This window comes from Bos mutus, chromosome 18 (genome assembly GCF_027580195.1).
Source record: "Bos mutus isolate GX-2022 chromosome 18, NWIPB_WYAK_1.1, whole genome shotgun sequence".
Taxonomy (NCBI): domain Eukaryota; kingdom Metazoa; phylum Chordata; class Mammalia; order Artiodactyla; family Bovidae; genus Bos; species Bos mutus.
In genome coordinates this window covers 55,923,282-55,995,370 of record NC_091634.1, presented here as the reverse complement: position 1 = coordinate 55,995,370, position 72,089 = coordinate 55,923,282, and positions in this window count along the sequence as shown.

Sequence of the window (72,089 nt, the reverse complement as noted above, 5' to 3'; positions counted from 1 at the left end):
CTCCTGTTCTGTAAAAGGAAAATAAAATGGATCAATAAGAGACGAAAACTGATATGAAATGGCTGAGATGGACTCCTGCTCCCAGGCATTCTTCACCAACCTGGTTCTTCAGTCAGACTGTTCTTTCCATTCCTCCCCACTGTGATGAGACCCTAAGGCCCTGGCGTCACAGCAATTGAAATTGAAATCCCCTTGAAAGAGGGCAGCAGAAAAGCCACAGTTCGGGCCCATCCCACCACTCTGGGCACAGGTTCCCACAATGCGGGGAATCTGCCTGAATGCACCAACCTGGGGATAGGAGGAAAACGTGTATGCCTAGACTCAACCCTTCACCCGCACCCTCCAGTCCCCATTTGTGCGGTGTTTCAGCAGCAAGGTACATTCTAAAGGGCTCCCTGGTGCCTTTAAAGGATTCGTCTACTGACTACGTGATCTTGGGCAAAATTTTGTAACCTCTCTTAGCCTCAACTTCCTTTCCTCTAACCTTGTGAGCGTTGCTGTGATGGAACAGGACAAATGATCGTTGTCACCTTCTTCGTCACCACCACTGGTCCAAGGATTAAGTGGGTGGATGTGGCTGAATGCTGCATGTGCCTCTGTCGGGGGAGGGTTGAGAGTCAGACGGACCATTAGCTGGGCGGTCTTGAGCAAGTTGTGAACCTTCTCTGACTTTCATGTAATCCATCGTGGACCCAGGTCAAGAAAAATCTCTGCTGGCTGCTGTGAGGACTGGAGGAGGCAGGTAAAGTGCTCAGCACATGCTGGGCATATACCAAGTGGTCAGTAAGGGTCCTTTCTCTTTGCCCCCTGACTCCATCCATGACTGGTCCCCAGCAGAGAGCCTTAAGCTGAAATCCTAGTGAGTCCAGGTTGGTAATCTGGAGTCCAGCTCAAAAAGAAGACAGGAGGGTTCATCCTGGGGAGAGAGAGAGGTGGAAGCCTTCATGGTCTAGACTGAAGGAGGTCCTGGCAGACTCGGTGCCCTTGGGGAGAAAGCATCCCACCTCCACGACGCCGATCCTCACATCTCCGGAGCCTACAGCTTCACTCCAAGCTGCTCGGGCGCCTGCACAGATCAAAGGGACACGGAACTTCTCTGCTGGGCCCCTGGCCATCCTTCTCCAGATCTCTGCCCTGGAGCGCTTGGGGCTTTCCTGTTTCCCCACCGGGTGCCCACCACCTCACTTTGCTTCTAGGCCTCTGGGCTCCACTGGTGGTCCAGGACAGGCAGGCGTCCAGGGGGATCAAGACGGCCACTCTCCTGCCGTAGGTGCAGGTTCATTCAACGCTGCTGCCTGAGCCCCTGCTGCATAAAGGGCGCTGTGTCGGGCAGCAAGCACCACGAGATGAACCAAGCAGAGTCCTCACCCCTCAGGCCACCCTGTGCTGGTCCGTAACCACAGACATCTTGAGCTCTGCCCCACACCGAGACCATTTTGCCTTGAAGAGAAATCAGAGAATGTACGATTCTCTCCCATGTTTTTTGAGCAACTCCTTTAACACCGCCTCCTGTGCAACTGACAAGCCTAGAAAGTCACCCTGAGGCCCCCATGCCCTCCCCCTCCTCCCACGCCGCTGCATCCAGTGTCCCCTCCCCCACGCTGCCCTCCTGGCTTCTGCCTCTGCTATGTCCTCTCTCCTGTTACACTTGGGTGCTTCCTCCCCATTTTGTCTCTGCTGCTTGTTGGCTGACTGCTCCCAGTGGAGGGTGGGGACCTGCTCTTTCTCTGTCTCTCTTGCTCTGACTCTGAATAAGTGAATATGTAAGCGTCCTGGTGTCCAACTCTTATGCGCCCCCCCAGAAGGCATTCTAACTTGCCAGACAGACTATTGTCCTGGCTGTGTGTGGCCTACAGTGTGTCTGGGTGAGGCCTACGCAGCTTGTCCCCTCCACCTCCCGGCAAAAAAAAAAGGCGCGACCGGGAAGCCAACCCTTTCCTTTCTGCTATCTCACTGCTCCTTGGAAGAAAAGCCATGACGAACCTAGACAGAGTAAGCAGAGACATCACTTTGCCAGCAAAGGTCCCTCTAGTCAAAGCTATGGTTTTTCCAGTAGTCATGTGTGGATGTGAGAGTTGGACCATAAAGAAGGCTGAGCGCTGAAGAATTGTTGCTTTTGAACTGTGGTGTTGGAGAGACTCTTGGGAGTCCCTTGGACTGCAAGGAGATGAAATAGTGAAACCTGAAGGAAATCAACCCTGAATATTCACTGGAAGGACTGATGCTGAAGCTGAGGCTCCAATACTTTAGCTATCTGATGTGAAAAACCAACTCACTGGAAAAGCCCCTGATGCTGAGAAAGATTAAGGGGAGGAGGTGAAGGGGGCGACAGAAGATGAGATGGTGGGATGGCATCACCGACTCAATGGACATGAGTTTGAGCAAGCTCCAGGACATAGTGAAGGACAAGGAGGCCTGGTGTGCTGTAGTCCACGGGGCTGCAAAGAGTCGGACACGACTGAAGCGACTTAGCAGCAGAACAATACAATCTCACTAATAAGGAGTTCTTCCGCTGTGAGATTTCTTCTGCCATTCTGTTGTTCTTAGCACACACATCAGCTGGTTCCTCTGAGTTCTCCTGTATCACTTTGAATTCCATTTTAGCAACGAACTCTATCCTACAAGACCTTCCTTACTGAACATAAAGAAAACCTCTGCAGGTCACTTTCTTTCTTCTCTCTTCCACCTTCCTTGGGAGGAGAGGGACTGACGTTTTTGGTACCTCCACATTTCTCGATGTCATAAAATAAGTGCTCGGGTACACCTCACCCAGGAGTGATTAGCTTCTTTCCAACAGGGAGAAAACTGAGGCTCAGAGAGCGGAAGCCGCGTGTTGTAGCTCACACCACATGACGTGACAGGTCTCTACGACTCCTCGCTATCTGTCATTTGAAATACACACACATGGGTGACACATGCGAACACGTTTGGACCCCTGTTGGTTGGGGCCGTGTGACATTCATTATAGAAAACGTTTATCTGATTATATCTCATTCCTGAGTCCTGCTGCGGGGCTTGGTGCAGGCTTTGGAATGACTGTCTTCTAAGTGATTCTGTGTTCAAAGTTGTGCAGTGCAAAGGATAGAAGTTTGTGCAAATCGGGGGGCAGGGAGAAGAGCGGAATGTCTGAGTTCAAATCCCAGCCCCTTCTGTCCCCATGACCTCAGGCGACGGGTTGAGGTCATCCCCGGAGGGTTGTTATGGGTCTTTCCCCTTTGGATTGCCTCCTCCTGGGGCTCAGGGTAGAGGTCACACGGTCACACGTGGTGATACAGACTCTTGTCTGGCACATGTGCACCCATGAGCTCTTTCTCTGCAGGGGAGCTGGACCTACAACTCGTTAGCTGTGAGACTCTTGGATAAATCTCTTGACATGGCCAAGCTTCATTTTTTCTGGTTAATAAAACAGAGGTAATACTCCCAGTGGTGAAACTTTGCTAGGAGCCTCTGATGAGCTGTTTTCTTGCTAAATGCATGCCCGTTTTTCTTTCCCTTTGCTAGAGACAGCTCACAGGGCTATGTATCAATCCTGGGGGTGGATGGAAGAAACAAGGAGGAGGAAATGAAGAGACACAGACGGGCTGGGGCTGGCTGAGGCTCAGCTTCACGGGGACGATCAGAGACCCTCCTCTCCTCTGTTTCCACCAAGGAGGTCTGGCCTGAACACTCCACTGGAGTCCGTCCCACCCCTTCCCCAGGTGGTCCCCCAAACTTCTTGGGGAGCGGCCCTGCCGACGTGGCTCCCCCAAGGGTGATGGTGGTGACATGCAAGATGATTCATGCCTGCATTGGGCTCTTTCTGAGTCACTGCAGAGCCCAGTGGTGACTGGAAAAAAACACCCCTGATCAATACCACATTTCCAGTTTTCATTAGAGTTTTTAATAGCTCAATGCTCTTTTGGAAGGCAGAATCAGGCATGTGTAAACTTTTTGGAGACAGAAATGTTTCAAGGTCACCCTTTGAGCTTGGACTCGAGGACATCCTGGGTCCTCTGGGAGGTTTCTCTCCTTCCAGAAGCTGCGTGTAGTTGCCTCGACATGGGACGGATCCCCCCGTCCTGCCTCGAGGTTGGTCTCCCTGTTCATCTACGCAGCCAGGCTTTCCCTGACATCGTGAGCTTGGCCCCTGGGTCATTCCCCAAATTCTACTCTTCTCCCCCTCATCACCACTTAGTTCCAACAACAGTGTCACTCAAATATTGACTTTTTATTTATTGTTACGTCTAAAGCCCAAGCCAACTCCTTGGAGAGACCAACTGCCGTGATCGCCAGACCTCTGGGCACCCAGAGTGAGCTGTTCAAGGTGTTAGTTGCTCAGCCATGTCTGACTCTCTGCAGCCCCATGGACTGTAGCCTGCCAGGCTCTTCTGTCCAGGGAATTGTCCGGCAAGCATCTTGGCTTCTGGGTCTGCCCCCCACACCCGGGGCCTCCCTGACAGGCTCATCTAAGGCACTGCTATTCCAATTGCCATCATGGCTAGTTATTTCCCCTTATCTCTTCCCATAAGTTGAGCTGATGAACGACTTATCTGGGTGTTTTAGTATCTCTTCCATGTGACTGAAAGCTCCCTGGGCACCGGGGTACTTGGTCAGCGCTCGTCCTCCACACTGTGCCTGGCATCCCACAGGCCCAGGGTAAATGAGTGTTGAGGGAATGAATGAGTGTTGAGCGACACACGGCGGGTCGCTAGGGAGGCCGGGAGGTCTCTGCCGTGTTCCCGTGGGGATTAGGCTGGGTGTGTGCACCCACGTGTGTGTGGGCACGTGAATGAAGGAAGAACCTTCTGGGGCTTGGACTGCTCCCTGCTAGAACCCTTCAGCGGCTCCCGCTGGCCCTGGATGGAGCCCCGATCCGGCTGAGCTTGTGAGGCTCCCAGTGAACTGCCAGCCCCTCCCCCTGCAACCTCCCTCCCACACGGGCTCCGGGCACACCCATTGGCTCGGCCCTTTCTGCTCTGAGTTCCATTTCCCACCTGGGCCCCTGCCATCTATCTCCAGGGAGCCTTTTTGGAACCTGGGTTCCATCTCTGGGTCTGTGATGTGCTTCCTGCACTGCTGCCTAGCACCGGGGCCTCCAAAGCTGGGAAATGCAGAGCCTTCTTTTGGGCAACTGTGCAGTGGATTAGCACATTAATCTTTTAATTCCAACCTTCGTATGCCTGATGACGTGTATAAAATATTAGCATACCGGTGCCCACTGGTTAATGTTAAAGGATGAAATCTAAATGTGTATAGGAAGTATGATCAAGAAGTTTATAATAAGGGTGCATAGTCAAAAAAGGTCGGGGACCATGATAACATAACACTCTTCACACATTCCTGTATTTGCTGCTTTTCGAATTATTCATTCATTTGGCTGTGCTGGGTCGTAGTTGCGGCACATGGGATCTTCTCTGAAGCAGGCAAACTTTTATTTGTAGTATGTGGGGTCTAGTTCCCCGGTCAGGGATCAAACCTGGGTCCCCTGCCCTGGGAGTGCAGTCTTAGCCACTGGGCCACCAGGGAAGTCCCTGTATTGGCTGCTTCTTGTCTGTTTCTTCCAAGACCACTTTTAAAGGAACTCATGAGGAACCACACAGAGTAGTGTTTCCCAAAGGTGGTACAGGAGCTGGTTTTACATAGTACATCAAAGAAAGGCGCTGAAAAACACTGACACCTCTTGAGTGCTCATTGCCCTTTTCAATCCTCCTCCATTCTTACTCATTCACATAGGAGAAAGTCTCAGCCAGGGGGTCAGGATGTTTCTAACACCTTTGGGTTAACACTTGCTAGCTACCCTCTTCAGAGAAGGCAATGGCACCCCACTCCAGTACTCTTGCCTGGAAAATCCCATGGACGGAGGAGCCTGGTAGGCTGCAGTCCATGGGGTCGCGAAGAGTCGGACACGACTGAGCAACTTCCCTTTCACTTTTCACTTTCATGCACTGGAGGAGGAAATGGCAACCCACTCCAGTGTTCTTGCCTGGAGAATCCCAGGGACAGGGGAGCCTGGTGGGCTGCCATCTATGGGGTCACACAGAGTTGGACACAACTGAAGCGACTTAGCAGCAGCAGCAGCAGCTGCCCCTTTTAACAGAGTGATCAGGCTGCAGGTTCAAGACCTTGGAGAGGGCCTCGTATGCAGCCAGACACCAACAGTGGGGCTTTATTTTCATTTATCCTTTCTATTTGGGACAAGCCATGTTGGTTTTTCTCTGCTAAGCTTGCAAAATTTATTAAAACAGATTTATCTAAAGAGTAAATAAATTTGTAAAATACTGAGTAAGTTGTAATATATGTATAATTGAATATGGCAACTCATTTACATTTGGGAAACACTAGGGTAGGATAATGAATGTCATCTTTGAAATGTGAAGGCGCTGTTAAGATTTCTAGCTCCGGCAATGGCTGAACATGTGGTCACTGTCGAGTTATTGTCTGAAACTGACTGTAAAATGAGGGCCAAAATATTTAGCTCTCAGTGGCTTTTTGAAGTGTTCTTAAAGACATTCCCCAATGCATACACCTGATTGGTTTGTGCAATGAATGGAAGGAGAGAGAGAAGGAAATAAATTTGAATCAATGAAGCCGTGAACCTGGCTCTTCCATGAAAGCTCCGCCCCTCTTCTCTGTGTCAGGCTGGCAAGGTTTCCTTCTCTCTCTCCCTGCGGTCGCATTCAAGACCCAGCTGACATTTACCCAGGAGACTTGGACAAACTCAAGAACCCTCCCAGCCCCTCACCTTTCTCCTTTGAGGTGATGACTGTGAGAGGAGCAGGGAACGTGAGTGAAACCTGGACTTGTTTGTGGCTGCGTTGGAATCCTGTTAGGACTTTGGAGAACATAAGAGTCTCTAAATATAATTCCTGCCTGGGCAGTGGGTGAGCTCCCCATGCAAAGATGTGCCTGAGACCAAAGCAGGTGACCACTGTCGGAAACAGGTCCCGTCTTATCTTCTCTCTAAGAAACAACATGTTCACCATCCTGAAAACAGAGACACTTTGAAGGCATCACGAACCAGGTCTAGAAAGAGCATTTCTGGAATCCACAGGTATTCTCTACAGATCTGACATTAAAGGTCAACATTCAGCCATCCCCTCATGCAACACTCACAAACACAGCTCCTCCATTTACACTGCAAAACGAGAGCTATGTTTTTTAAGAAGTCAAATCACCTACACTTTCTTTTTAGACAACAAACAAATGAACCTTCCCTCTCCATGTCTTCTCCCATTTTTCAGTGGTTTGGCCCAATCTTCTTGACATGATACTTGGGTCAGGAAACGGTAGATGTGGCAGCTCCCAGACTTCTTAAGGTGCAGTCTCACTCCGTCAACACAAGGCAAGACAGCTGCATTCGAGGGAAGAGGCCTCCTCCTCTCAGCAGAAGCAGTGGCACGTGTGCACAGGCAGGGGAGGAACTGTTGGGTCCATGTCTGTGTGGACAGTCTCATGCAAGCACACACACCCGTGCACACACTCCAAGTCACAAGTTGCAGCACTCACTTCTGCTAACACAAGGCTCGAGATGAGCATCAGCTTCTGCTGCGGGACCTCCCTGTGGAGTCTCCACTGGATCCCCAAGAAGGATGCCCTCAGGTCCCTCTGCTGTGCTTTCAGCTTCTTTCCCACCAGAGGGAAATGTGAGAGAAAAGGGCAAGAGGTCAAACAGCAAACAAGCTTCTGTCCGTGGGACCACTCCGGCAGGGAGCTGAAGGGTGTTCCAGATGCTGCACTGTCCTGCGATGACCTGCACTCCGTCCACCTTTTCCTGCCACTCAACCTTTGCCCAGACCACCCCTCACGCAAGACTGCCCTGCCTTGGGCACAATACCATGCCTTTTCTCTCCTCTAATTAGGGGATCAAGGTCCACCCACTTGCTGGCCCTCGACATGATTCTCCTGATGAGAACAAGTCAAAGGGTCTTCTTTATTTTGAGACATGCTAGAGCACGGACTGGAGTTGCCTAGATGGGAGGGCAGACCATGAAGGCAGAGGAGACAGACCATGCGAAGTCAGATGTAGAAAAGAGACTGGCTTCATGGCTATCTGGCAGGATTTCTTTTCTAGCTTCACCTGAGTGAGACTTCTGTGGGCTTATGGGGTGAGAGGAGACAAGGAGCCTTATAAGGAAAAAGGATGTAAACACACATCCTCTGTCTGTGGAGGAGAGACGGTGAGAAGGCATTTGAGAATAAGGTAACAGATAGAGGAAATGTTTACATTCGGAGATTTCTGTTTGGTTGAAGTTGCTTTCGGCAAAGAGGGTAAGGCCTACAGTGACTGTAACAGATTTCAGTGTCCTCAGGGATGATTTTCCCTTATTACCATCCCAAGCCTGCTGCATCTGTCAGAATGTAGCCAACCCTCTTTCACTAAAGGGAGAGGATTTTCTGTTTAAGTCAATACTTATGTAACTTCATTCATCAAATGAAAACAGAGCCATCATTTTAAAAACACTGCACCCTGAAGAGAATAGTACCTCTATGCTTGCAGAAACCAGTATGAACTCCCCACAACTAGAAGCAGTTATCACGAAGTGAAAAACTTCTCTTCAAAAACAAACTCTGATCAATGAAACCAAAAGTTGTTTCTTTGAAAAGATCAACAAAATTTACATACCTTTAGCTAGACTAATCAAGAAAGAGAGAAGCCTCAAATTACTCAAAATCAGAAACAAAAGCACTACCAACTTTTCAGAAATAAACGGGCTTGTAAGAGAATACTATAAACAGTCATATGCCAATAAATTAGATAACCTAGATGAAATGAACACATTCCTGGAAACGCACAAACTACCAAGACTCAAGCAAAAAAAGAAAGATTCAGAGTCAGTAGTTAAACCAAATAAACTTCCAGCAAAGAAAACCCAGGACCACATGGCTTTATTAGTGAAGTCTTCCAAATATTAAAAGAATTAACACCAATCTTTCTCAAACTTTTTCAAAAAGAAAAACAGGGAACACTTTCTAATGCCAAACAAAATCACAAGGAAAAAAAAACAAACTATAGCCAAATTCAGACTTAAATTGAAGAAAGTAGGAAAAACCACTAGACCATTCAGGTATGACCTAAATCAAATCCTTTATGATTATACAGTGGAAGTGAGAAATAGATTTAAGGGCCTAGATCTGATAGATAGAGTGCCTGATGAACTATGGAATGAGGTTCGTGACATTGTACAGGAGACAGGGATCAAGACCATTCCCAGAGAAAAGAAATGCAAAAGAGTAAAATGGCTGTCTGGGGAGGCCTTACAAATAGCTGTGAAAAGAAGAGAAGTGAAAAGCAAAGGAGAAAAGGAAAGATATAAACATCTGAATGCAGAGTTCCAAAGAATAGCAAGAAGAGATAAGAAAGCCTTCTTCAGCGATCAATGCAAAGAAATAGAGGAAAACAACAGAATGGAAAAGACTAGGGATCTCTTCAAGAAAATCAGAGATACCAAAGGAACATTTCATGCAAAGATGAGCTCAATAAAGGACAGAAATGGTATGGACCTAACAGAAGCAGAAGATATTAAGAAGAGATGGCAAGAATACACAGAAGAACTGTACAAAAAAGAGCTTCTGGACCCAGATATTCACGATGGTGTGATCACTCACCTAGAGCTAGACATCCTGGAATGTGAAGTCAAGTGGGCCTTAGAAAGCATCACTACGAACAAAGCTAGTGGAGGTGATAGAATTCCAGTTGAGCTATTCCAAATCCTGAAAGATGATGCTGTGAAAGTGCTGCACTCAATATGCCAGCACATTTGGAAGACTTAGCAGTGGCCACAGGACTGGAAAAGGTCAGTTTTCATTCCAATCCCAAAGAAAGGCAATGCCAAAGAATGATCAAACTACCGCACAACTGCACTCATCTCACACACTAGTAAAGTAATGCTCAAAATTCTCAAAGCCAGGCTTCAGCAATATGTGAACCGTGAACTTCCTGATGTTCAAACTGGTTTTAGAAAAGGAAGAAGAACCAGAGATCAAATTACCAACATCTGCTGGATCATCGAAAAAGCAAGAGAGTTCCAGAAAAACATCTATTTCTGCTTTATTGACTATGCCAAAGTCTTTGACTGTGTGGATCACAATAAACTGTGGAAAATTCTGAAAGAGATGGGAATACCAGAACACCTGATCTGCCTCTTGAGAAATTTGTATGCAGGTCAGGAAGCAACAGTTAGAACTGGACATGGAACAACAGACTGGTTCCAAATAGGAAAAGGAGTTCGTCAAGGCTGTATATTGTCACCCTGTTTATTTAACTTATATGCAGACTACATTATGAGAAACGCTGGACTGGAAGAAACACAAAGCTGGAATCAAGATTGCCGGGAGAAGTATCAATAACCTCAGATATGCGGATGACACCACCCTTATGGCAGAAAGTGAAGAGGAACTCAAAAGCCTCTTGATGAAAGTGAAAGTGGAGAGTGAAAAAGTTGGCTTAAAGCTCAACATTCAGAAAACGAAGATCATGGCATCCGGTCCCACCACTTCATGGGAAATAGATGGGGCAACAGTGGAAACAGTGTCAGACTTTATTTTTCTGGGCTCCAAAATCACTACAGATGGTGACTGCAGCCATGAAATTAAAAGACGCTTACTCCTTGGAAGGAAAGTTATGACCAATCTAGGTAGCATATTCAAAAGCAGAGACATTACTTTGCCAACAAAGGTCCATCTAGTCAAGGCTATGGTTTTTCCTGTGGTCATGTATGGATGTGAAAGTTGGACTGTGAAGAAGGCTGAGCGCCGAAGAATTGATGCTTTTGAACTGTGGTGTTGGAGAAGACTCTTGAGAGTGCCTTGGACTGCAAGGAGATCCAACCAGTCCATTCTGAAGGAGATCAGCCCTGGGATTTCTTTGGAAGGAATGATGCTAAAGCTGAAACTGCATTACTTTGGCCACCTCATGTGAAGAGTTGACTCATTAGAAAAGACTCTAATGCTGGGAGGGATTGGGGGCAGGAGGAGAAGGGGACGCCAGAGGATGAGATGGCTGGACGGCATCACTGACTCGATGGACGTGAGTCTCAGTGAACTTCGGGAGTTGGTGATGGACAGGGAGGCCTGGCGTGCTGCGATTCATGGGATCGCAAAGAGTCGGACACGACTGTGCAACTGATCTGATCTGATCTGATCTGATAGTATCTCTTATGAATATAGATGCAAAAATTCTCAACAAAATACTAGTAAACTGAACCTAGCAATATAATTAAAGGATTATACATCGATACCAAGTGGTAGTCATCCAAGGAAGGCAAGGTTGGTCAAAATAAATCAAGGTAATATACCATATTAATAGAATAAAGGGGAGAAAGCCACATGATCATATTAATAAATGCAGAAAGAGAATCTGACAAAACCCATCATCTTCCATGATAAAAACATACAACAAACTAAGGACAGAAATTAACTTCCTCAACCTGATAAGGAGAATATATGAAGAACTTACAGCTAACAAACTCACTCAGTCGTGAAAGACTGGACACTTTCTTTCTTTCTAAGATTAGGAACAAGACAGAAACGTCTATTCTCACCACTTCTATCCAACAATGTACTGGAATACTTAGGAACAGATTTAACCAAGAAAGTGTAGGATGTGCACCCTGAAAACTCTGAAACTTTGCTGAGAGAAATCAAGGAAAACCTAAGTAAATGAAAAATGATACCTATGGTTATCCATGACCATAGATAAAAAGCCTTAATGTTGTTAAAATGGTAATAGCTCCCCAATGAATCAATACAACTCTATCAAAATCATAACTGTCTTTTTTTATTTTTACTTTTCAAAGAAATGGACAACCTGATGCTAAATTTCATAAGGAAATGCAAGGTATGTGAATAGTCAAAATCTTGAAAAACAAAGAAGACATACTCCTGATATCAAAACTTATTGAAAAACAATAAAAATCAAACTGTGTGATACTGGCATCAAGACAGACATACAGATCGATGGAACAGAACTCAGAGTACAAAAATAAACCTATACATCTATGGTCAATTGATTTTCAACAAGGTTACCAAGACCATTCGATGTGAAAGAACAGTCTTCCCCACTAACAGTGCAGTGGCAACTGGATATCCAAGTGCAGAAGAATTAAGCCAGGTCCCCTACCTTACACCATATGTGTATTTCAGTCGCTCAGTTGTGTCCAACTCTGAGACCCTATGGACCGCAGCTCACCAGGATCCTCTGTCCATGGGATTTGCCAGGCAAAAATACTAGAGTGGGTAGCCATTTCCTCCTCCAGGGGATCTTCTCAACCCAGGGATCGGATCGAATCCTCGTCACCTACATTGACAGATGGATTCTTTACCACTGAGCCACCTGGGAAGCCCTCACTTTATACCATATTCAGCAAGTTAACTCAAAGTAGATCAAAAATCTAAATGTAAGAGCTAAAACTATAAGAGGAAAAAAAAAAGGAATAAATCCCTATGACTTGGATTAGGCTGTGGTTTCTTAAATGTGACACTAAGAGCACAAGCAACAAAAGAAAAAAAAAAAACTAGATAAGCTGTATTTCAACAAAATTTAAAAATCTGTGCTTCAAACGATGCACCTTTGAAACACCACCAAGAAAATGAAAAATGTTAAGTCTTATGTACTGAAGGTGTGTGTCCTGAAATTCATATGTTGAAACTCCACCCACTAAATACTGAGGCACTTGGAGGGGGGCCTTTGAGAAGTAATCAGGGTTAGATGCGGCCACTAGGGTGGATCCATCACAAATGGGATTTGTGCCCTCTGCGGGTCTGAAAGGGCAGGGAGGATGCAATGAGAAGGTGGCCGTCTGTGATCGTGAAGCGTGTTCTCACCAGAACCCAACAGGCCAGAACCCTGATCTCACAGCTTCCAGCCAGAGCTACACAATACAAATCTCTGTTGTTTGTAAACCACCCAGTTAGCGGTGCTTTATTACAGCAGCCTGAACCAACTAAGATAATGACCCAGAGAATCACAGTAAGTGTTTGAAAATCATACATCTGACAAACGTCTAGAATTCAGAATCTATGACGTAATCTCACAAAGCAATAAAATGACAGATCACCCAATTAGAATATATGCAAAAAGCCGGAGCAGACGTTCATCTAAGGAAAATAAACCAAAGGCCGACAAACACGTGAGAAGGTGTTCATCATCGCTATTCATTAGGAATATGTAAATCAAAATCATAATCTGATGATTTCACTTCACACCTACCAGGATGGCCATAATTTAAAAATGAGAAATACAAGTGTTGGTGTAGGCATGGAGATATTGGAAGCCTCGTTCATTGCTGACGGGAATATAATACGGTGTAAACACTGTGAGAAACATTTTGGCAGTTCCTTAAAAGCTGAAACACAGAATTACCCTATGACTCAGAATTTCACTCCTAGGTATATACCGAAAACAGACAGAAGCATATATCCACAGAAAAGCTTGCAGAAAAATGTCCAGAGCAGCATGACTCACACCACCCAACAGGTAGAAACAACCCACGTGTCCATCAGGTAAAGAACTGACAGAATAAATATGGAATATACAAACACTGGAGCATCATTCAGTCATATAAGGGGACAGAACACTGACACGTGCTCCAACACAGACAAATCCTGAAAGCGTAGTGCGAAGCGAACGCAGTCAAATGCAATTGGCCATATAGCGTACGAGTCGATTTATAGCAGTAAATGCACAGAATGGGCAAATCCATGGAGACATGAGGTAGTGCAGTGGTTGCCAGTGGATGGGGGGATGGGGAAAATTGGGAGGGAAGTGATTTCTTTTTGGGGTGATGGAAATATTTTAGAATGACTGCAGAACACTACAAATATACCATAAACCACTGGATCGTATATTTCAAAAGGCCTAAAATGTTTTCTTCTATAAAATTATTTCGAAAACAATAGCAAACTTTGATCTGGGAAGATGAACTGTCAACACGACCCCTCTGCTGTTTTGCTCTGGGTTATTCCTTTTCCTTTCGTCAGCTGCTCCCTATGCCACTTCCCATCACCTGCGTCCCACCAGCCTCTGTTGCTCCCACACTGGCCTCTCCTTTTCCCAGCACACCAGGTGAATCCCACCCTACAGGTCCTTCTGCACTGGCGACTGGGGGCTCCTGCCAAGAACCTCCTGCTCCTGGTCTGGGCATCAGTGGTTTCTTTTCCTTTTGTGGTCACAGTTCAAATGTCCCCCTTAGGAGAGACCTTCCTTGAAAACTAAAATCGATCCCATTGCACCAGGAGGTGCTGGAAGGTTTGAGTTTGCCCCTCTGGGTCCCATCCACCCCTCCCCTTCTTCTGTGCTAAAGAAGGCTGATCTTTACGAGCAACAGTGGGCTCCTGGGACCTCAGGCTACAGGCTGGATCTGGCCACTGGATGTGCTCACAGGCAGTCGAGGGCAGGAGGGGTGTGGGTCAGAGTATTGATGCCCCATGCCATCCCTGCTGGGGGTCTCCGGTTCACCCTGAACCTGCCCACACCTACATAAATAGTCCTTTACAGAATTCTCCTTAATTATTCAATTTGTGCTGTCTGTCTTCTGGTATATGTGTGTTGATGTATGTGTGTGTTCTGTTATATATGCTCGACAATAATTTTAAATATCTACATTTTTATCACGCTCTCCCTCTAGGAGAGTAAACCTCAAGAGGGGAGACAGCCTGCCTGCCTTTTTCGCAACCATAGCCTGGGTGCCTGAAACTGTGCTGAGCAGAAAATACGTGCCTATGAATATACTTGAATACTTAATATATTGTTGTTACTGTCACTCAGTCACTCAGTCGTGTCCGACTCTTTGTGACCCCATCGACTGCAGCGCGCCAGGCTTCCCTGTCCTTCCCTGTCTCCTGAACTTTGCTCAAACTCATGTCAATGATGCCATCCAACCATCTCACTTTCTGTCACCCCCTTCTCATCATTTGCAATTATTTTATCAAGGGAAACCTACACATTGCTAATGGATCAGGTCCCCTACATTTCTTCAACTGACTTAAGCTCCCAGGCAGCAAGGTTTCTGAGTTCATGCTCATTTTCCTTAACCCCTTTGGCTCTAGAGAGCTGCAACACAGGGTTACAAATGAGTTACTCTCTGGAATGGATTTAGCTGTAAACCCCTTCTGTTACAGGTTAATAAAATCTAGGAAATTACCTCTGAACAGCCAGAAATACATTGTGGGCAAATGAGGAGACAGCTGAGCAATAAGGATTTGAGTTTTCAACGTTTATGTTTGCTTTCACTCCTAATAAATATTTAAGTTAGATTGAATTTAACTTAACTTGATGACTATTTAAGTTTAATAGTCATCTGTTTATAGCAGTACTTTCTGCAAATTTTTAGTTAAGAATCTTTGGCTCTTAACCAAAAGGCATTTAAAAAAAAACCACCTTTCTCCTACCATAAATTTGTAATTCCACATTCACTTATGTAATTGTTGTATGAAATCAATTTCAGTTGTATTTCTTTTGCAGAAGCACAGATGGGAAAGGACTCATTTGCATTTGGAATTTACTTGGTACAGTTGACAGCCAAAATGAGAAATTGTGATAGTCAGAATAACGACCTCCCTTCCCCCGACAAAAAAACGGTCCAGTCCTAATGCCGAGAACATGTGACTCTATTACTTGGCATGGGAAATGGGAATGAAGGTTGCAGATGGAATTAAGACTGCTAATCAGCCGACCCTAAAATAGGTGATTTCGGACGACCTGGATGGGCTCAGTGTAAACACAAAGGTCCTTCAAGGTGGAAGAGGGAGGTGGAATCAGGGGGTTGTGAGGTGAGGAGGAATCCACCCACCATTGCTGGCTCTGAAGACAGAGGAAGGGCCACAAGCCAAAGGGCACAGTGACCTCTAGAAGCTAAAAAAGGCAAGGAAATTAGTTTTCTAATTCTCTCCTAGAGCTGCCAAAGGAACACAACTATGCTGATTTTAGCCTAGGGAGATCCATGTCAAACTTCTGAAGTCCAGAAGAGTAAGATAACTAATTCCTGTTGTTTCAAGCCAAGCTGGTGACAGTGTGTTACTGCAACAAGAGAAAGTCAGTGTAGACATAACCGTATTCTCCGTTTTAGAGGGGCAGCCTGTGCCCCTCCTCTAAACTAGGTATTATTATTTTTTGTGGGACATTTCGATCGTGCAAACATGAGTACAGAGTCATTTGGGTAGACTTTTGGCTTTTTTTTTTTTTGTACAAGTCTATAATACATTCCAAATATTCCCATCAAAATGGGAGGTGCCCCTAAGTTAAGTTGGGTTAATCTTCCAATTCCCAGCTCTTTTGCAAGAAGCAAAGGAGAAAACAAACATCTCCAAGCACCCCAAAGTGTCAGCAACAATGCAGATTGTGTGGCCTTTGCTCTTCCCGCCCAGCACAGTGGTGAGCTGCAAGAAAAGGGGTTAATACGCACGAGGAAGGTAAGACCTGAGTTGTGAGGGAAGAGCAGCTCCCTAGAGCAGTGCGTTATTTGCAAAGTACATTTTCCTGCTTCCACGGTGTGCAGGGAACCTGGGCTTCCTGACATGTTGCAGCTAGCTCAGACGCTCCGACAGAGCCAAATGACTCAGTCCCTGGACCACTACCAATGTTTTCGGGATTGAATCCTGCACTTATTTTCTGAGGAACAATGTTGAACTGGTCTCTGTGGCACTGTGTCAACTGACATCACCCTTTAATTGCAGATATGTCACGGCAGACTACCACCAATACCGAGTGAAGGATCCCAGGACGAGTTAAACGGTGCAGTGGAAGCTGTGGTGCGTTTCCCATATTCTTGGCCTGGCAGAAGGTCCAGGCCGTGAAGATGTGGGCTATTCAAGCCTGCTCACTCTGACCTCGAAAATGCTCAAACAGATTGAACCACATTTATCTACCAAGTACAAAGCAAATCGGTGTGACAGTCTCTCTGAAGGGCACCTTACTCTGCTCTCATCTATTTTAAGTAACTCCCACGAATCAAATAGTGCTTGAAACACACACAAGCTAGGTTCACACCAAAAGCATGTTTATGTCCCCCTGTGGATGGCTAATGTATATGCCATGAATTATGGGACTCAGGATAAGCTACTGCTTAGGGATTGTGAAAGTGAATATCTACGTGGAGGGTGAAATCTTGAGCCCAGTGGCCTTTGAATGTAACATCCTGTGAAGGAGACCGTGCCCATACTTGTTTTCAATACCGGAAGATCAGGAGTGGATACAAAGAGAACTGACCTTTGTATGAGTCCTTTACACACTGTCCATCCAGATGTGACCTCACACATAGTCATCAGCTGGCTTTTAATAAGACACTTGACATAAAGAACAAGAGCTGCCTTTATGAACTTGCAAAGGCCAAAGTCAGTCACCTCTTTCATACCTGTGAGAACTGAGGTTGCGGACTCCCTGGATGAATGGTCCTCGTTAAGTTCTTACAAGGCTCTTTAGTTCCAGGGGAACGAAGCTGATGGACCTGCAGCAGCTTTGATGAAGGTCTGGAGAAGAAAGCAAATGGAAAAATTCACAATGCTATGTGGGCCTTTGCATTTTCCTGGAGAGAGAATACAGTCCTCTGGTGATGGGCACAGGTCTCCCCTTTTTATGTGTGCATGTGTAGAAGACTATGGGGCGGTGGGCATGCATGCTAGGTCACTGCAGTAGAGTCCTACTCTTCGTTACCCTATGCACTGTAGCCGGCCAGGCTCTTCCAGCCATGGAGTTCTCCAGGCAAGAATACTGGAGTCAGTAGCCATGCCCTACTCCAGGGTATCTTTCCAACCCAGGGATCAAACCCAGGTCTCCTGAGTCTCCTGCATTGGCAGGTGGGTTCTTTACCACTAGTGCCAACCTGAAGTGGGTACTCTCCTCAGAGATGAGACACTGATTAAGTACCAAGGATACCACATGCCAGGGAACTCGCCAACCTATGTCCTCAACAGATAAATCAGAGTCCCCTTTTATTATAACAACACTGTGTTCTAAGCAAAGTACTAGACACTTTCCATGTATTATTTCATGACCACTTCTCTGCCATGTTCTCTTTCTAAAGTGTCCACCCAAAGCCCCAGGAATTTGGCCAACACTGCGTTGGATGGCCTGATAGTGTCTATGTCTGCAGAGCTACTATATTAAGGCTAATGTGTACACTGTTTAAGTTAAGGTTGGGTTTGAAAAAGAACCTGGATCATCTGATGCTTGTGTTCGATACTCTGCCACTTGAGATGACTTCAGATTCTTAGGCTAAAATAAGATATCAAGGCTGGCAGAATGATGTCTGCACAGTTCAAATAAATTGATGAAAAGAAACATAAACATAATCCTCCCCAATTCTGCTGTGTTTAGTTTATAAAATCTTACTATCTGCCTTAAGCTTAGGCATTTCCTAGAAGAGTTTTCAAAGTGTGCTCCTTATGGAACTTACCAGGTCAAGGTCTTTGGCAGGGTGGTGAGGCTTCACAAGTCTAAACTGCTGACAACCCCCAGGGGAACACCCATTCACAGGACAGCTTTAAAACCACTGTTCGGGAGGCTACAGTCAATCTCAAGCTCTGATATCTAGGGTCCCTCCCTCTCCCCCTTCTGCCCTCCCTCCCCTCTTTGTTTCTCCGTCTGTCTCTCATTCTGTCCCATGATTTTCAATTCTTTAACGCTTTAGTCTCTTCTTTTCTCCCATATTTTTCTGTCGAAGTTCACTTTTGTCTGTGTGCCAGTGAGAATTGAGAGGACAATTAAATGAAATGTAGGTAGGTGGACAGGTAGATTTAATTACGTGAAGAATAAAATATATTCTTCAGACTTTTTTTTCCATGAAGAGCAAGCTATTTCTTTAGAAAACTTCCTTGGCAAGCTGGAGGGAGAGAAGCCAAGGCCCTCAGGGGCCTCAATTTGAACAGCAAGGCTCTGCAGGGGGCAGAGAGAGGAATGTGTTTATTGCTCCTGAGCAGAGAAGAGGAGATAAGGGAGGATGAGGGGCAGGAGGAAGGGAGCCAGTACGATTGGGGGTGGGGGTGGGGGGCGGTGCTCACAAACGAGTCTGTCCTCTCCCAGCACTTGCACCAAATGTAAATAAATGTTGGTGGAGTCTGAGTCAACATGGTGCTGAATCAACAATGAAGGCCGAATTCTACATTTCGGTGGATGCCTGAGAGAACCAATCTAGGGAGCCGCAGAGAAGCACGAGGCATTGCAGCCCAGATACTCAGACACTTCTGTAAATCTAAGGGAGGGCCTGAGATTGGCAGGCACAAGTCAGGACCTGAGGGTCTGAATCAAGTTTAAAGATCTCTTAAGAAGAGAGTTAACTGGGAGTTATCAGAAGATGGGGACACTTCTGAGAGTTAGAGGGAGCATCTGAAAGATGCAAAGACAGGAGGCATATTCCAGGAAACAACCAAAGAGGCCTCGGGTATCTTGAGTTCACGGGAAAGCGAGTAAACGCCATGGAGCTGGCTCAGAAGGTCCCCCTAAACTATGCTAAGGCAGCTGGGGGACAGAGAAGAAGGGGAAAGAGACGCGAATGCATCTGGAGGAGAAGCTCCAGAAACGTGAGCCTTCACATCTGTGAGAAGATCAATACTGGCGGCCTTAGGTAACAGACGAAGATAGATTCAGTTTTATAGTAGATTCAGATGAATAACCAACACTGGGTTCACAGGAATTTTTTAAAAACGAATAAAGGAAAGAAGCCAGGAAAAAGGATGCAAGGGAGGGAGGAAGCGAAGGAGGAAAGAAGGAAGGAGCGAGGAGTTGGTTTGGAGCTGCCTGTTTTCTGCTGCCTTCCTCAATGACTGAGGGTAGAATTCAAAACGCTGGGACTGAGCCGTGTGTGAGGTCCCCTGGAAGGAGGAACTCCCCTCCCTGCAGACAGAGGTTGAGGCCAGGCAAGGCCAGGCTGTCCTGGGCAGCCCTGGGCCTTTGGCTGTAAGTAAGGTCACGCAGGAGCCTGGTGGGCTGCAATACATGGGGACGCTAGGAGTCGGACACAACTGAGCGACTTCACTTTCACTTTCCCCTTTCATGCACTGGAGAAAGAAATGGCAACCCACTCCAGTGTTCTTGCCTGGAGAATCCCAGGGACAGGGAAGCCTGGTGGGCTGTCATCTCTGGGGTCGCACAGAGTCGGACATGACTGAAGCGACTTAGCAGCAGCAGCAGCAGGGTCATGCAGTTACAACTGATCTTGTTTCATTTTCTTTACAGCAAAAACCAGAGTCGAAACTTCCACAGAACAAAGTGAAAGCAAGCAACAGCCACAATGGTAACAACGTTCTCCCATTGTGGAGAGGAGACTCTGAATGGAGGTGGGGGACAGCACCCGTGAATTTGACCCCACAGGCCAGCCTTGTGTGTAGCACTACACAGTCTGCCTGAGGAGAGTGAGCTGAGGTCTGGAGACGCACAAGGGAAAGGAGCTGAAGCCAAGGCGGACGCTGCAGGCTTGGGTATCGCCCTCTGCTGATACACTGAAGAAGAGAGAGGCCAGGCCGGGGCAACACCCGCTCATGTCCCCCCAGCTTAGAGATCTCCTCCAGATTTCTGTTAGTGAAGCTAAGGCAACAGACAACCTCACAATGATGATGACACTATCCAACAACGCTACCATAGCAGTGACTGCCTTCTTTAAAAGCCCCAAAGCCCCAAAAGACAAGTTGGTCTTCATATCTCGAACGATTGCAAAATGCCTCTCCCCCTCCCCTCTGTCATCTTTCTGAGATGACTGTTCCCTCTGCATGAGTAATTCCAATAGGAATGCTAATGCCTTTGACATGTGTCAACATCACCCTGAAGAAAAGCTGTTGGATGGTTTTACTGGCACATGCAGCGCGGGGTACCGATGACGTGCGCTTGCCTCAGCCTGACACTCACACGGCATATTCAAAGCCGATCGCTTGTGGGATCCTGACACTGGTCCAGTGAAGGAGTCCTGCTCACCATGCTCGCCAATTACGTTCTTGCCACCCTTTCTTTTAGCGAAAGGAGGGCCTTTCCTTTCTTGAATCAGAAATTTGTACAGAGACTGTCCTCCACGCAGATACCAGCGGTATGAAAATAAAGCATTTGGAATAACATGCCAAACTGGGAGTACAGGGCGAGACACAATACTGGATGTGAAGATGCAGGGGTTTGCACTCAGATAATTGTGGCTTTCTGATTTTTCAGTTTGCTCTTATGTAACAAGTGCAAAAACGACATAGTGTGGCCTCAGTCAATGTGGGCACTGCTCATATATTAACTTACTACGAGACCCACTCCCTAGGGACGTTGTCCCCTGGGAACTGGCTTCTGGTTGCCCCAGTCATGGGAGGCACTGGCTGGAGTCTGGTGGCTGGGAGGTGAAGCCCTGCCAGAGGGATTCTTGCCCGCTCTGTGCTGTGCTCGACGTCTCAAGCAAGGCTTGTCCCTCCTTCACCATTCCCGCCCCACCCAAGGAGCCTCCACCACCCAATTTGCCGTCGTGCAGCCGGGCTTCTGAGTCCGGATGAGATCTCGTCCTGCCTTTGTTCCTGCAGCCCCAGGGGTGGCAGGAGACCCCAGCTGTCACCCATGCCTGCTTACCTTATGTTGACACCTTCAGACCCTGTAAATCTACGTCCCATAGTAAATTTTTGCTATTGGGCCCCCGGCTCTTCTTTCTGACAGGCTGGAGTGTGACTGGTCCAGAACATTCCACAGGGCCACATGAATGCAGGGTTGGAATGTCAGCGTGCTGTTATCTGATTTGCGTCTTTTCAGTTCGTTTCCTGTTGGCCCGAAGAATGTTCTCAAAATTACGTGGACTCTCAGATGGTGTTCCATTCAAACTTTCAGGGCATGCAGGTTTTATTAACATTGTTGGCATATGATTATCCCTAGGAATGAAAAAATGCCTAAGACCCTGAGGGATTTATAGTCTGGGGTGGGGGGAGTAGTTGAGGAGACGTTTTCAGACGATTCTGAACTCGGGTGGGGAGACACTTCTCCAAACCAGAAAGGGCGGCACGTCTTGGTAAAGTAACCACTCCTCTCCCGGGTGGCCCTGGGCGCTCCGTCTGCTGGGGTACTGTGTGTCTTTCACAAGACGGGCTCTGCTTCACTCCCAGTTGACATGGGAGCTTGGCAGGATGCTTGGATTAGGTGTTCCCTTGTTCTGAGACTTGTTACATTTGAGAGAGAATTCAGTCCCAGCCTGGAGGACTTTGCTCCGGGGAAGGTGAGGCCCAGCTTTTCTGGAACTGCGAGACAAGCTGTACCAAGGGAGAAACGGCTCCCAGGTCTCAGTGTGATCGTGCCGTGAGCTCCAACACGTACCCGTGGACGGCAGCTTTTGGAGGTGCGGTGAGGTCAAAGCACACCAAGCTCCACGGTCGGCACCTGGGTCTCCCGGGTGCCAACAGAAGCATATCCACAAGGCCACCTAAACACTTGGCCAAGAAAGTTAGTGATGGGCGTACCTCACAAAACATTTAAGTTTGGGCTCATTTCAATTAAGCCTCTCAGAGCCTCAGGTGCCTGTCCAAAGCTTACCTGAGCCTGAACTCTTGGAACCAAGCAAGTTTGCCGAGACCTGCACAAACATGCTTTCCCATGAGAAGTCTGGCAGGAGGAATCCCCTCATCTCCACCCCAGTCTAAAAAGGTCCCAGCTGAGAACTACAAAAAGTACCTCCCAAACATTTCTAAACTCTGAAAAGTCTGGATTTCAGTTTAACCAGCAATGCCCAATATCTGCTCTTTATTGAGGGGTGGGGTGGGGTGGGGTGGGGACGGTGAGAGCTCAAAAAGTATCTTTCTGTCCCAGATGAATATGTCATATAACATGGAGGCAGAATGTCTCCATGAGGCAGATAACCAGTGAAGGGCACGGTGCAAAATGTGGTTCTTTCTTTCCTATTCTGAGTTGAAAACTGTGGGTTGCATTCAGTTAGATTGGGGGGTGAGTTCAGGCCAGAGTGGGTTGGCTTCCTCTTACTTCCTACCGTCATTAAAAGCCTTTATCTAATATATTTAATGACAGTGATAGTAACAATATAATAACTGACATTAATGGAACTCAGATCAACCCTGTGCTGAGCACTTTATAAGTGATTATCTTATTTTATCCTCATAGCTACTCTATGGGCTGGGTGCTGACTACCTACACTGTAACAGACAAGAGAAACAGGCCATGTGAGGCCACATTACTTGTCTGAATTCACCACTGTTAAGAGGCAGGAACTGAATTTGGGTCTCTCCAGTTATAGAGTATGAACTCCTAAACATTTTGCTGGTTGGCTCTCCCCTCAGATGCTTTATCGCAACCAAGAACAAAGCTATCATCTAAATAAATGAAGCTGGTTCCACTCATAAGAAAATGGGCATGAAAAAGCTTTGAGAGCAGCGAAGCCTCACAGAAAGGTTAAGAATTAATGACTATAGAGAAAGAAATTCTACGGTGTGGGAGGAATGGCAGAAAAGGGAGAGTGGGGAAGATATTGATCATGAAATGAAAAGAACTGTATCTTGGAAACATATCAATGTAACGATTATGAATATGTAAAATTTAAGCATTCAAGGACTGGAAGGGAGAAATAAGGAGAAGTGAGGGGGGTATTAATTTGTGGGGAGGTGTGAAAATGGGCACAGATCTTTTCTTTCTCTGATTCAGATTTCCATTAGGTCATCTGTGCAAATTAAAAAAGATCCTCGGAATCCTCATCAAGAACCAGGCATTCAGGACTGTTGTGTGGTTAACCACAGCCCTGCACACACAGGCTTGGCATGTCAGGGCTATGTGACTGAACAGCACTTGGAGGGAGTGCGTATTCTACATGGCAAATGTCTGTATTCTTTCGCTGAGCCACGCTCTGAGATGTCATCCTTATGACAAGGAAAACCCTGGAAGAGGAGACAGAACACAAACTTCGTGTCTTGACTTTAAAAAGGCTACAGGCTCTTCTGCGTGTTCTTAGAAACATGAGTTGCATGGGATCTCACATTTGAAAGTGCGTGAGAATCACCTGGCGATCCTTTAAGACCGGAGACTCTCAAAGATTCATACCTAGACGTTTGTGACACAGAAGTCCAGTGGGGACGGGGAATCTGTATTGTTAACCCCTGCCCTAGTTTAACAAACCCTTCAGGAGACCTGGGTTGTTGACCCCTGGGTCAGGAAGATCCTCTGGAAATGGCAATGGCAACCACTTCACTATTCTTGCCTGGGAAACTCCATGGACAGTGGAGCCTGGAGAGCTACAGTCTAAGGGGTTACAAAGAGTCAGACATGACTGAGCACGCACTCACATGCACACAGGTGGTTGGGATGTCAGTGGCCTGCAGACCACGACGGGACAGAGGAAGTCACAGCTCAAGTGAGAGGAAAATTAGGCCCTAATTTTCATAAGTGTGGAAACTGATGTTTGTTGTGTGTTGTTATAACTGAGCTCATTCTTAGAAAACCAGATTTTTTGCATTGGTGGATGATGTGACTTTGGGGGAAGCCATATATGCTTAGCACTATGTGATCTCAAATCATATACACAGAATACCTTTGTAGAGCAGGATTATTTTGCAGATAAGAGAACTACAGATTAGGAAGGTTTAAGTATTTTGAGTGAGGTCATACAGCTAAAAAGTGTGGGGTCAGGATTCTAAAGCAGTATGTACACTGAGGCCTTTCTAGTCTGCCATGAGCCTTCTAAACCTCTATTCAGGTGAAATGCACGATGCACCCACGACTGAAATAACAGTTATCTGGGAGAAAACGTGGACAGTATAAACAGAACGATCACATTCACAGAACCCATGCACACTGGCCTTCTCGGGGAATGTCAGCCCTGAGGGCTGGTCCCATGGTTCAAGCCGTCTACTCTAGGGTCACTGCAGGCACCTTCCTACTGGTGCGTTGTCTCTTACTACTCTTCCCCATCTGGGACTCAACCAGTGGCTGCTACTGACCAACTGCCACGACAGAGCAGAAGCTTAATACCTCCTGTACCCTGGCTTGATTTTATCACAGTCATGAAAATGGGGGCAGGGAGGAGCATACCCTCTGCAATGAAAACTTCCCTTCCGTATATTTTAATAACATTTCATTTTTTATGATTATCAAAAGAGCATATCAATTTTTTCAGTGGATATTTATGGAATTCTAAGGCTGTGTGCCCGGGAAGGAAGGGGGTTTAGATTTCTGAACAAGGCAAAGCTCTGCCCTTGGGAAGCTTGTATTCAAGAGGATGGAGCACCTGTGACATGTAGGAAAGAAACAACTGAGTGCATAAGATGTTGGAAAACGTCAGCGTGGAGAAGAACAAAGCAGAGGAAGAAAGATAAGGAAGGGAGAGTGGTCTGCATGTTAGTTACACGTATTCATACATATTAATGTGTAGGTGAGGAGGGCATGGTAACCCACTCCGGTATCCTTGCCTGGAGAATCGTGGATGGAGGAGCATGGCGGGCAACAGTTTATAGGGTCGCAAAGAGTTGGACATGACTGAGTGACGTAGCACACACGACGTATAGATACTTTTGAAAACTTTGAACACTCTGAAAAGAATATAAAACACCACCCAGAATCCTACTACACAGAGACAACCACTGCTGACAGTTTGGCCCATTTTCTTTCAGACCTCTTTTCTCTACTGAATTGTGATCACATTCTGCCTGCTTTCTTAGTGTAATCTGCACTTTTTTAACCTAACAGGCCACAGTCATTCTCCCACGTCATTACCATGATTTCACGGTTAAAGGTTTGCTGAGTGCCACTGGAGGAAGGCACTAGAATTGACTTAGCTATTTCCTCCGTTGTTGGTCATTTAGATGATTTCGTGTTCTTCCCAGTACAAATAACATGCTGACGATCTTTCTTACCTCTAAGCCGTAGTGTGATATCTGAGTGTTTTTCCAGAATACATTTATGTATTTTTGAGTCTGTTTTCTGAGATTCTTGATGGGTGTTGCCAAACTGCCCCCCAGAAACAGGGTGTAGCAAAGCTTTCCTAAACTCTCTCAAGAGTTCTGTTTCGGGCACGCACTTAATTTACCACCCACCCCGCCTTGAGGGTCCAGGCCTTCCAGGTCTCAGGAGACAATATGCATGTGCCACTCCCTGGCGTGGCCCCTGAAAGGACCCTTGCCATCTGCTTGGTGAAGGAGAATGCCTCTGACCACATGGGCCAGGACCTGAAGAGGTGACTTTCCTCCCTTCCCCCAACCTTTGCTTGAGTGAGTCTTAATCTATTCTGGGCCTCTTGGGGCCCCCATCCAGGAGGCTGTAATCACAGCACTAACCTGTGTTCACATTTCCCATTATCGAGCAGAAATCCCCCTGTGCATCAACATAGCCTGGCTGCTTCCTAATGGCCCCAGCTCCCAACTTCTAATGGCCCCATCCTCATTTCTCCCAAGAGCCAGCTCTTTTTCTTAATGTTTTAAGATTCCTGGTCCAGACGAAATTTCCCCCATGATGTCCATCTGGCCAAATTGAAGGTGATGCCAGCAGTGAGACAGAGAGACGCGTGTGTCTGCGTCAATAGGACAGAGGAACATCCAGGGCTATCCATCTTCTGTCTCCTCCGGTGACGCCCCCTCGCCCCGCCTTGTCTGAGACGTGGGGCTGAGCGACGATGTCCCTGATTGCCAGTGCCGTGCTGCAGGGAAGGGGCGGACGCTGGGACTCTGCTCAGCCTCCCCTCCAGCCCTGACAGCACAAGAAGATGCTGCTTTTCTGTTTGTGGGTCAAACCCCTCCAGAGTGCGGGGCTTCCCCTTTGCAATTTACTGCATCAGAACTGCAGTCTTCAGAGGAGATGTTACCAAGGGCAACAGGGACTCTCTGGACGTTGGTCCTTGCCGGGGTCTGAGCCAGCTGGGCTTCAAAAAGGAGGCCCTTACCCACTCTTGACCTCATTGCTTCCTCAAAACGGATAGAATGCCATGCTGATGTAGAGAGTCATGCTCAGAAGTGATTACCAACCATGCTGCTGGCACAAACATAATGATTGTTTTAAAAAAGGAAAACACTATAAGCACTGGACTCTGCCAGCATCTCCATTTTTTTTTTTTTTTTTTCCGTTCCTATGAAGCCACCTGGGGATCAAGTTTTGCAATTCCCCCCTTCTTGATCAAGGTGAGAGATTATTCCCATGTGCTTTCCACGACCAACTACCAAGTACACGGTTTCAGGCTAGGAACCCACTTCCGGGAAGACAGAGGCAGGGGAGTAAAGGAAAAATGAAAGTTCTTGTGCGGCAAATTCAAGAACTTATCTCTGAACTTGGATTTAACTGTTAAAAGTGTTAGTCGCTCAGTCGTGTCTGACTCATGGACTGTGGATCCCCAGACTCCTCTGTCCATGGGATTTCCCAGACAAGAATACTGGAGTGGGTAGCCATTCCCTTCTCCAGGGGATCTTTCCGACCAGGGGATTGAACCCTGGTCTCCCACACTGTAGGCAGATTCTTTGCCATCTGAGCCACCAGGGGAATCCATGTTAACTGTTAACCAGTAATTAAATAATGCAAACAAAGAAGAGTCTTCTTACCAAATCCTTAAAGGATTCCTGGGGAGCAGACTGGAGCCTCTTTGAGCGACAAACAGCCACAGGAGCCTCTCTCTCTCTGTGCTTCTAGCATTCTGCCTCACTCAGGTTTCAGGCAAAAGTCGCTCACTGGCCCAACAACTAGGATGGTGCGTCTCATGGTTCCAGGGATTCTGTTGGTGCCAGAGTCTCAGCAGCGAGCAAACTAGAGAAAGCTCCCTGCTTCATGGAGCTTCCACTCTAGAGGACTGAAGGCAGGTCAGCCACCAGGAAAGAGCGAAACAAGAGAGGAGCTTCAGGGCAGCGCTCTGCTTGCAGGAAATTCACAAAGAAGGCGACTCAGTGCCAGCGGAGGTAGCAGCTGATGGGCAGCCATGCCTCTCCTGCGTCCGCTGTTCCATTCGCAGGAGCCAGAGAGAATTTCTTGAAGGGAAATCGGATCTTCAGCATAATAACCCTGGGAATCTGACATTTCACTCCCAGTCCTTTACAGTGTCTTCTTCTGTCTACTAGACCGTACACGTCCTGAAAGCAGGCGTCAGGCTGCACCGTTAACTTCCTCCTTGCGGTGTAGCCCACAGCAGGGGCTCAGCAAATGTTTGCTGAACGGATGGAAAGATGGATGGATGAACTAAGAAAGGCTCTATTTGAGGAGGCCACTGTCACTGACGCTTAGGAGAAGCTCCAGCTACTTCATATTCATCAGGGAAGCACCCAACTGGAGAGGTAACAAACAAGGGAAGCTGGCTCCATGACCTTGCACCACCAACCCAGGCACAGAGCCTGGAAAGGTGACCCCAGAGCCTTCCTTCCGTGCTATTAGGTCTAGAAGGGTTCCCACAGGGAGATCACCAAGAAGTATGATTGACTCAATTCTTTAACATCATAATTCCAATTCCTAGAAGGTAAGAGAGGTCTTACAGAATGATGGGAATGTAGCCCCTCCAAGGCTCTTAGACACTTAGATTAGGATCTCTATGACGGTACTCTGGGTTCTGCCTTTATCATCTCCAAGTAAGGCGCTGGTAGTACACGTGATTCTTTCTACTCACCAACTCGGTTCAAACCTTCACTGAGGATCTTTGCTAAGAAGGTCAGCCTTTCTGCTTGGGCCAATCGGACGTCTTGAGGCAGGGGCACTTTTTGAATCAAAGTTAACCTGGCTTTATCTAAAAGGCCGTGAATCCCTTATTAGAGGAGAGACTGAGGTCCAGACTGGACATGTCAGTGATGTTACACAGGTTTCTCCCAGAAAGTAGAGCATACCTCCGAAAACATTTTTAAGTAGAAACACTAGATTGAAGAAGCAATTACCTGTCCTCCTAAGAGCAAAAGTCCTCTTCAGATCTCTTCCAGTTAGTGAAAACAGGTATCAGTGCAGGTCATCCTAAACTGAACTTGCAAAATGCATAGGAGTATCTTATCTGTAGATCAAACACTGGATAAGAATTGAAAAGAAGAAAGAAAGTTGCTCTCAAATGCTGTCCACATCTGACCTTTTGTAAGCCTACGACACAAAACCCTCACTCTCTGAGTTCTCAAAGGGGACTTTCTCCTCTTCTGCATCCATGTCACACACTGGGAGTCAGGACCCAAGGGTTTTCTAGGCCTTTTTTAACTCATCTGCAAAGAGAAGTTGAACAGTTCGATCTCCTAGTGTGGTTGTAAGGGTCCCCAGGGGGTCACACTTAGGAAACACCAGGTTCCCACTCAGCATTTCATAAATCGTGGAGGCATCTGAAGGTGAGTACTTTCAGTTCCGGGGCACTGGAATTTTAATATTTCTTAATAATACTAACTACACCGGGCCAAGGCAGAGACTGGTAGGACCCCAGTGCTCCTCCTGGTTCCTGGTTAGGGAAGCGGTGAACAACATGTTGATTTTATCACTTTGATGACCTGTACACCCACCTAGCAAGACCAGGCCTCAGCGTGTAGTCTCAATTTCTCGATTTAGGAGAAAGACCCATATTCTGGGAGAAGCTTATTTTTACGAGTCTCATAAAAAAGTAATTTCCCACCCATGGAGAGTGGACTGGACTGTAAGAGGCCCTGCTAAATGATATAGGGATATCAGACACCACAGAGGACATGTGTCTGTGCTGGTTCTTCTTTCTACCCACCCTCACCCTAGCCTCCACGCTATGTCCATCTATGAAACCTCAGCTCAAACATCACCTCCTCTGTGAAGGCTGCCTTGATTGCTCTAAATGACTAAGTTCTTTTCAACTCTGTGGTCATGTCATGTATGTATGTCTCCCTTGTAACATGATAACAGTGTAACTTCGGGTTTGTGATGGGGTTTGGGTAACACTGTTTTTCTCACTTGACTGCAAACATGGGGGTGGGAGTCCCCAGTGCCCACCACAGGGGCAGAGCACCCTCCAAGGAAATGCTGGTGGAAGGAGAAAAGATCCGCGTGGCTCTTGGCTACAAAGAGCACTGAAAGCAGGTGAGACATAGCACCATGTGGGTCGGTGTCTCACTGCCCTGCAAGGCTTGGGAGGAAGCAGAGGTTGCAACCGGAGGGATTCAGGTTAGCATTCCAGAAGGAAGCAAGCCGCTCGGCAAACATTCTCTCAAATCCTGGGCTGCGGAAAGAGTTACAGTGGGCCACCAGGGCCGAATCAGCCTCTACAAACACAACAATCTGCTCAGCCCCAACCCTGATTTTTATTTTTCCATAGGTTTTACAGAAAAGTTTTCGAAGATAAACTTTACGGTGAAAGATTATGAGCAGGGTTTTGGCGAGGCTTCTTAAGCCAGGGGTATTTAAGGAAGGAGACAGTCCTATCTTTCTGGGACCCAGGGAGTCTCTGGGGCTGGGTGGTGCTGAACCAGCTCTCGGGGGCTGGGTAACACTGGGTAAAGTTCAAACACACCTCCTTTAAGCCATCAGAAGAGAAACACCCCTTGTTGGCTTCTGCTGTGTTAGGGGAAGAGGGGGGCACGGCCGGCGAAGGGAAGAGGGAAGGCTAGTTGGGGCCTTTCTGCTCAGCCTCTTAGGCAACAGCAGACTGAGTACAGACACGCTTCCCCGAGGTGCCAGGCTCAGAACAAGGGCTAGGGTGGTAGGCAGTCTTCTGCCAGGTAGAAATCAGCCTTGCCAGCAGACACTCCTCCACCAGTCAATCCTGCTCCCGGCTGAGGGCCCACTTTCCAGGCAGTTTGCACACACACAAAAACACAGGGCTGAGTACATTTCTCACCAACACTTTTCTCCTGCATTCTCAATCCTTAAGTTTTGCTGTTGTTTTAAATTCCTAATTCATACGCCATGGCGCCCTTGTCCAGTAGAGAACCTCCTAGCGAGCGGGCCTGGAGAGGAGGGGAAGTCTCCCCGCCAGCCAGGGGTCTGCCAGGGTGTTACTGCGTGACCTTGGCCAGGCACACGGCCTCTCTGCACTCTGTCCTCACCTTTAGTCGGGTTAATTTTGCCTGCTGTGTTGACCACACCAGTGGTGAAGCCGTAAGAAGGAGAACTGGAAGGAAGCCCCTTGAAAACAAAGAGAAAGGAAACTTGGTAAGACAAACACATTTTGTTACCTATGCTGAACTGGAAGGTTCTTCCTAACCCTGGGAACTAGTGACTCCCAGCACGCAGGTGGGTTGATGCAAGCGCAGTCACGTGTCAGAGGAATGCCTTCACAGGCTTGCTCTACCTGGCAGGGGTGGGGCATGCCTAGACTGGGGACCCAGGATCCCCTATACATCAGGGGCTAGCTTAGGGCTGTGCAACAGCTGGAGCCAAGGACACTCTGAGCTTCAAGTCCTGCTTCTGTCTGGCCGCTGGGAGCCAAGGGCTCCGCTGCTGAGTGCCTCAGTTTACCCATCTACACCAAGTTTTAAATCATGGCAACTGCTTAGCAGCAAAAGCACAGAGTCTGCTACAGTGTCTAAGTACGGCAAATGACAGCTATTATTATTTTACTACTGATGTTATTATTAACCCGAAGTATCCGAAGTACCCAGTGCCGTCTACACCTCAATTCTCTTTCCCTATTATCCAGGCAATTTCCCTCCTGAAAAATTTCTAAACTGAGGACCAGCTTTGTGGCAAGGAAACTGTTCAGCAATGCCAAAGTGCTCCTGAACCAGTGTTTGTATGGGGTGCGGGTTGGGGTGGGGAGGACCTTCGGGGTGGGGTGGGGTGGGGTGGGGGGCATTTACCTTTTGGAAGGGACCCAGAGGCCAGTTAGAGATTGGTGGGGGCGGGGGGAGGGGAGGAGGAGGGAGGGCAAGAGAAGCTGCCTGTACCCTCGCGCAAGTTCGCCGAGTTGATAAAGTTATTAAAACATAAAACTCGCACTGGCTCCGGGAGGGATAAATAAATAAATAAATGCAATAAAACAGCCCGCGCACCCCGCGCCGTTGCCCCGGGCGGTGCAAAGGCAGGAGGGCGAGGGAGCTCGGAGAAGAGGAACGAGTCGGACAGGTGAACCAACCTCCCGGGCCGCGGTGCAAGGAGGCGGCAGCCCCACCCGGGCTCGCCCCCAACTCAGCGCCGGGCCCGTCTCTTGGGGCGGGGGGGGGGGGGGGGGTGGAAAGGCCGGAGGGGTAAAAAGCCAACCCGGGGGAGGGCGGAGCCAGCACGGGCTTCGTGCACCATTGGTCCATCCGCGTAGCAACAGCCGCGTGCCGACCAATGGGAGCCGCGGGCCGCGCTCCAGGAACCTGGTGAGCAGACAGAACCCCGTCCCAGGCAGAAAAACAAACCCAGGGGTTCCTCAGACTTCAGCGCGAACTTTTCCTTCTTTCTCTCCCTCCCTTCCCCCTTTCCCCTTGCAACTCGTCTTCACCTTTAGTCGACGCTTGCCTGAGTACCCCAAACTCGGCGCCTTTTCGAAGGTCATCCCTTCCCACTCCCTAGGGAGAAAACCTCATTCGTGGTAAAAAGCGAAGGACCTTGGAAACGGTTGGTCGGGCTTTCAAATCCCACTGGGTCCCCATCACCAGCGGCCCTTGGCAAACTTGAGTTACAATAGCATCGCTTTTAATAGTGTGGTTGTTGTTTGAACAGATCTGCAAGGTCTGTGCCCAAAGGAAGGGCGCTTTGAACATCTTTTGTGTGCCAGGCTTTGTTCTCGCGGTTTTATGTCTTGCTGCTTTTAATGCTCCTTGTAACTCTGGGAAATGAATCGCCCTGTCTCCATGTGAGAGGTGGGATGTTGAAGTTCAAAATGAACAACGGAAGTGTCCAAGCAGGCACCCTTGGTATGTGGTCTAGCAGGACTCAAACCCAGGCAAAGATCACTCCAGTTCCTTGACATCACACACCTCCAGGAGCATGCATCCGTGTAAGATACCCTAAAGAAAAACGGTACAGGGTGTGGGGAGCTGACCTCGGAGTCCCTGTCTGCTACCAAACCAGGGTGTGACCTGCACAATCGCATGAGGTCTTGGCAATGAGAAGGTCTCATCTCACATTCGGTTTCAGGCTCTGCTGTTGCTATTTTGAAATTCTTAAAGATTTAAAGATCGGCCCGTGTGTTTTCATTTTGCGCTGGGCCTGCAAATTAGGTAACCAGCTATGCCTCCAGGGATAAGAAGCTTCTAGGACAGTTCTGCGAGGACAGCTTATTTCAGCGTCCCAGAGGAAACACACTGGGGGAATTTAGACCTTAAGTAAAGGAGAAGACTTGTAAGTGTCTCCCTCTCTCTCTCTCTCTCTCACACACACACACACACGCACGCACGCACGTGCGCACACACACACACACATGCTTCTGCACACACCCTGCAGATTAGTCTGTTTTATTACACTGTGACTGTAATTTGAGTCCCCAGTCTATTAAATGGGAGTGTATATATTTATGGCTGTGTTTATGTGTGTGTGCGTGCGCCTGCGTGTGCTTGCTGGGAGAGGGAATAGGAGATTGGGGAATTTACGACACACAGACATAGCCCTGATTATTGACTCTACTCCTTCCCTTTGGAGACATTACAAGGGATTTGAACCAGGTCCTGCTTTTATGAAATACATACTTGGGAGGTTTTGGAGAGGCGGCAAATGCTGGTCTGTGTGAGACAGAGGATGGGGTGGCGCCAGGTTCTCTGGGAGGAGACAAGCCTTGAATACACCATCCGCGAGGCCTGGCAGAAAACCCACACAGTCCTGCATCTGGATTTACACCCAAATCCAAGTCCTCTTTCCTGGTGAAAAGAGAGGCCTGGTCTTTATTCTCCCAATTGTGCTGACTTTACTCTCCAAGTTAGGAGATTATGTATGAATCACCAATGGTGTGAAAGTCTGGAATAAACGAGAAGAAAGTATACATGTGTCCCTGACACTGATTTTGGCAACCAGGATGTAAATTGCGTGCAGTCAGGGTTGTAAGGGCCTCTGAGATGGCTGATAATTTTGGAGACCTGTGTTTGTTTTGTGGTGAAGGAAACTGAGGCCCAGGGAACTAAGCCCAGTCCTGCAGGCTAAAGAGCTGGGCGGTAGAGGTCTAAGTGGGTTAGAGTCCACTTCTCCTGACTTCCATTCCAGGCTTCTTTCTTGCTTTCATTTCTGTGTGAGCAGAAAAATGCCATAAAGCATTACATAATCAGTTCGTGTGGGGAAAGGTTAATTTGATGAACAGCAATATGGGGTCAAAGGGGAGGGTAACTAACATTTATTAGTGCCTGGAACTTGCCCCTGCTTTGCCTACATGGTCTCATTTAACTGAATCTTCAGGACAACATTGAGAGAACATAGGTAATATTATTTTTATGTAACCGATGGGAAAAATGAGTCCCAGACTCATGGTATAACTTGCCGAGGGTTCTACACCTTGTAAATGGATTAGCCGAGATATGAACTCAGTTCTTGTTAATCCCTGAATAGCAGAACGAAATTATTTAGGTCATATGGCTCCATGGCAGTTCGGGTTAATGACAATATAAACTAGAGAAATGAGTCGATACCTGCCAAACAGAATCTGTCTGTTGTGGTCAACATAAACTAACTTTGGGTTATTAGTTACTCTTAATTCAGCTTTGTCTCTATTTTTTGTGGGCTTTCTGGTGATGCTGTGCCCCCATTCACGTTGAAACTACAGATCTACTAAAAATCTCAGTCCAACCAAAATATGTCTAATGATTTTCTTGGTGGGTTTTTCAGGGGGAAAAAAAAAGAGCAAATGGATTCACTAATTAAATCATTTGATTCTAGGTGAAACTGGCAAATACTGGCAGCTCTTGTGATGACAAAGACTTCCCCAAGGCTTCTCACCAGTTAATGGAGACTCAGTGGATGCAAAGCTTACAACTATGAAAACAATACCTGTCTGACCTGGTAAACAGATCAATAGAACTGTAGGGCCCCCACAAGATATAGCTGATTCCCAACCCCCGAATCTGTGAAGGTGACTTTATTTGGAAGAGAGTCTTTGAAGATATAAATGAGGACCTCAAGATGAGATGTTCCTGGATTTAAGGTAGGCCCTAACCCCAATGATAGGTGTCCTTATAAAAGGAGAGGATACATAGAATAAAGATGGCAATGTGGAGATGGTCACAGTCTAAGTGTCAATCAGCAGAGGGACGGATAAAGAAGCTGTCACACACACACACACGCACATGCGCGCGTGCTCAGAGGAATACTATTGAGCCATGAAAAAGACACCATGCCATTCACAGCAAATGGATAAACTTAGAGATTATCATGGAGAAGGCGATGGCACCCCACTCCAGTGTTCTTGCCTGGAAAATCCCATGGACAGAGGAGCCTGGTGGGCTGCAGTCCATGGGGTCGCAAGGTGTCGGACATGACTGAGTGACTTCACTTTCACTTTTCACTTTCATGCATTGAAGAAGGAAATGGCAACCCACTCCAGTGTTCTTGCCTGGAGAATCCCAGGGACGGGGGAGCCTGGTGGGCTGCTGTCTACGGGGTCGCACAGAGTCGGACACGACTGAAGCGACTCAGCAGCAGCAGCAGCAGAGATTATCATGCTAAGCGAACTAAGTCAGAGGAAAGAAAAATATCATATGATATCACTTATATGTAGAATCTAAGAAAAAAATGATACAAATGAACTTATTTACAAAATAGAAACAAACGTATGGTTACCAGAGGGGAAAGGAAGAGAAGGATAAATTGGGAATTCGTGATTAACAGATATCCACTACTATATATAAAACAGATGAACAACAGGGACCTACTGTATAGCACAAGGAACTACGTTCAATATTATGTAATAACCTATAACGGAAAACAATCAGAGAATATGATTCAAACTAAATCACATTTATATGTGAATTAAACTAAATCACTTTGTTGTATACCTGAAACACTGTAAATCAGCTATACTTCAATTGAAAAAAAAGAGATGGAAGCAGAAATTGGAGTGATGCATCTCCAAACCCAGGAACATCAAGGACTTCGGGCAGCCACCAGAGGCTAGGAGAGAGGCATGGGACCTGAATCCTCCAAAAGCAGCCTGTCCACACCTCAGTTTCAGACTGCTGGTCCCCAGAACTGTGCAAGGGTCAATATCTGTTATTTTAGGCTGACTAGTTTGTAGCATCTGTTATCAAAGATGTAAGACTGTCATACAAGTAGTAAATTATTTTACCGTATTTTAAAAAGGAAAGAAACAGAGCATGAAAACAGCATTAAAAGAATTCCAAACTGAAACTGTCTGCCTAGAAACATACTGGAAGAAATGATTAAAAATGAGATTAGTGTGTCTGCATATCGATAAATAGTTCATGAGGTTTAATCAATCAATACTTATGTATAAAATTCAGAAAGACTGTCTAGATTGGATTAGCTGTTCAGTGATGAACTGAACATTGAAGCGACTTGTTGATCTGGCCTGTGTCCCGTATGTGTCTAAGAAGAAAGGGAGTATTTCCGGAAGGTTAGCATCTTTGCGTAAACAGAGCTTTCCACTTCTGCCTTGGGGATAGAAAGCTGAACACAGTATTACTCCCACCTTAACAATAAGAAAAATCCAGATGAACTAGCTTTTCTTGAACCTGTGAGAGAGTTGAAGTTAGAAGGTCACCAAGTAGCCCAATTTCCAAGTAAAGAAAGGCCTCTCCAAGGGATGGGAGAATTGGGATAGCAGTACAGTTTTCCACATGGCAGGCCAAGGGAAGAATCAACACCAGGAGGTACCTTAACATTTTAAATAAATTGCCAGAGATAGAGCCTAGGCCAGCAGGAGGATAGGAGACCTCTAGGACCCACAGACACGCTGGGAGCTGTCACTCACTTGTAGCATTTCCAATTTGGTGTACCAGATGCTCACAAGTAAGGCTGGGAACTAACAGTAGACTAGAGTGAGCCTCCTTGGGTGATGCAGCCCTAGTGGGGAGGACCCACTGCCACTGTGGGGGGTGGGGGGCAGGATGCCTTTCCTCCTGCTGATCAAAATCCTTAAGCTACCTGAGAGGCCCAGCAAACCCTGCGGCATCCAGGGCACAGGTAAAGACTCATTAAGGCCCGCTGCTGCTGCTGCTGCTGCTGAGTCGCTTCAGTCGTGTCCAACTCTGTGCAACCCCATAGACGGCAGCCCACCAGGCTCCCCCGTCCCTGGGATTCTCCAGGCAAGAACACTGGAGTGGGTTGCCATTTCCTTCTCCAATGCGTGAAAGCGAAAAGTGAAAGCAAAGCCGCTCAGTCGTGTCTGACTCGCAGCAACCCCAGGGACTGCAACCTACGAGGCTCCTCTGTCCTTGGGATTTTCCAGGCAGTAGTACTGGAGTGGGTTGCCATTGCCTTCTCCACATTAAGGCCTGGGGAAGAATAAAAGATACAGTCCCTCTATATCTGAGGAGGGCAATTAAAGTGTTCATTACAATCAAGAGCTACTGCTGGGGGAGGGCAGCAAACTGCTGTCCCACGTGACCCATCCCAGGCGGCGGGCAGAGGCTGGCTGCCCTGGAAAAGAGGCACAGAGAGAGCCAGAGAACCCACCTGTGAGGCCCAGGTGTGCAGACCTACCTCAGAAAAGAACTGCAAGTTGACTGTTGTAAGATACTTTCATTGTACATGTAGGGTTAAAATGTTATTTGCAGGTGAACTGCAATAATTTAAAAATACATGTAGTAAACCCTAGAGCAGCTCTGAAAAACAGCTCAAGAAAAAGGTACAAATAATAAGTAAATAGGGAGGATAATCTTTTCAACATGTGCTAACTGGGCAACTATATGCAAAATAAATGAACACTTGTCTACATCCTGAACCATTATAAACTAAATTAGCTAAAAATGTAAAATATTGGAAGAAAAGGTAAGAGAAACAGTGGCATTGGAGAAAGTCCTAGGTTGGGCAAAAATCTCTTTGATACAACACAACAAATACAATCCACTTTAAAAAAATTTGTAAACTGGACCTCAGCAAAATGAATGATTTCTGCGCTTTAGAGGACACACTGAAAATGCACCAGCCAAAAGCTGTGAGAAAATATTTGCAAAATAAATGCCTGATGAAGGATTTCTATCAAGAGCCTATAAAACTCCATAATAAGAAAACAACCCGATAAAAGAATGGACAAGATATTTTAAGAGACACTCCACTAAGGAAGATAGAGATGATAAATACTTGAAAAGATGCTTAGCATTATTAGTCATTAGGGAAATCCAAATTAAAACCACAATGAGACATCACTACCTATTAAAGTGGCTGAAATAACTTAAAAAATCAAAGTGGCAACACCAAGAGCTGAAAGGAGTTAAGAACAACTGGAATTCTCATGTAGTGCTCATGGAAATACAAAATGGGACAGTCATATTGGAAAGTAGTTTGACACGTTCTATAAATATAAACATACACTTATATATTAGCCAGTAATTCCATCCCTGGCTGTTTCCCCAAGAGGAATGGAAGTATACTTTCACACAAAAACCTCAACACAAACGTTTATCGTGGATTTATTCATAATGACCAAAACCCAGAAGAAACCAAACTATTCAAATGGCATTTAACTGGTGGATGGGTAAACAAATTATGGTATACCCATACGATGAAATACAACTGGACAATAAAAAAACCACATCTAATACCTGCAATACTGAGGGTTAGTAAAAAATGCACTGGTAAGTGAAAGAAACCAGTCTCAAAATAAACCAACTGCATGTTTCCAATCATGTGACATGATGGAAAGAAAAAAGCTATGAAACTGTAAGAACAGACAACACATCGGTGAATGTCAGACGCCAAGGGTACAAAGAGGACATGGGAAACATTTTTGGAGTGATGGAAATAGTCCATATTGTGAATATAAAGGTGGCTCTTTATATGACAACTATCATATTTGTCAAAATTCACATACTGGGACACAAAAGGTTAATTTTGTCATTGATAAATTATAATGCCACAAACCTGACTTCAAAAGAAAAAAAAAAAAAATGTGCGATTCGGAACGTGGATCCCAAGACAGATACCACTGTTCACTTGGCTCCGGGAAGAATGGTGAATGTGTCCCATCCCAATTATATCTGAATTGCTACGAAAGAAAAACCTACTTAATCCAGAAAACAATAAAGAAGTATATAGAAACATGGGCTTCCCTAGTGGCTCAGTGGTAAAAAATCCACCTGTCTATGCAGGAGACCTGGGTTGGGAAGACCCCCTGGAGAAGGAAATGGCAACCCACTCCAGTGTTCTTGCCTGGGAAATCCCATGGACAGAGAAGCCTAGGGGGCTACAGTCCATGGGGTCGCAAAGAGTTGGACATGGCTTAATGACTAAAAAACAGCAATATAGAAACATGTAGAACATGTACAGAATTAAGGAATAATGAACCTATGGGTAAAACAAGCATCTGGGCCTCATGGGAATCAAAAATCAGGAGCAGAAAGAAAGTTTTCGCCAGGGTCGTCCTCTCTTCCTCTTTTATGGGTTCTTTCTCTCAGTGTGTCTGTTGCCTCCTTCCCCCAGCTTCACATGCAATGGAGAAGGCAACGGCACCCCATTCCAGTACTCTTGCCTGGGAAATGCCATGGACGGAGGAGCCTGGTAGGCTGCAGTCCATGGGGTCACTAAGAGTCGGACATGACTGAGCGACTTCACTTTCACTTTTCACTTTCATGCATTGGAGAAGGAAATGGCAACCCACTCCAGTGTTCTTGCCTGGAGAATCCCAGGGACGGGGGAGCCTGGTGGGCTGCCGTCTAAAAGACACCATGCCATTCACAGCAAATGGATAAACTTAGAGATTATCATGGAGAAGGCGATGGCACCCCACTCCAGTGTTCTTGCCTGGAAAATCCCATGGACAGAGGAGCCTGGTGGGCTGCAGTCCATGGGGTCGCAAGGTGTCGGACATGACTGAGTGACTTCACTTTCACTTTTCACTTTCCTGCATTGGAGAAGGAAATGGCAACCCACTCCAGTGTTCTTGCCTGGAGAATCCCAGGGACGGGGGAGCCTGGTGGGCTGCCGTCTGTGGGGTCGCACAGAGTTGGACATGACTGACGAGACTTAGCAGCAGCAGCAGCAGACAGGATTACCCCATCAAAAATGTACTTCATATTTTCTTACAAAGGACACCACCTGCAGCCCAGTGACTCCCCTTTCCACTATCTCAGGTGAGAGAATGTGATTGGTACAATTGAGTTAGGTGTTTACCACTGGGCCATTCAAGTGTATGCAGGTGGCTTTCAACTGACTGGTCTTAGGAGAAATTGACACAGTTTCAGAAACAGTACTTGATCTGGTTCTCAAACTATAGAGATAATTCCAAAAAAATCTGTTGATGATGCTGAGAATCACCTGGGGCACTTGCACACAGTCTCCAAGGTCCCAGAGCAGACCTGCTGAATCCTGGACTTGACGGCAGCACTCACACTTGGCAGCTCACAGGAATCACTTGGGGAGCTTTAAAGCCGCTGATGCCTGGATCCTACACCCCGAGTTTCTGATGGAATTGGTCTGGAAGACAGCTTGGTCATCAGCAGTTTTAAAAGCTCCCCTGTTGAATCTAATGTGCAAGTGAGGTGGAGATCCGCAGAAAGGACTTGGGAAGCCGTGCGTAGAGTAAGCATCCCAGGTGATTCTTACAGTCAGAGGACTTTGAAAACACTCCTACAAGTGAGGGATGAGGGAGCAAGCTTAAGAGGAGGTGGTAAGAGGAGCCAGTGCTAGCCTAGCGATCACGCAATCCAGTCTCACCTGGCATAATCTGAGCATTTTTCTAGAAGATGGAACGTTGAGTGGTGGAAGAAATAACGGTTGAAGAGAGAAAGAAATAGCCAGAGCCTTGGGACCACTTAGAGTTAATTCTGTCATCCTATATGCAATCATTCCTTCATCTTCCCATTCCACACTTGCTAGTCATCTATTGTAGACTCAGAAATAATACTAGTAAAGGGACTTGAGACCCCCAGGTGAATAATAATACAGACACATTGGGACCCTATAGTATTTAAAATGGCTTTTGGCAGCTTAAATGAGGGAGGAAAGTCTTGACTGAATTAAAATAAAATAAACAGGCTTGTGTATTTGCATCCCAGTCCTTTTCATCAAACTGCTTCTTTCTCAGAGACAGCCTACATATAATGGTAGCAAAATCCGTTGACATCCTGATTTAGAAACACTTAGCTACCCTTGTTGACAATGAGTCCCATGCTATTTTTAGCCTCTTACAAGAATTAAAACAAACAAACAAACAAGCAAAATCTCTACACAATGGGGCAATCTTCCAGAGGGAAAATTATAGCTTTCTGACCACATTTTACGGACAGATTTCTAACTGTTAACCAGTGGCTGCAGGAACACGCAGATTCCAAAGTCACCTCTGGGCAGAGAGAAGCTGCCGGGGTTTGGAGGGCCGCGTTCTGCTGCAGTTCCAGGAAAGAGAGGTGCTTTCCTGCCTTCCCTGGCCCCAGCCCCCTTCTTTCCTCGGAAGGTTCAGGGTTCATCCTCCATGCCTCCCATCACCAAGTCACATTCAACCACAGCATCTCCTGAACGCTGACCCCTTTCTGGTGGGTGCATTCATACTGGGAAGTCATAAAAACTGAGGAGCAGTTTTCCAGATCAAGCTTCTCTTTGCCAGATAATTCCTGAGCTCCTAGTTTTACTTCAGATGCATGCAATTTAATTTTCTCCCTCACCATCATCCAAATCCAGACATTAACAATTTCACAGCCTGCCAAATTGTGTTTTATCAGAAGAGTGTTGCTGGATCAGGGTGGAGCGGACTAGAAAGAAGACAGCGGAGGGAAGCTCCCACTGGGGACGGGGGACCCACACGCTGGGGGTCTTGCAAACTTGCATCTCTTCATCTCTTTACACCTTCCACTGCCCTGTGAGCTGGTATTCTGCCCAACTTTAGAGACGCAGAAATGGAATCTTAGAGTTTTAATCTCCGGCCTTGGGAGAGCCCTGGCTAACAGGAGGTAGCTAATGTAAGGATTCTTTTTACTTGCATTTATAAGAGGATTATTGGGCCTCACTTTTCTGTTTGTGTGATTTGGTGTGGTGGGAGTGGGGTGGGGGGAAGAGGAGGAGAAGACATAATCTAAGCATTTTATTGAGTACAAACCACACCAAAACTCCAGTCTGTCCCCTGACACCTCTGCTGTCTGGAATGGTTCAGGATGGGGCACATAAAGGACTCTTCTTTGCACAGCAGAGTCTCACGTTGCCTTTTTCATAAGCCCCAGGACAGACCGGGTGCTCAGACCTGGAAGACACTGACCGTCTCGAGCAGACTTGGGCGTTTTTGCATTGCCCTGTTCACGGGGTGTGGAGGGTGGTGGTGCTGTTTGGGGGTGTCCAGTTCAGTAAGCATTGTTCCAGTTCCCAAAGGGACTTCCTGTTTCTACAAAGAAGTTGAAAAAAGTCATTCAGATTCAGAGGGAGAGAGGGTGGACTATTTTTGTTTGTTGGAGGGAGCATTTCTAACCGGGGAGCTAGCTATATTTCAGTGTGTGTGTGTGTGTGTGTGTACAGGGAGGTGTGAGGACCAAAAAATCCTCCTTACATTCAACAAGCACTAGAAATAATCTCATTTCTTACCTGCCCCCTCCTCTTCCCAGTAAAACGGTCATTCCAGCAGGTTCTTTAAAAGGAAACCATTTTATATTGAGACAGGTTGGGTATGGATGATATATTTTAAAATTTCCACTACAGCATGTTTTCCAAAGTTCCTATCAAGAACACTGATTTATCGATATCAACAGTCGATATTTATTGATATCAATAATCAAGTACACATATACTTGACATTCACTTACATGACATTTATGTGATGGAATGAATTTAGTCTTTTTTTTTAAAGACTAAAGATAAAGCAAGATAAATTATAATCTGCAAAATATTAGTTGAACTTTAGCACCCTGTGACCTTGGAAATGTCCTCATTTCTGTCTTTCACAATCTTTCTTCTCCGTCTCCCCCAAGTATTCCCCATCCCCCCACTGCTGCCCTGACTGGAAGAACAGCTTGTCCGCTTGCCTTTACCCCAACGCCATAAACTGAAAACAAACTTATGCCCCAGGACAGGGCGCCTGGTCGTTTTCCATTGCTCTCCTCTGATAAGGTCTTATTGGTTTTGGATTCTGTCCCCGAAAACCCCAAGAGCACACTTTCTAGGTATAGAACAAAATAAGTTTTTTTTTTTTTTTTAACTCCTCCACTCAGCAGAATCTTGCTGAGTGTGTGGGATACACCGACTCAGTGGTGCAAGATTTGATTGGAAGCAGCTGACTAGCCCCGGCCATCTGGTAAATGCACTCACCAAAGAGGCTGTCCCTTGTGGTTGCTTAAGGAAAACATTTGTAGTCTCTGGGTCACAATTGTTTCTCCTTTGTTCTGCTAAATGCTGAATTGAGGCTTGCTTTTCCCCAGAGGCTGGGGATGAGGCCTCTAAAGAGAGGGCTGCGTGCTCAGGGGAAGGACCCCAGGTCTGTGTGCTGGTGATCTCTTATGTGAGCCCCATGCTTCTAGACCCTTCCTCTCAGTCTTGTGGGGATTTATTAATATATCTCTCCCCTGCCCTTCATCGCTTATCCTCTTATAGATCAAAACTATAAGATCTAGAGATCAAAACGGCAGTGCTACGAAGTAGTGCGGCATCCTCCCTGACTTCTCCACAAGACTGTAAGTTTCCTGAAGGCAGGTGCTAACTCAAAACATAGAACCTGGCAAGAATAGCCATCTGACAAATAGCTTTCCAGCACTTCAGTGCATCAGTGAGTGTGGCCTCTTGCCTTAGTTTCTCCAACCCAGTTCTGGAGTGGAGAGGCATGACTGAAGAACACAGAAAAAAAGCCCATCGTCCCTACACGTATGTCCTGCTTCTATCCCAGCTTTACTTTGGGAACCACAACTATTGAACATGGACCCGAGTAGATGTACTCTGATGAGTACTGAGATGATGTACTCTAAGACGAAAATGATCAAGAAAAAAAAAAAATCCAAACTCCCACCACTCCTGCCTGGTCTGGACTTACCATGGTGATTTATTTTGATTCCACTAAACTCCCTAGAGAAGGGGCAGAAACTCATTCTTTATCCTCCACTGCTCAAAAGCATGCTGCAGACTTTTTGAAGCCATAGGAAAAGAAAGGCATCTTGAGCAACTGGCTGGAAAAAAAAAAAAAAGGAAAAATGCAAATATTGAAGTTTGGGCTGAGAAGACAGAAGAGTGATTATTAGAGAAGCACAAAGTTTTCCCCCCAAAAGTGGGAATTGCTCTCTTTTTTTTTTTTTTGGATGCTCTCAAGGTGGCTTGAGTTGTAAATATGAACTGTTTTTAACTGCCCTCCTGAGTGGCCTTGGAACTCAAGACCAGAACTGGTCAAAGATTTTTATTTCCCCCAACCACAGGGAGGAAAATGAAGGCGGGGTCACTAGCAGCTTAATCAGCAGGCAAAGTCAAGCCTTTTATTCTTTGTATACCACAGTCAACAGAAAGTTATTGCTTAATTAACCCCTCTGAATGAATACCTGATAATTAATAAACCCATGAAGTATACCCTAAGGCTTTAAGTTGAAGAAGGCTCCTCTCTTCAAGTGGAAAAGAGGGGGAAAAAAAAAACAACATGCTGAACTAATGGGAAAAAATTCCGGTAGAAGGCAAAGCAATTAGGATTAGTGAATTCCATTTCATTTAAAGTTTCAAGATTATAGAAGCCATTTATCTAACAAATTAATAATGGGAGTGACTTGCCTAATATAACAAGTCCTTCTATTTTATTAGTGGAAATCCAAACTGAGTAATTTAGTGATAGACAAGCTTCCATATATATAATTTTTTGTGACGCCTTTTTTTTTTAATGTCATTGCACAGAGATGGTTGTAGATTTATGGGTCCCTTCTAAATGAGTCCCCTCTCCAGTTTGGAATGATACATTTAATATTATGGCTCGGTAGAAAATCAATATATTTTTAGAGTTTTCTTTCGTTTTAAAGAGCTTTATCATCTCGTTAATTGTGCCACCATAAGAGAAGAGAAGGGTTGATAAGGTGGTTCGTGGTTCACAGGTATTAGGAAATTTGCCTAGACTCTGCAAATGGGAACCACCACGCCTCTGCTGAATGGACCATGAAGAAGCTGGGTGGAAGGGCAGGAGGGAAGGCACTGACTCGGGGCCACAAAACTACATTTTCTCTCTAAATTGAGAGAAAATAGGAGATGTGTTCTGAAAGAGTTTATGACAGTGATATCAGGACAAGAGCCACTGCGCTCAAGGTTCTCATGGAGCCTCTGGGGCTTTGACCAGGACTTGAGAACACTGTCCCTCTGACTCGCTTTTTGTCTGGGGGGGTGCTCATCTGCCCATTCGATAGATACTTACTGAGTTCCTGCCATATGCCAGGTATTTAGCTAAGAGTCCTTCCAAAATTTATTAATACAAACAGCTCATACAGATCAGCATCCAAACAGCAAACAACCCAATTAAGAAATGGGCAGAAGACCTAAAGAAACACTTCTCCAAAGAAGACATACAGACGGCCAAGAAGTAAGTGAAAAGATGCTCAACATAACTCATTATTAGAGAACTGCAAATCAAAATTACAATGAGATATCACCTCACACCAGTCAGAATGGTCATCGTCAAAAAATTCACAAACAATAAATGCCGGGAGGGTGTGGAGTAAAGGGAACCCTCCTGCAACGTTGTTGGAAATGTAAATTGGCGCAGCCACTATGGAGAACAGTACGGGGTTTCCTTTAAAAATCTAAAAATAGAGCTACCATACAATCCAGCAATCCCACTCTTGGGCATATATCCAGAGGAAAACATGGTACCCCAGTGTTCGTAGCAGCTTTGTTCACAATAGCCAAAACATGGAAGCAACCTAAATGCCTATAGACAGATGAATGGATAAAGAAGATGTGATAGATATATATATCCAATGGAATATTACTCAGCCATTAAAACAAATGAAATTATGCCATTTGCAGTAACATGGGTAGATCTGGAGATTATCATACCAAATGAAGAAAGTCAGACAGAGGAAGATAAATATGTGATATCACTTATATGCAGAATCTAAAAAAATGATACAAATGAACTCATTTACAAACAGACTCACAGACTTAGAGAGTGAACTGATGGTTAGTTGCCAGGTGTGGAAGGGTAGTGGGGGAGGGGCAGATTGGGAATTGGGGATCGATGTATACACACTACCATATTTAATATAAAATGCCTTTCCATGAAAAAAAGGAGTCTTGCTCTTTGCTCAAACTGATGGGGGAGCTAAACTGATGGAACTGTCTTAACAGTGATGGCCCCAGAGCTCCTGCTCTCATTCATGCCTGAAGAACCATGTGCCTCAGCGTGGTGACAGGCAAAAGCTACTAGCAGGGCGACATGTGGGCTGAAAAAAATCTGAGACTTGAGGAAAGAGAAGAATGGCACCCAAGTCCCAGAACCACGACCCCGTCCAGGTCCGAGCCTCAGTCTCCATCATCTGCTCGTCAGGAACCGGAATGCTTCCTACATAGGCTGGTTACTGTGCTGTAGGTCAGACTTCTCCCATATGGTGAGCAGGCGGGGATGCTAATAACCTTTTCTATTCTGCTGGTATGCAAAGTCTCGGAGGAGTTCCAGAACTTTGAAATAATAATACTGATGATAATATTAACAATAATACTAATGGTCACAGAAACACTGAGAGTAGATACCATGCCAGGCATTCTGCACAGAATTTTCTAAAGTATCCCATAACCTGAGGAGAGCAATATTATCTAACCCATTTAGAGACACAAAAGCGGGTCTTTATCTTTCTGATCCATAGCCTGTAGCCCACCTGGCTCCTCTGTCCATGGAATTCTCCAGGTGAGAATACTGGAGTGGGTAGCTGTTCCCTTCTCCAGGGCATCTTCCCAACCCAGGGATCGAACCCAGGTCTTCTGCACTGCAGGAAGATTCTTTACCATCCGAGCCACCAGAGAATCCCTTCTGATCCATTACTAAAACTATTATTATGAATAGTGAACATATATTGAGTGTTTATAACTATATGTATATATATATATATATACACCAGGAACTTGATATTTGTCATTCTCCTTCATTCATTCAGCAAATATTTACTGAGTGCCAGATATTCATGGTATGGTGGTCTGATCAGTATATAGTGGTCAACAGGAGAGAAAGCCAGTCAGGAGAGAAAACAGAGCAACTGTGAAGTGGATACTGTTGTTACACTTAATCTGTAGGTAAGGAAAACAAGGACTCCGAGACATGACTAGCCCATAGCAGGACTGGATTCAAATCCAGATTCTTCACTTTTAACCTTGCCACTTGTTGCCTCTAAGAACATTTCCTGGGCTCAGGGGACTTGAGACATTGGGGGTGGGGTGGCAGAGATGACCTGTCCAGAGGTGTCCATGTGTCATCATGACTACAGGTCACTCCTTACTATCTATCAGATACTGCCTCCCAGCCAGGAGACCCAGGTCTATCTTGAGGGCAAACCCCAGGCTCTAAACCAGCAGCCCTGATTCTTCGGTTTGCCACCAATAGCCACAGTTACAGAAAGCTGCTCATTTTTCTGTGCTTCCCTTATCAGTCAAATGGAGTTAGCCATGTCTATCTTAGAAGGATCCCTCATCTATTTAAAATGAAACCCTCGTGAAAATGTGTTTTTAGGCCAAAAAACACAATATCCATTTAAGACACTACTAATTTGAACAAATGGTGGAAAGAAGTTGAGGTGGAGTTATTAATTTGCTCTCGCTTTTGATTTTGCCCAATGACATCGATGACAAATATTTAAAGGAAAAGTGCCAGTTGAGACAGAAAACAGGGACATGAAACACCCTCAACAGGAAAGTTGAGAGAGATCAGATTGCATCCGATGATCTTTGCCTCTTTCTGTTGGCAGGCTAGCCCCTCTACGGCAAACTTCTCAGCGAGAGCACCTTAGCAGGCACACTCTATTTCTCCCGCAAAATGAGGCTTCCTGTATGCAGTGTTGCTTAAATTTTTACACAGGAATCAGATGCATTTATCTAAACACACATGTGCTCCAAGATCAACTGTATTTGATAATATAATGGGTGCATTTTTCATCTTTAAAATTCCGGCAAGAGTAGTTTTCCTTTGCAGACTGAATTAGCAAAATGGGACCAGATGAAGTCAACCATCAGTTGTTCAAAAGCAGGTACATATTATAGAGACAGATCATAACCTTGGAGGCTGCTAATGTGGGAAGATAAATTCCTCCTCATAAAACGCGTATTAGTAGCAATCGGCACCAATGCACTTCATTTCTCATACCCTTGTAAATCTTCAGAACTTGAATGAGGTGCTTACTTCCTATTACCTCACTCAGACCAGAAGAGTCGAGATCACCCCCCCAAAAAAAAAATCCCTCTCTCTTTTCCAAACCTGCTTTGCTTCCTTCTAAAGAACTGTAGCGTCAACATCAAACAGAACTAGTTAACAGAAGTTTTAAGAATTAAAAAAATTAAAGGCTCAGCCAAGTCTAGACATCCCCAAATAAGTGGATGGTGGGGGGATACAAGACTTTGGTCAAGTTATCCTGGCCACCTTCTTAATGGACAATTTGGATCGCTGCACAGTCAATCCGCTTAATTGCCTCTGTGTTGGCCATTAAAACAAATTGAATGCGCTATGGCCAATTTGGTCATGTCATAAAGAAATGGCCTTATAGGGCCCATGGAGAAGCAGAATTTTAGCCATTATTCGATTATATCTGATCAATGGAGGCAGCCTGTATGGGAAATTCAGGAGCCAGAGAAGATCGTATAGGAGCCCTTGGCCTACGCTGCCGACTGCATTATTAGGATCGGCTGTCAACAGCAATGACATCAGCCAGGTGGTTGACAAAGCATCGCCTTACTCTGTCCTGGGGAGAGAAAAGTCAGTGCCTCATGACTTTGCCTAAAATCTCCAGTCAGCAAACCAACAGGTCATCTTCTCTACTTTGAGTCCTGAGTAATTTGAGAAGGAGAAAAAAAAAAATTCCAAATCTCCACTGGCTTTGACCTCTAATGTTGGTACAAAAATAGATCTCTTGCTGCATTCATGGTGATTAATGCTGGGTAAAGGTAATTTAAGCGGGGCCTAATTTTCTTATTTTTCTAGATCTCATCTCCAGGTACTGTAACTTTCCCTGTCCCTCTGCTTATTCCAGAGGTCTCAGCATCTTCACTTGGGGCCTCTTCGACTGGGAGTGTCATCTGAAGTCACCTTGTTCTTCAGAATCTTTGTGAAGCTAGATGAGAGGAATAACCCCTAGCAAGGGTTTTGCTGGATTATACTCGATACGTTTAAGCCAAGAAGAAATAACTGGGGGAAATAATAATGAACACTTGTTATATGCTAGGTGCTAACCTCAGCATTTTAAATATATTGCTTCATTTAAACTTCAACTGCTCCTGAGAGGTAGGTTCTCAATTCTCCACTGTCTAGGTGAGGCAGCTGATACTTAAGAGTTTAATGACTTATCAAAGTCAAGGTCATCCAGTAGGGTCAGGTTCAGGATGTAACTCCTGGCCCCTCCAACTTCAAGGCTTGTGCTTGTAAATAACCATGTCATCCTAAGTACCACTGGCTGCTCCCTCAGCCTGTGAAGGGCAGTGTTCTCAGCCAGGGGTTCCATGTTAATGGGGAGGTTAGCAATGGGATGGGAACCAAAAAGATATCACCACATGGCACCAGTGGGAAGTGTTTGTCACCACTGTATTGATAGCTGGGTTGGACACCCTGTTGTTGAGTTGCTCCATCATGTCTGACTCTTGGCAACCCCATGGACTGCAGCACCAGGCTTCCCTGTCCTTCGCTATCTCAGGAAGTTTGCCCAAATTCATATCCATTTAGTCAGTGATACCATTGAACCGTCTCATCCTCTGTCACCCACTTCTCCAGCCCTCAGTCTTTCCCAGCATCAGGGTCTTTTCCAATGAGTTGGCTTTTTGCATCTGGTGGCCAAAAATATTGGAGCTTCTGCTTCAGCATCAGTCCTTCCAATGAATATTCAGGACTGATTTCCTTTAGGATTGACTGGTTTGATCTCCTTGCAGTCCAAGGGACTCTCGAGAGTCTTCTCCAGCATCACAATTTGAAAGCCTTAATTCTTTGGCACTCAGCCTTCTTTATGGTCCTACTCTCATATCTGTACATGACTATTGGAAAACCCACAGCTTTGACTAAATGAACTTTTGTAAGCAAAGTGATGTTTCTGCTTTTTAATACACTGTCTAGGTTTGCCATAATTTTTCTTCCAAGGAGCAAACATCTTTTAATTTCATGGTTGCCGTCATTATCTGCAATGATTTTGGAACCCAAGAAAATAAAATCTGCCACTCTTTCCACTTTTTCCCCATCAATTTGTCATGAAGTGATGGGACCGGATGCCATGATCTTTGTTTTATGAATGTGTTTCAAGCCAGCTTTTTCACTCTCCTCTTTCATTCTTCTCAAGAGGCTCTTTAGTTTCTCTTCACTTTCTGCCATAAGGGTGGCATCACCTGCATATCTGAAGTTGTTGATATTTCTCCCTGCAATCTTGCTTCCAGCTTGTGGTTCATCCAGCCCAGAATTTCGCATGATGTACTCTGCATAGAAGTTAAATATTCAGGGTCACAATATATAGCCTTGTACTCCTTTCCCAATTTTGGGCCAGTCAGTTGTTCCAAGTCCATTTCTAAATGTTGCTTCTTGACCTGCATACAGGTCTTGACCTGCATACAGTTTTCTCAGGAGACAGCTAAGGTGTTCTGGTATTCCCATCTCTTGAAGAATTTTCCACAGTTTATTGTGACCCACACAGTCAAAGGCTTCTACTGTAGTCAGTGAAGAAGTAGATGCTTTTCTGGAATTCTCTATGGTCCAATGATCTATGACCCAGTGAATGTTGGCAATTAGATCACTAGTTCCTCTGCCTTTTCTAAATGCAGCTTGTACATCTGGAATTTCTAAGTTCATGTACTGCCGAAGCCTAGCTTGAAGGATTTTGAGCATTATCTTACTAGCATGTGAAATGAGCACAGTTGTATGGTGGTTTGAACATTTTTGGTATTGCCTTTCTCTGGGACTGGAATGAAAACTGACCTTTTCCAGGCCTGTGGCCATTGCTGAGTTTTCCAAATTTGCTGACATACTGACTGTAGCACTTCAACAGCATCATCTTTTAGGATTTGAAATAGCTCAGCTTGAATTCCATCACCTCCACTAGTTTTGTTCATAGCAATGCTTCCAAAGGCCTGCTTGACTTCACACTCCAGGGTATTTGGCTTTAGGTAAGTGACCATACCATCTTGGTTATCTGGATCATTAAGACATTTTCTGTATAGTTCTTCTGTGTATTCTTGCCACCTCTTCTTAATCTCTTCTGCTTCTGTTAAGTCCTTACCATTTCTGTCCTTTATTGTGCCCATCCTTGCATGAAATAGTCCCTTGATATCCTCCATTTTCTTAAAGAGATCTGTAGTCTTTCCCATTCTAATGTTTTCCTCTATTTCTTTGCATTATTCATTTAAGACGGCTTTCTTATCTCTCCTTGCTATTCTCGGGAACTCGGCATCCAGTTGGGTATATCTTTCCCTTTCTCCCTTGCCTTTCACTTCTCTTCTTTCATCAGCTATTTGTAAAGCCTTCTCAGACAACCATTTTGCCTTCTCGCATTTCTTTTTCTTTAGGATGGTTTTGGTCACCGCCTCCTGTACAAAATTACGAACCCCTGCCCATAGTTCTCTAGGCACTCTGTCCACCAGATCGAATCCCTTGAATCTATTCATCATCTCTGCTGTATAATCATAAGGGATTTGATTTAGGTTATACCTGAATGACATAGTGGTTTTCCCTACTTTCTTCAATTTAAGCCTGAATTTTGCAATAAGGAACTCATGATCTGAGCCACAGTCAGCCCCAGGTCTTGTGTTTGCTGACTCTATAGAGCGTCTCCATTTTCAGTTGCAAAGAATATAATCAATCTGATTTCAGTATTGACCATCTGGTGACGTACATGCGTAGAGTCATCTCTTGTTTTGTTGGGAAAGGGTGTTTACTATGACCAGTGTGTTCTCTTGATAAACTCTGTTAGCCTTTTCCCTGCTTTATTTTCTACTCCAAGGCCAAACTTGCCTGTTACTCCAGATATCTCCTGACTTCCTATGTTTGCATTCACTCCTATGGTGAGAAGGACATCTTTTTTGATGTTAGCTCTACAAGGAACTACATGAGGCTCATATACCTAATGGAAGATGACTTCTTTTAAAGAGCTTATGTTAAACGTTTAATAGAAATTTAGGCTTCTGTCTCCTAATGTTTTGGGATTGATAAACCTTAACTCAGAGATGCTTCTGAGGAGGTGAAGGAAGTCATCAACTCTTTAGCAGATGGGACTCACAACTCATCTATAATTATGTTTTCAAGAAAAAAAATCACAATTTGTAAATGGACAAGAAGACTATTCATTTCATAAACCAAGATGCAGTGGAACTACTTTCAAGAGAAGTTCTGCCAGTGAATTTAAATCACATCAGATTCACCAATAATTAATTACACACAACTTTTCAGCAAAGCCATTACTACATAGCACAAGAGATATCTGTCATATCACCACCTGAAACACATTATGAGGATTTTTTTCTTAGATCAAGGGGTTAAAAGATTGGCAACCTTGATTTCATGCTGTTTCTGGGACCCTTTCCAAGGGGGAGGATGTTGCTAGGGGCTGTTGTGTGTGTGTGTGTGTGTGTGTGTGTGTGTTGTGCGTTTGGCAATAGGAAAATTCCCGGAAGAATCTGTAAGTTAACAAGGTTCAGAGGAGCATGCTGTTTTGAGAGGAGTTGCTTCCTCTCTAAGCCAATAAGTGGGCAGACCGTGAGCCTGTTCCTTAATGGTCCAGAAAATAAAGGACATTACTCATCTTTGAATCTTTTGAAAAGGTAACACAGTGGGTCAAAATACAGGGTTGGAATCGAGGCACCAGCGTCAGAGGCCTATACTCTGTCTCCTACCAATTGGTCCCCTTGTATAAGTTCCTGAACTTCTCTGAGCCTCACTCTCCTCATCTATAAAATGAGGATAACAAGACTCGATGCCATTGGGATTAAATGAGATAAGGTACAGATGTTCAAAATCTTGTAAAAGTTGAACCTGGTGCCTGGCATAAATAGACACTTGATAAAATGACAAAAAAAATAGACACTTAATAAACATGGAGATTTAAGCAATCACACTAACTGGTGTAAAGCTTTAAACCCAGGAAGAAATCAGAATTGTAACATGCAGTAAGGACTAAACTATTCGCCACTTTTGCTCAGTTGAGGTTAAGACTTTGAAGCACCCCAAGGATTTTTCATGTGGGCAAAATGATTCTTCACTCCTAAACCCCACCACCCAGAGGCCCCGAGACTGGGGTGGGGGTTTCTTCTTGCTAGGATTTTTCTGGCCAAATGAGATGATGGGGAACATTACCTGAGTGTCTGTGCCGAGATGATGTCATGTCCCTTGAGAGAAGGGCAAAGCGATATATCACAGCTCAGAAGCCCACGGGTTTGGCTCAATGACAGTAGTTCTCCAGCGCCTGAACTGGCTTGACTGGTTCCAGAGGAATAAACTCATCTGAGAGAAGCAGGGCCCAAGAATGTGTCTGGGCATAGCCGTCGGCTCTCAAGCTCCTCTCCTGCTAGATCAGTCACTCAGAACCAGCTCGGGCATCGTGCCTGTCTGTCTGTAAAAACCCACAGCTACCAGAGCCCCAGGAAATTGATCACCCTGCGATTCCAGTGCTGCTGGGAAAGTCTCAAGCCTTCCCCTTCTTGCCAACACGTGGCTTCGGCACCAGAGAGCCTTTCTCCTTAGGGCCCCTGACCTCCCGAGTGTGGCCATAAGGACTGCCAGAAGTCCTTACACGGAGTTGCTCAGTTGCCACCCCTTCCTGTCACCAGGTCTAATCCCACAGAGCCACCAAGCACAGCTTTAATCATCTGCATTCTAAGAAGATGTCTCCAGCTCCTGCCTGTGCTGGGGTCTGGCATCCAACCGCTCAAGATCTCCTTTACGATTCCGTCTCCACTACTGAGGACCTCATCCGCACGCCGGGAGGATGACGCCAGCATCCCCGGATCCCTGCTCTCCAGGGCAGGGACCACAGCTGACCCATCCCTGAAGCCTCAGCACCTGGTAGAATGCGGGCCGTGGAGGGAGTTCCCCAGTTCTTCATTTCCTGTCATGTGTTTCCCATTTATCTCTGGAATTCTTTGAAATGTGTCGGAATTCCTGCACGGAGCGTGTTTCTCTTTATCACTTTAGGTAAAGGATATCCAGCCATTGCAAAGTATGTCCCAACCATTTTAACCCTTGTATTAGCCCCTTGAGGCTGCCATAACCAATTACTGCAAGCTAAGTGGCTCGAAACAACAGCGATGTCTCCTCTTATAGTTCTGGAGGCTAGAAGCCTGAAACCAAGGTGTTGGCCGGGCCCTGCTCTCTCTGAGGGACTCTATGGAGAGTCTGTTCCATGCTTTTCTCTTAGCTTCTACTGTTGCCAGCGGGGCTTTCCTCAAAATCTCTGCCTCCCCTGTCACATGACTTCTTTACGTTGTCTCCTTTCTGTGCGTGGCTGTGTTTCCACGTGGCGTTAGTCTCTGTGTGTGTTTGTCTCCGTGTCTCTTCTTCTTTTCTTATAAGGACACCAGTCACCTTAGATGAAGGGCTCGCTCTACTCCAGTATGACCTTATCTCAATTTGCATCTTATTACACTTTCAAAGACCCTTTTCCAAACAAGATTACGTTCACAGGTACCAGGGGTTAAGGCTTCAGCGTCTCTTTGGGGGATACGGCCAAGCCACAACAGCCTTGTACAAGTTGCTCCCCCGCACTGGGCCTCAGTTCCCGTGTCTTGTAAAATGAGAGTAATTTCACCTACCTCACTGAGGTCTGGTGGGGATTCACTGAGGCAATGCCTGTGCCTTGGGCTGAGCAAGGCTTCACCTATGACTTGTCTTTCTGTTCATCCTTAACCCTCTTCCCAGCTGTTTGTGGCAGAATATAAGGGCAACAAAGAACGTTCTAGCAGGTACGACTCTGTTCCACGGAGGCCGAGTCGAGTCCAACAGCTAGTTCTCACCGAGCCTGTGTCCTCCAGACTGGAGGGCTCTTCTTTGTGGTTAGGCCCTCTGCTTAATTTAGTCTTCTTTGCGTAGAATGCAGGGGCCAGACTTGGTCAAGTGACTCCGATACAAGTTTCGGGTGATTCTAGGACAGCAGACCGAGATATGTGTCTGGCTGGTTACCCCTGTCATGAGTGGTTTATCTTTTCACGGTCCAAACAAATAAATACATTTACAAAAACGCCTAAAAGCTATAGGGAATCGAGTTTCCAAACTGTGTTCTTGTGGCTGACTTTTGAGTCAGAGTTTAGTAATTATGAGAAGAAAACAGCAAGTTGCACTTGGCAATGAAACGCAAATCGTACCTTTGGAAAGGTCAAACACTAGTTGTGATTAACCAGACGAGCCACACATTCTCCTGGGCAAAACAATCCTGAGTTTTAAACCTATTTATAGGATCCTGCACCCATTTTTCCGACCCCCTTCCTTGCAGAAGTTCATGGCTGGAATCTGCCGTGAAGTGGGGTTTTCTCTCTCTCTCTTTTTTTTCCTTTCAATCTGGGAGATGATTTCCATATCCTGTGGTTTGGCAGTCTGCACTTGAACGATCCTATAGCATTATCAGGGTGCCGACAGCTGGTTTAGAATAAACAAGCAGTGATGCATGGAGCTGGCAAGTCCATATGGTTTGGAAAAGAAAATGAAATAAAATAAAAAACATTTGTTATCATTTTTGGAGTTTCTGAACACAACCAGCTTCAGCACCACTCTAATGCCTTGCATGACTTTCTTTAAAAAAAATAAATAAATAATAATGAGCAGGAACATTTTGTTTTGCTGGGAAGAGCGGCTTACTGTGTGGATGGGGTGAGAAGCCTGGGTTTCCAGCAGCTGTTGCTCATCTCTGGTTCAGGGTCTCGTGATGGCCCTGATTTGACTCCTGCCTGATGGTTGCAATGGGTGAGCCAATGAAATCTTCTTCTGCTTATCATCCCAGGCTCTGCAGAGTGTGGCACCCACCAAAAACGCCAGCTCTCCAAGCCCCTTGTCCCCTCCGCTCATCCCACTGCCCCAGGAGTCTAAACACGGAGGCCTGAGACAGGGGCACAACCCCTAGAAAGGTAACGTAGGTTCCTTCTCCTGGGAAGGAAAGTCTACAGTCGCGTTTGGTGTCCTGGGCTTATGCACTTACACGCACGAGTGTCGTAGCAGTGTAACACTAACAGCTAATGCTCATGGCAGTCAGTGCTGGCATTTGCAAAGTGCTTTCTTATACAGCATCCATGTACCATTGGGGCGGGGTCTCTGGCACCAAGCTCTGTCCTGATCCCAATTCCTGAAGGAGAAACCTTCTCTCTGCCGGCTCACCTCTTTAGATTTCATATATATATAATGGGAACTGGAATTCCCAATCCAGGGATTTATCTAAGATACCTTTTGATAATTAATCATGCCAATGGAAATCAAACTTGCAATAAGAAACATCTCTTCTCCACAAAGGCATATAAAATATCTTTGCTTTGGGGGAGAGGGCATTAGTTTGTTCTGACCACATTGCTTCTTTCAACTGATTAAAATTCTGATGGGCAGTTTTACATGCTTTTAAGTCATTTACAAAAATGGAAAATGAATGAAGAATTTTATCATACGTACAGATTTTTAAATGGAAGGCATGTAAACTCCCTGAGGGCAGAGACCTTGTCTGTCTTTTTCACTCTGAACCCTCAGTGCCTGGCAGGAACGGCACTCCGTGCTTCTGGGCAGGTCAGCTCATTTCTCTGAGTGGTGTTCACACAGATGAAATGGGGGCTGGATTTCCCACTCCAGAATGCTGACACTTCATAAGGGCTCGATAAACACAGGTTGCATGAATGAGTAGATAGATATGCAATCTGAGGATAGAGAATGAATAATGGTATGGATATTAGGCATCCCGTGTGCTGGCAAATTGATGCCCTGAGAAAAACTGAAGTCTGATTTGTAGCAGTTGCCAGCTTTCCTGGTGGACATACGCCCACCGTGGCTGAGCTGGGAAGAGATGGCCTTGGTCCGCTCCCATAATCTGGGGCCCATTCCTCTGGCCTGCGGTGGGGGTGAAACGCTTGGGAAACTGTGCTCCATTTCCTGTTTGTTTTCAGGAAGCTTCCCCCTCTGGGCAGAAAGGTTTGGGGACTTCCAGATTGCTTGGGTTTTCACGACTCTAATTCTGCAGCCGGTGTCAGGCCATTTCCCTTTATTTTGGTGGACGAGCCAGAAGGGTGTAAGCTGCAGGGAGTGAATGCAGATGGGAGGCTTGGTGGGCCCGCTGGCGGACCACTGGTGTGGCCACCGTGCAGAGACAATGCCCTTTGACCCCTGACTGTCCTCACAGCCCTGGGAAACACTCCTTTCCCTTCCCTTGCCATCTGCAGTGATTAACCTAGGCTGTTTTCTGCGGGCCATGCCGGGCGCACCTTTGCAATTCTAGAGATTTTTTCTAAGCTTTACAAAGGTCCCGGATTGTTTTCTTCCCAAGATTCATTTCCCACCAGTTAGATCTACTATTTCCCACCATCTCTTGCAAAAATTGCTAGGAGTGATATCAGCACATCTTTGTACAGTAGGTGAATATATTTGGAATGCTTATTTCTGAGAGCTGTTGAAGATGACTAAAAATTTTACACCACACCGAAGGACTGACAATAAATTTAAGAGTAGCAAATGGAACCACTGTTCTGTTTCCCTGTTGGTAAATAAATAGTTGCAAAACCCGTACTCCAATACCAGGGCGTCAAATCCACGGTGCCCGGTGATTAACAATGGCAGCATCTTCGTGGAAAGGATACATTTAGAGGAGTCCTGAGGCTCGTACCAGAAGCTGACTCTGAAGGTTTGTTTTAATGGAGCACAAATCAGGGCAAACGACGTGAAAAAAGGTCCGTTTCTCCTCGAAGATGCCACTTGTTTCTACCTCTAGGGAAAAGCCTTCCAAACTCTAGGAAATCTGCAAGGTGAATGGATTCCACTGTGGCCTCAATGCCCATCTGAAGGCCTCAAGGCCCCCAGGAGCCCACCGAGGGCTTGGGAGCTGGTGTGAGGTCAGGACCAGGACTCGTGGCCTGGAGTGCTTTGCGATAGGATGAGGTGTCCCTTGGGGTCTTGTGTTTTGTCATGGGCCACTCAGTGCTGACCACTGTTGGGGCACATTTGGGGGGTTAGTGGAAGGAAAGCACTCTGCGCTTCTGTGGACTGGGAGCCAGTTCTGTAGTCTGGGGGTGGTATCTATGCAACAACAGTAGCCAAGAGGTCACTGTATATTCACCGCATGAGAAGAAAACCAAGAAAAATAGTAGATGGAAATGAAGGACAAAAAGACACAGGAGGCAAAGAAGCAAGTGCGAAGAGAAAGAGAAGACAGTGAGGTGAGAAACTTCGGCTGACCTTGGTACATTTGTTCGCCTATGCCCTTCCCTTGTCTTAGCATGCTGTTCCTCCCTTTCCTTGTCTGGCTAACTCCAACACTACCTCTGGGCCTCTGGGAAATCTTCCAGCCACCCCAAGACTAGGCCAGTTTCCCTATTACATGGTCTGACAAAGTCCCCCTCTCTTTTAGAGGCTATGTCAACAATGCTTATGACTGAAATTACATCCCCCTGTATGTGATTGTTACATGCCTGTCTCCCCTACAGACCAAAAGTTCTGAACTCGTGAGATTCCAAAAGCCTGGGGTCCTCTTTGGCTCTGCACAGGACTTTAAGACACCCCCTGAGAAGGTGGATGACAAATGGGTGGGTGTTGATGGTAACTGTATGCTTTATTGTCTGAGTTGTGCTGGTTTGGCATAGTCCTGTCCACACGTGAGCGCCTCAGGCTGACCTTATGAGATATGCAGGAAAAGGGTTCGACCTTGGCCCCACCGCCAGCTTTACAAGGTCGTTTCTCAGGTCCTAAGAGGGTCACTGATTTGCCAAAGAGGGTCACCAATGGATCCCAGGCCAAATCTGGACAGGCAGAGCCACCCAACATCAGGGACCTACCTGCCACCGCCACCGCTTGGGGCCAGGTCTCTGCAGGAGGGGAGGGGAGGGCTAAGAGTTTGGGGAAAGGGCAGTGGAAAGGCAGAAAGAGCAATCCTGACAGCAGAGATTCACTCCCATCTCCTTCGCCTTTCTTCCTGCATTAAGCACGAGCGGCGTCTGAACACGTCAGCGCAAATGGGAACACGATGAGGCATCACTTTTTCCAGGGCTGTGACTAGCTCTGCGGGGGAGCGGGAGGAGCTGTCCCTCTGAGTTAGGCCTTGAAGAGTCCCTCAGATCTCTTGCTGCGGGGGAGCCCTGCCAATCAACTGGGACTTCCACTGAGAGCTGGGTTCCTTCATTCATTCTTTCCATGAGGATTTTTCAAGTGTCTACCACCTGCTGGGCACTGTTGGGAAGGTGTGGATCTGAGTGACCGGCTGTCCCATGTTCCCCAAGGTGTGGGACCTGCTGGGTGTGGACTGAGACAGCTGCTCACCCTACTTTGGAGGTGACCGTAGAATGAAGTGTAACTTACTGTCCAGAGTGTCTTTCCCAAGATCTGCCTACGTCAAGGTCACCTGGGTATGTCTGCTAAAATGCAAAAGCCCTGGCAGATATAAGTTTGAGAAGAGCTGAGGTCTTAAGCTTAAGAGTTCCTGCTTAAGGGCAGGAACTTGGAAGTCACTCAGACCTGGATTCAAATCCCATTTCTGCCACTGAAGACATATGGGAATTTCCACAAATGATGTAATCGGTGTGGTTTTAGTTTCCTTATTTGTAAAATGGGCCTGACAATACTATCTTCATAGTGTTATTGAATGGATTCAATTTTTAAAATAGATTGTCTTAAAGACCTGGAATAGAGTTAAATTATCATGATCAAAATTGAGCCAAATCCAGCTCATGATGATTATTTATAGGTAAAGCTTCAATGGAGAACAGCCTCCCCGACTAGTTCGTGTATCAAATCTGGCTGTTTTCAAAGGACAGTGGTGGAGCTGAGTACTTGAAACAGAGACCTCATGGCCCCTAAAGCCTAAAACACTGTGCCACCTGCGAAGCCAGCACTCAAGAGCTGACTCCACCTCTAATTAGTTCTGTGGATGTGGCCAAATTCCACAGCATCGTTGAACCTTGGCTTCCTCACCTGCAAAGCAGGGCTGACAACAGCAATCACACCACTCCACTCATCCTCATGAGGATTCTGTGAGATAATATGTGGAGACAGTTAGCACAAGGACTACCTCATTGTCTCCGTTTATTATTATCAATAATTATTTTCCCAGCTGAGTGACCAGATCTGATTTCACCCTGTCTTTTGCCCCATCACCCCCTTCCCCCCACAACTCTGACCTCAGGCCCCCCCACTGCAGTGGGTTGGACGCTAGCTCCCTGCCTCCTCATCCCCAGGTCCCACCCCAGCCAATTCCTGTCTACTTGGAATCTTAGAATGAAATCTTATTTGGAAATAGGGTATTTGCAGATGTAATTCATGTAGGGGCTTCCCAGGTGGCTCCAGGAGTTGATGATGGACAGCGAAGCCTGGTGTGCTGCAGTCCATGGGGTCACAAAGCGTCAGACAAGACTGAGCGACTGAACTGAACTGAACAGGTGGCACAGCGGTAAAGAACCCACCTGCCAAGCAGGAGCTGTGGGTTGGAGCCTTGGGTTGGGAAGATCCCCTGGAGAAGGGAATGGCAACCCACTCCAGTATTCTTGCCTGGAAAACCCCATGGACAGAGGAGCCTGGTGGGTGAAAGTCCATGGGGTCTCAAAGAGTCAGACATGACTCAGTGACTTAACAACAACAACAGCATTCATTTAGAGTCTCAAGACGAGCTCACACTTGATGAGGATGGGCCTCCATCCACGGTCTGAACACAGTGGAAAACAGACACACACACGCAGGGGAGGCAGAGACTGGGGTTTATGCTGCCACAAGCCCAAGAAGGCCACTGGCCTTAGAAGCTGGAATAGGTAAGAAGGATTCGCCCCTAGAGCCTTCAGGCAGCATGGCCTCCCCACAGATTTCAGCTCTTGTTTTAAGGCACCACGTTTGGGGTCCTTTGTCAAGGCATCCCAAAGAAACTAACAAACGACTCAAGCTCTGACTCTGTCATCCAGGGCCACGTCCATGCACGCCAGCGCGGATTCTGAGCAGGTGGTAAGCACCCGCTTTTCCAGGCTTGTAGGACCAGCTCCCATGTAACGTGTGAACATGTAAAGGAGAGACCCGCCTATACCCGAGAAACCCGTAGGCCCAGATGGCAGCAAAGTTTTATTGAAAGAAAAAAAAATCTAAACTACAATCGCAAGAGGAAAATGAAGCGACGGAAGCGCAGAGCTGGGTCTACCTCTCCATGAAGGTATGCGCAGCACTCCGCAGCCGCTCATCAGCACTTGCGGCCGTGTCTGACAAGTTTGTTTTGGCGGCAGTCACCTCCTCTTCTTTCTAACGTGGCTGTGAGGCGCCGAGGAGGCTGCTTCTGGCTTTCCTCTCTCCACCCGGCACCAGGCCCACCCCTGGGCCCACTTTCTTTTCTTTTCTGGGGCTGCCCCCCCAACTTTCTGTCCTGGGGGTCCTCCCTCCTTGCCTTGGGATAAAATCACTGTGTCATTACTTACAGGGTTTCAGAGCTCATCACTATGGGAAGACTGGAGAATAAAAAAGAAAAATAGCAACTAATTCTAATAGCTAGCAGTTATCGAATGCTTCTAATAGTTTGCAGCTATAGCGTCCTTTTAACCTCACAAAATTCACACAAGCAGATGCTACTGTTATTATTATATTGTCCTCTTTTTAAAAATTAAGATCGTGAGGCTGGAAAGTTATGAAAGTTTCCTGAGGCCACACCACTGTTATAAAGGATTTAGACTTTATTCTAATGACCCCAGAGCCCTGGTCAGTAAGCCAGGTCCCGTTTAGGACGTTCTTAGGGTGATGGCCTCCTACCTAGAGTTTTGACTTTGTTTCTAAGATATTAACTTGGATGGTATTATAGATTGTGTGTGTCCCTCTAAAATTCATAAGTGAAACCTGGTCCCCATGGTGATAGCATTAGGAGGTGGAGCCTTTGGGGAGAGATTTGGCCAGCTGGGTGGAGACTTCACGAATGGGATTATTGCTTTTATAAAAGAAACCATGATTCCTCATGTGCGGCCTCATTTCAGAGCCTTATACTTACTCATTCAGGGAGAGAATGAAGTAGTTCAGAGAATTTGCCATGCCAGCTCCCATTCATGGGATCAACTGATAAAATGACAATGACCAAGTGTGAGCTGGCATGGCAAATTCTCTGAACTACTTCATTCTCTCCCTGAATGAGTAAGTATAAGGCTCTGAAATGAGGCCGCACACGACAGTTTATGAAGTTCAGGTTTCATATGGCCTGTGCAGTGCTTTACAAAGTATTCACTGCAAAATTTTAAAAATCTGGACATTTCATACAGAAGTCAAGATTTCCAATTTCTTTTGTATTATTGGAAGATACATCACAGTGAAGTTAAGGCTAAGTTTCTTAAGGATAACACCAGCTGGAATTGGGTAGCAGCCGTATCCTTGGAGAGAGGCAGTGCTCTCAGTTCCCCATGGTTCCCACCTTCCCTTTTTCCACACGTGGACAAATGTGCTCAATTGTGGAATCTGACCAGTGGACCTTGTAAGCATTTCACTTAGGAACCCCTGCTCTTTGAACACTAAGACACATTCATATTTGAAAACATGTTTCTAGATGTCCCCAAAGGTTAAGCTTCACATTTTTACAGTATTGTGTTTGATAACATATGAATGTAACTTTTGGGAAATACAGCAGTTTTCAGTGAGTCCCTCTCCTTGCACAGTTTGCCAGGATACAGCGTCTTTGTGTCTCAGCATCTGAAAACAACCCTTTGGTCAGGCATTTTGGAACTGTTTTTTCTATTGGCCACTGTTTTGTGGCCAAGACAGTAAATGTTGCTGATGTCAGTTGCTTGAGCAAGTAATAAAAGAATACCTCTACTCTTTTAAGTTTAGAGAGAAACTGCTAACTGCTAAGTCACTTCAGTCGTGTCCGACTCTGTGCGACCCCATAGACGGCAGCCCACCAGGATCCCCCGTCCCTGGGATTCTCCAGGCAAGAACACTGGAGTGGATTGCCATTTCCTTCTCCAATGCATGAAAGTGAAAAGTGAAAGTGAAGTCATTTAGTCATATCTGACTCTTAGTGACCCCATGGACTGCAACCTTTCAGGCTCCTCCATCCATGGGATTTTCCGGGCAAGAGTACTGGAGTGGGTTGCCATTGCCTTCTCCATTAGAGAGAAAAGTCTTCCCTTATACAATCAAGTCTTTTGTTTTCCAAAAACTTACCAGTAATGGTCCTGACTTCTGGTTTCTTTGGTTCTGGTCTCCTTAGCTCTTTAGGCAACAAGTTGTTTTCATTGTGCCATTTTTTCAGACATTGTGGCTCATGAATGGCAATCGATTTTGTTCCATATTCACGACCACAAATATAGCAAACAATGGTTGGTGGACGTCTTATCATTGTTGGCTGCAAGTAATACAAAATGCCTGTTAGCAGGTTTTGAAATTATACCTTTACATTATACTACATTTAAATTAGCTAGAAAAATCAATAAATTTTAAAAAATCTAAAAAAAAATAAATAAATAAAAGAAACCAGAGAGAACCTTCCTACACTGCAGGTGGGAATGTAAATTGGTGCAGCCACTATGAAAATAGGCTGGAGTTTCCCTAAGAAACTGAAAATAGAAACTACCCTATGATCCAGCAATCCAACTCCTGGTCAGATATCCAGAAAAGATGAAAAATCTAATTCAAAAGATATATGCACCCAATGTTGATAGTTGACTATATGTGTATATATATATATATATATATATATATATATATATATTCAGCCATAAAAAGAATGAAATAATGCCATTTGCAGCAATATGGATGGATCTAGAGATGATCAAACTAAGTAAAATAAGTCAGGAAGAAATATCAGAATACCGTAGGATATCACTTATATGTGGAATCTAAAAAAATGATACAAATGAACTTATTTACAAAATAGTAATAGACTTACAGACATAGAAAACAAATTTAAGGTTACCAGAGGGGATAGCAGGGGGTGGGGGATAAATTACAGAGTTTGGGCTCAACAGATACAAACTACTATACAGAAAAGAGATAATAAGGGCCTGCTGCATAGCACAGGGAAATAGAGTCAATGCCTTATAACAACTTATAATGTGAAAGAATGTGAGAAATAATGTATATATGTATAAAATGTATACAACTGAATCACTCTGCTGTACACCTGGAAGTAACACGACCCTGTTGATCAACTACACTTCAGTAGAAAGAAAGAGAGAAAAGGCAGGCAGGAAGGGAGGGAGGGCCAGGCAGACCCCCGAGAGCTCCCTCGCCCCTCCTACCACATAAGGACACAGGGAAAAGAGGGCCGTTTATCAACTAGCACATGGGTTCCTCACCCGCCAGTAAATATGCTAGTGCTGTAATCCTGGGCTTCCTAAGCCTTCAAAATTGTGAGAAGTAAGTGTCTGTTGTTTAAGCCACCCAGGTGGTGGTATTTTCGCTTTAACTTTCTAAGTGGACTAAGGCAAATGGCCATGACAAAATGTCAAAAACTTCTTGTATTTTTGAGGGTGATTTCCCCAGCCTCTTCTCTCCTCCCCTGGAAGTCTGACCAGTGTGAAATAATTCTTGCCAGCTAGAATCTTTTCAGCAGGACTCTTGCTTGGGAGCTGTCTCTGAGCACTTGCGACCTGAGAGGGAATGTTTTTCCTGGGTCTCTGCGACAACAGAAGCTCTTGAGTTGGCTGACTGCTTCCTGGAAGTCATTCCAGGTAATAGGTATTCCCTGAGAAAAAAGCTTCCATGGGCAAAACTTCCAGAAAAACCCTAAGACAGAGGTTTCATGACTGCTGGACTTAAGAACTGTTTGTCTGCTGATACATTTTGGGAACCTCTGAGACGGGGCTCTAATATGCATCCATTGTTTGATGACAGACCCCTCTTTTCATGGAAGGAATGCAGATCTCAACCCCTACGGAGCACACTTTGACGAACACGACCTCTGTTCCTTCCCTAACATGAAACATTTTCTTCTCTGGGACTACATATTTAGTGTCCACTATGTATTTCCTGGGAGTTCATTGTTTTTGAAGCCTGATCTATGTAAATATCAAAAGACTTACAAGACATGGCAGGCCTTCCCGGTGATGAGATCTGCAACGACTTCATCTTTTCCAGAATCACCCAGATGAGTCCTGAAGTGCAGGCCTTTGGCTGCTGGAAAATAGGAAGCAGAGTCCAGCCTGGCCTTAGCTCGAATTGTATGTGACAGCTCCTGCTCAGTTTCAGTGATGAGAAATGTGTTGAGCTAAAATTATTCTAAGCAGATGTAAATCTGGGTGATGTGACGGCAACACACCCAAGCTTGCGATTTGTTCCACTCCAAGTGTCTCCCGATGCACAGTTGCCGGAACTGCGGCAACCACAGGGATCAATACAAGCGAATTGCCTGTCTTTAACTGCACGTCCACTCACCTGGAGACGGCCTGGTGTGAACACCCCTGCATCTGCCAGGCACAATGGCTCCTGGTAGCCCCAGATGGGCATCAAGTCCATTGCAAGGGAGGAGTGAGTTCCTCTCGTGCAAATGCCTGTGTGTGTTGGTTTCTTTTGTCCAGTGTCCTGTACTATGATCAAGAGCTTGATTCTGTCCTGTGATTGAAAGACACCCTGCACCCAAGATCCCAAGGGCGAAGTGAGCATCCACTTGGTCCAAGAGAAGTAGCAGCTCATGGGCAAAGGTGGGATCTCCCCTCTGCAGGACCCTCTTGGGGGGTTTAAGTCTTGTTTAGAAGCTGAATCCTTGTAAGAAGTCTCTCAGAGCATCCACAGGAGATGAAAGCTAATACCTTTCTTTTATGGAATGACAATAAACCCAATGACTGTAGTACACTGAACATATCTTACACGTGAAGCATGGGAGCCAAGGGTAGCTTCTTTGATTTATTTGCCTCTATCATCAGTCTCCAACCAGTGTGCCCTTGGGATGTGTACATGTGATTTGGTGGAGCCAATATGAAGTTTCACATCTCTTATTTTCTTCTTGGAATCTTCTAGGAATAAAAGTAAGTGTGAGATTTAACCTGAAAAGGCTGAGTTATTCTGACTCCAAGATTCCCTGAGCATTGCTCTTCTTGTGGTCAGCTTCCTTGAAAATAGCAAGGGGCTACCTTCAACTTTCAGTCCTTCCCAAATGGATGTGAAATTTGGACGGTGGGTCGTTGTTACCATTTAGTTGCTAAGTTGTATCTGAATCTTTTGCAACCCCATGGACTGTAGCCCACCAGGCTTCTCTGTCCATGGGATTTCCCAGCAAGAATACTAGAGTAGGTTGCCACTTCCTTCTCCAGGGGATCTTCCCAACCCAGGGAGTGAACCTGCGTCTCCTGCTTGGCAGGCGGTTTCTTCACCTCCGAGCCACCAGGGACGCCTGGGTTAGAGACTGAGAGCTGGCAAATAGAACTGGGCTAACTGGCCTGATTCAGACACTGGTCCTTTGAGGAGAGCACCGTGGTCATTCTTGAGGGAATCCTGAGTATAGGGCTTGGTCATGGCCAGCGGAAAGCAGGTTCCATTTGGAAAGTCCAGACAGGCATGAAGGAATTCCATTTCTGGCTCTGTCATTTACAAGCTTTCCCTTCAGGTCATCATCTTTATAACAGAGATGACTGTATCCAGACAGAGTAGGAGGTCGTAGTGACACACGACACATGAAGTGCTCGGCACACAGTGGGTGCTGCTCCAGCGACACCTTCCATTACAGTGGACAGTGGCAAGACCTGCTGGGCAATTACTGGCCTATTGTTTGTGTCCCGATTGAGTGCACAGTCTTTCTTGTCTCTGAGTGTTGGAGGCCTTGCCAGGAAGGCCTGGCAGCCACCAACTGAATGAGCTCAGGCAGGGACTCGGCCACACTGCGTTCCCGAAGCTGGGCCTGAACCTGTGAGTCACACTCCCTTCTCCATGTGGACACCGCAGCAAATCACTTTTCCCATTGTGAACAACCAGACACGCTCCAGTGTGGTGACGGAAAGTAATTATGAACGTAAATGATCTAACCAGACATGGATTTCACCCAGGTTGAACCTCTGGTTTCGTTTTTTACACAGTCATCACACTGCCCACGGAGGGGAGCCTTGTGGGGAATTCTGGAGCCATCTGCCCGCGGAAACGCAGCCTGGGGTTCAGACTGGGGCATGGCACATCTGGCTTTACTTTGGCCGCTGGTGACACCAGGAACGTCAGGGCCTGAGCAGGCGGTGTTCCAGATCAGGATCACGTGTCTTGCAGGCCGCAGTCCTCCTTTCTTCCAAGTCAAGCTTGGTTTCCATTCTGATGGGACACGACGGCAGTGTCAATACCATTGGGGGCACTCACACCCCCGCCGCGGTGCCTTCCACTCAACACCCAGCACTAGAGGTTACATGTGCCCCGGTCAACGAAGCTCCAATTGTCCTTTTAGTTCTTTTGCAATACCGCCCATGGGGTTCTCCAGGCGGGAACACTGGAGTGGGTTGCCATTTCCTTCTCTGGGCTAAGTCGCTTCAGTGGTGTCTGATGCTTTGCGACCCCATGGGCTACGTAGCCCACCAGGCTCCTCTGTGCATAGGACTCTCCAGGCAAGAATACTGAAGCGGGTTGCTGTGCTGTCCTCCAGGGGATCTTCCCAACCCAGGAATTGAGCCCACGTCTCTTACGCCTCCCGCAGTGACAGGCGGCTCTTTTACCACTAGCAGCGCTTCCTCCAGTGGACCGTGGTTTGTCGGAACTCTTCACCGTGACCCATCTTGGGCGGCCCCTCACGGCATGACTCAGGGAGCCTGGCATGATACAATCTGTGGGGTTGTAAAGAGTCATACGCGGCTTGGCGACTGAACAGCATCCGTGACAACACTCACAATGGCCCATCCACGACTTCTCATACCAAGACCAGACACCCTTTACTCTATGCCACGCTGGCCACTTTCCCATACACTCTCTAACCCTTATGAATACCCTTACGATATTTGTTTCTAGTTGCTAGATAAAGAGACCAAGACTAAGAAGTTTAGGATAACGTGCTCAAGGTCACACGGCTGATCAAGCCACAGCAAAGCCAGAACGCGAATCTGGGCCACACGGTTCCCGAGTTCAAGCTCTAGGGCATCTGTCCTCTGGCCTGAGAGCTCCATGTCACAACCCTCAGAGCAACTGAATAATTAAAGTAATGCCTGGGAAATCTATTCAAAGCCACATATTGATATTTCAAAAGAAATAAGGTGAGCGTACCAATGAATAAAGAAGTCTAGCGATCTTGCTATTGTGAGAGAATCCTGATAGTTGTGGCAAGTAAATATTTTAAGTGAGGAACAATATACCTACAGCAGAGCGTGAAACCCTAAGTATCTGATTTGATGATAACGGTAACCCACGTGTCCTCAAGTGAGATCAAGATGTAAAGTGTTTCCAGCCCTCCCTCTGGAAGGCTCTCTGACACCCCTTCCTGGTTTAGCCTCCTTCCTCCCCACCTACTATTCATACTTCCATCATGGTTGATTGGTTTTGCTTTTTAACTTTCTACAAATAGATTTATACAGTAGGTACTCTTTTTGCCTGGTTTCCTCAACAGAATATCTGAGATTCTTCCAGACTCCATAGAAATGGGCAGTATTGTTGGAGCAATAGTAAACTGCTCTGTCGTATTCCACTGGATGGAGAAACTGCATCTATTTATCTCCTGACTAAGATGAATAAGTCATCTAGAAACTTTTGTGTGTATGTCTTCTTTGGATATACGGCCCCGGTTTTAGTGGATAATATTCCCAGGGATAGAATTCCTGAGTGATAGGGTCAGAGTGTGATTAATTTATAGTAGAAACTGCAAACAGATTTCCAAAATAATTGTACCAATTTATATTCTAACCATCATCGCATGAGGGTTCCTTTCCAATCCTTGCCAATATGTGGTTATGTCCCAACATTTATTCTGTGAGTCCCATGTGCTTTCTCCACATTATAAGATAAAGCCTGTGTCTCTGAAGTGAATCACGTGCCATTTAATGCTTTTTTTTTCCCCCTTGAGAAAAAAGTTACAAAAAAAGGATGCTGGCATTGGCAGGTCTGTCCCTGAGCAGGGGTGAGGCATAGAGATGAAGAGTAAAGAAAACAGACTTTAAAGAAAACCCTTCAAATCAGGATGGAACGTAGAGTGGAATCATTTTGGAAAGCCTACAACTAAGTTTTATTTCATGCATGCATCATTCTAGGTTTATTACAGTCCCCAAACCATATTTTGTAAAGAGACAAGTTCAATGGCTGGTTCTTTGCCACAGACTTAATGAACTGATGCCTATACCCTAATTTGCCCAAGTCATCAGATGGCAAATGTTTTATTTAGCTTGACACATCAAATATTCACGGAGTTTCTCCATAGCTTACTTATTTTTTTCCTTCTTTCATTCATTCACCAAACAAACATTTATTGAGCATCCAGGGTATGCCAGGAACTGTGTTCAACCTGGGGATACGGCATGTGTAAACCCAGCACATAGGTGCCGTCCAGAAAGACATGATATTAAATTAGCAAACAGAATACCTCTCACTGTGTTACATGGTGGGGGATGGTGGCATTGTATTATTCATTCATTCAGTAAGCACCTGATGAGTGATTCCTGGGCATTCACACGGCTTGTTTTCTGTAGGCTGAGTGTGAGAAAGTGGCAAAGACCATTTAGCTGCTTGTGGTTCAGGAGTGGAGGGGACAGAGGCCTACATGCTACAGTCAGAGGTGGCTGTAATGAAGGATGAAGAGTTAGAGGGTGGAGATTTTAGACATGGCAGTTCAGCCCGTGTTCCAAGGGACCCCTCAACAGGAACAGCAGGGGAGCTCATGCTGCCCCTGGAATCGCTCCCCGCACTCTCGAACGCTTGTCAAGCCGCAGGATGTGAATCTGAGTTCATGGAAAGGCTTGATGGCGCTGCTGTGCACACCAGGCCATGTGTCAGGGATGGGACCCACCTTTACACAGGTGGCCCTGTTTACCTGATCCTAGACACTGTCATTAATATTTTGTTAATGGAAAAACTAAATCTCAAGTCAGTTTCAACACACACACACGCATTTGAATGTAGAGAACTCAAGCTTTCAACACGGACACTCGATTATGCCATCCAGGACCTTTGCACTTTCTAATGTGTGTGGATTTTCATGGTAAGGTCCCTACAGCGGCAGGAGGGTGCCCAGGTGAAATACTCAGGAAACCTTCCCTCATAATGACGATGGTAGTGTGATCACAATGAACCGAACATCACCTACTCGGAGCCAGGAACTGTTCAAAGCCTGACGTCGATGAACTCAGATCCCATTTTGCAGATGAGTTACCGGAAGTTTGGAGAAGTACTTGCGCAAAGTGTCTTACTGGTAACAAGCAGAAGGAAGAGTCAAGCTTAAACAGGCTGACACCAGGCCCCCGCTCCGAAGCCACGAGGCTGTGTGACTGAAGGCTCGTGTGAAGTGGACACATGTTGGTGCACATTCACGCCAAGTGTCTGCATGCCTCAGAGTGCTGAAATTATTTACCGCGTTTTCAGTGAGACTTGGAAACTCCTGGGCCTCGTTCAGAGTCAGGTATAGTACAAAGCCACATTTCAACTCTGCTCTCCCTTTCGTCCCCCCACCCACCACATTCCAGAATAATGAGGTTGTCTCTCTTTTGTGTGATGTCAGGACTTCCCTGCCGGGCTGTGTCCACTCTGATGAGGCCCCTTTGTCCTGGGAAATCAAATGATTTGGTCTCTTTAGATGCATTGGGCTGGGAGCCCTGGCTCTCACGTGGCCAGTGGACATGACAAGTCAGAGCCAGGAGACCCCGGGTCCAGCCCCAGCTCCATGGCGGGGATGGGGTGGGGGAGGCCTTCTGAGCTGCAGGGGTTCTCTGTGAAGCGGGGAATAAATAAATACTTTTCAGAAGTTATTTCAGCCCAGCATGCACAACCCTGGCATTAAACGTGCCCTTTCTTTCAAAGGGATCACTGCTGCCCTTTTTTCTTCCAGCTGATTGTGTTCAACATGGCATCAACCCGCAGAGTGCCACTAACTTCCCACCGAGCTGTTCCTGCAGCAGAGAATGGTCACTCTCAAATATTGAACTTTCTCTGGTTTCATCAGAAGGGACATGAGGTTACTAAGAATAAAAATATGCTTAGAAGGGCTATGAATTTCAGGTGTTAAAACACATCATTTTATTTCTTTCTACTGTTCTTTTTTTTCCCCCCTCACTGATAATTTGAGAACCACCCACTCTGGGATTAGGAATAGACCCTTTTCAAGGCTTTCTGGGCACCTTGTGCTCTAAGTTCTAAGAGGCAATGCACCCCTGGAAGAGAGGGGGTCCCAGTGAAAAGGACGGTCTCTGTGCCTCTTCGCCCTGCCATTTCCTCCCTCCCTCCCTCCCCCACCCCCCTTTGCCCTGGCCTGTGAGAAGTGGCTTCTGGTAGCTGCCACAGTGAAAAACAAAATGCAAACCAAACAAATAATCCATTTCCAAGGTTTGCTTACAGAGAGAGGGATCTATTTATGAAACATATATTGCTCAGTTTCAGGGGAAAATCATGTAATCATTGCAAGGGGAAAAGCGTGGAAAGAGCTTTATTTTGCATAAAAATCTCCTTGCTCTATGATTTATGTGGCTGAGACGTTCAGGCTGGGGGAGCTGGGGCCTTAGTGTCTTACTGGAGGAAGGCGAGATTTAAAATGCAGAGAGAATCCTCGGTCACAACAAAATGCCAGCATTTATTAACCTGGGTTTGGGTGGGGATGGAGGTAGGGGTGGGTCGTGGACAAAATATAAAGATAAAAATGTATTTTGCTTTGGGGGGATCTTAGAGAGTAAAGACTGACCCCAGGGTATGGTCTGCATTACCACTTAGAGCAGACAAATCATTTCCTGTAATTAATATTTGAGGACTCAGCTGGGTCCTCTGAACTTCTACAGGGTGCATGGGCTGGCATCATTGATTTAATTTACCAGGTACCTAGATGCTGAGAAGGAGGGAGCCTTCCTTTCCCCTCTCTGGTTGAGAATGTTTTATTGCACTCAGCTC